The sequence below is a fragment of the Peromyscus leucopus genome, chromosome 8b, assembly GCF_004664715.2.
Source record: "Peromyscus leucopus breed LL Stock chromosome 8b, UCI_PerLeu_2.1, whole genome shotgun sequence".
NCBI classification, from domain to species: Eukaryota; Metazoa; Chordata; class Mammalia; order Rodentia; family Cricetidae; genus Peromyscus; species Peromyscus leucopus.
The window spans coordinates 3,358,742-3,427,420 of record NC_051086.1 but is presented as its reverse complement, the minus strand read 5'-3'; the positions used below and the strand labels follow the sequence as shown (position 1 = coordinate 3,427,420).

General features: G+C 46.7%; 2 protein-coding genes and 1 long non-coding RNA gene across 6 annotated transcripts in view; 1 reads left to right on the top strand and 2 right to left on the bottom strand.

The window, feature by feature from the left end:
• The window catches only part of LOC114680775 (meiosis-specific with OB domain-containing protein), a 51,030-nt gene extending 29,631 nt beyond the window's left edge, over positions 1–21,399 (bottom strand). The window contains exons 1-5 of one of the 2 annotated variants that reach the window (XM_037200796.1): positions 21,287–21,399; positions 8,495–8,572; positions 4,672–4,729; positions 2,928–3,059; positions 1,432–1,504 (exon numbers count right to left, since the gene is read on the bottom strand). In XM_037200796.1, coding sequence (XP_037056691.1) covers positions 1,432–1,504; positions 2,928–3,059; positions 4,672–4,729; positions 8,495–8,563 — 332 coding nt within the window. In that variant the 5' untranslated portion in view covers positions 8,564–8,572; positions 21,287–21,399. The remainder of the gene's footprint in view (positions 1–1,431; positions 1,505–2,927; positions 3,060–4,671; positions 4,730–8,494; positions 8,573–21,286) is intronic. The other variant, XM_037200797.1, reaches the window with a different exon arrangement.
• A 38,826-nt stretch (positions 21,400–60,225) lies between these two features.
• On the bottom strand, positions 60,226–66,178 carry Hs3st6 (heparan sulfate-glucosamine 3-sulfotransferase 6). 3 transcript variants are annotated; one of them, XM_037201210.1, is made up of 3 exons: positions 66,065–66,137; positions 65,659–65,953; positions 60,226–60,975 (listed from the first exon to the last, which is right to left on the bottom strand). In XM_037201210.1, the coding sequence occupies exons 1-3, from the start codon at positions 66,069–66,071 to the stop codon at positions 60,360–60,362; spliced, it is 918 nt and encodes a 305-aa protein (XP_037057105.1). In that variant the 5' UTR covers positions 66,072–66,137; the 3' UTR covers positions 60,226–60,359. The 3 variants fall into 3 exon arrangements, with proteins under 3 accessions (XP_037057105.1, XP_037057106.1, XP_028709817.1); XM_037201211.1 differs by lacking the exon at positions 65,659–65,953 and having other exon boundaries at positions 66,065–66,178; XM_028853984.2 differs by having other exon boundaries at positions 65,659–66,071.
• A 79-nt stretch (positions 66,179–66,257) lies between these two features.
• Positions 66,258–68,281, top strand: LOC119086947. The gene is made up of 3 exons (XR_005090360.1): positions 66,258–66,649; positions 66,941–67,029; positions 67,617–68,281. It is a non-coding gene; the product is annotated as an uncharacterized LOC119086947 (long non-coding RNA).
• The last annotated feature ends 398 nt before the right edge of the window (positions 68,282–68,679 follow it).

Genomic DNA, 68,679 nt, shown 5'->3' with positions numbered 1-68,679 from the left:
AATTATAATATAAAATAAGATGGATAAATTGATGAAAGAAAATGTTAAATCTAAAAAAAAAAAAAATTATTTATATAAGCCGGGTGGTGGTGGCACACGCCTTTAATCCCAGCACTCGAGAGGCAGGCGGATCTCTGTGAGTTCAAGGCCAGCCTGGGCTACCAAGTGAGTTCCAGGAAAGGCACAAAGCTACACAAGAGAAACCCTGTCTCGAAAAACCAAAAAAAAATAAAATAAAATTTATATATATATAAATTTTATATATATTACATATATATAATATATTGCATATATGTATATATTACATATATACATACTGCAAATGTAATCTATGAATACCACAAATGTGATTAATATCATGAGTGTAATTAATGAATATCATCAGTGTAATTTAAAAAAGAAAAAGAAAAAAAAAGTTGGGAGTTGGGGGCAAAGGCTGGAGTTGTGTGAGTCCTACTCACAGAAGCTGGACTTGAACTAAATTGCTACTCCCCTTTACCCCATCCCCACCCTCAGAACAGTCATTTGCACGTGATTCAATAGGCCACTTGTAAAGAATCTTCCTCTCAAGTTCTCTTTCCAGGAAACCTGGCCTAAGATAAAGGACAGCGTGTGAGTAGAATGAGAGCCTGATACAATGTTATATATATTCCAGCATTTATCATCTCCTGTTTAGTGATTTTTTTTAAAGATTTATCTTTATTTGTATGTATGTGCTTTTGTCTGTGGGAGTATATTTATGTGTTTGTAGTGTCCACAGAGGCCAGAAGCAGGCACCAGCCTCCCCAGAGCTAGAAGTACAGGCTGCTGTGAGCTGCCTAATGTGAACTCAGGTCCTCTGCAAGAGCAGCAAGTGCTCTCAAGTGCTGAGCCATCTTTCCAGCCCCTCCAATTGTTTAGTTTAAATTGTAACTGGAGTCTTGTTTTTACAAATCTAAGCACAATACTCCATATCTGAAAATTCTGCATTCACAGACCCACACAATCATGTATCAAATATTTCAGAAAAAAATAAAATACTATAACTAATATAAATAAAAATACAGTGTAACTACTCACATAGCCCTTAAAGGACATTAGGTGTTACAGGTAGAGATGATTTCAGCTATAGAGGAGGATGTGTTTAAGCTGTGTGCAAGGGATTTGAGCACCCATGGATTTTGGTAGCCTCAGGAGACTTTTGATTTGGTCAAGATAAAATTAACTTTTGTGATTATAAAAATTATAAATTATATCATTTATCTTAAGGATAAATATTCTAAGTGAGAATTCAACTCAATTTTCAAATTGAAATAGAGCAACTCCTAAAGTTTTCTGCTTTTCTACAAAATTATTAATATTAAATAACTGAAAAAATAACTTTTCCATAAAATTATTAATATTATCATTCTAACACAAAGATTGTCACTCTCTGGACTGGAAAGATATTACCTAGGAGTTGCAGGGCTGAACTTTTCTTCTCTTTCTGTCTCCTTTCTTTGGATCAGGGGATTTTCAATTATCACTAAAACAGAGGGCAAAGTATGGTACCATCACAAAATCATCAGAAGATTAATGAGAACTAAGTGTGCACAACAATGACCCTCACACCGTGGTTCCATCCTCCACGGGCATCTCCTCATGTCACTAGGAGAAAAGGGCTCCTGGAATGTAGTCATCAATTCGGCCCCACATAACATGTCCAGGGCTTTATGTTTTAAGTCCCAACAGATGACCCTTACTAATACTACTTTATTTTCTTGCATCCAACATTTGATTTGGTTACAACATGCCCTTCAAGAAAACAAATGTTTACTTGACCTTTACTCCACATCTAACGTCACAAACAATCCTTTATTTTATTTATCCTCACAACTGTCAACCTGTAACATTTAATAGGGAAATTCCTCTCTCTGAACATGGGTGTTCATTCATTCAAGGAATTATAACTGTACTAGGCCCATGAAGTTTTCAAAGTTTTCTGTCTTCATAGTTCACACATTCGACAACATTATTCAACTCAGGAGAGACTGTCAATTCCCTGGAACACACATGGTTAAGTGCATAGAGTCCAGCACCTCTTAACTGACGTGTGTAATGTGTGTTTGGTCCTGTAGCACTGGAAAAGATGGTGTGATTACTGTGTCACTCTTCCCTCCTCTTTTCCTGACAAACAGGAGAACTGGAACACACGCTTTCTTATTTCTCGTCTGGGCTGGACTTGTCATCTATCAAGTGGTAAAGTTTATACTCGCCCCCTTCCTTAACATTCCCAACAAACTAATGGGTGTTATCCATGGGTGAGACCCAACGAAATCTTGTTCCCAAAGCTACAGTATAGCTAACTATTGGCCCAGGATATGTCTATAGAAAGATATGTGATTATAATAATAATTATGGGGTTGAGGCAAGTTGGAACGTGAAATAATCAAAAGATGGCAAAATATCATCTAGTGTAAGTATCACTTACCATGTACCAGGAAACATTCAGAAAGCATGCCTTCTAACACTGGCTTTTTCTGATAAGGATAAGAATTACTGAATTTTACTTTTCTGTGACTCCACTCAGCCACAAACTTACCGCAAGAATAATACTGTAAGAGGAACATTTTTAAAGTGCTGCTGGACATGGTAGCAGAGGCCTGTGATCTCAGCACTGGGAGGCTGAGGCAAGAGAACTGCCTCTTGTTCAAAGTAAGTGACCAAGGGAGCTTCATTCTGTCTCTCTCTCCCCCCTCCCCTCCCCCACCCCTGCTGGTTTTTTGAGAGAGGGTCTCATTGTATAACAGCGGCTGGCTTGAACCTTGCTATGTAGACCAGGCTGGCCTCAAACTCATAGAGATCCACCTGCCTCTGTCTCCCAAGAGCTGAGATTTAAGATGTGTACCACCATGCACAGAAAAACTTTCTCTTAAAACCCAACCAAACAAAAACTAATGCCTACTTACCACACTCACCAACTTTAAAGCTCTCAGACAGTGGCCTGATATAATCTTCACTGCCCCAGGAGGATACATTCACAAAATGGTCTGGTGAATCACGGATGGTGAAACTGAAAGTATATCTTTCTGATCCAATATCTGAGGAAAAACCAATGCTTTTATATTTCAGGTAAATGTGACTTTGCACAAATGATTACCCAACAAAATAATAATGATGATGGTGATAAAATATTTAAAATGGTAGAAATGTTATTTCCTATACATAGTTCCTGCTTTATTTAGTTTAGTTTTTGTTTATGAGACAGGGTAGAGCAGACTGGTCTTGGACTTTCGGAGATCTTCTTGATTACTTAGTCATCCCCTAATGTACATTCTATACTACACTATGCTTTCATGCATTTCCAAGTACAGTGTAATAAACAGCCATGGTAGCTAGATCTCACTATGGCCCTTTTTCTTCCCATACCTGTGTATTCAAAAGAAAGTGACATGCAGCCCTGAACAGTCAAGATGTTAGCTTAGATTTCCTGTTTTCCAACTATTATAGTCACAAAACCCTAATTGGTTAATATTTCATAGGGGAGGCCCAACAAGATTAGGAAAAGCTTTAACCAAAGTCATAATTCATACCTAAATAGTTGTTTCAAAACAATCTGTGTGCAACTAAAGCACCACTAGAGGGCAGCAAGGACCTTTTTTTTTTTTTTTTTTTTTTACAGAGTGGGATTTTTTTTCTGTTGCTTTGGTAACTTAAAAAGTAATATAAGAGGGATTAGAGAGATGGCTCAGCAGTTAAGAACTCAGTTCTCAACACCCACATCTAGCAGCTCACAACCACCTGTAATTCAGTCTCCAGGGGATCCGACACCTGGGTTCAGTTCCCAGGACCCACAAGGGGACTCATAACCATCTGTAACTATAGTCCCAGGGCATTGGACACTCTCTTCCAGGCTCTGCAGGCACATGCAGACAAAACACTCAAACACATAAAACAAATAAATTTAAAAAAACCTAAATCTGCCGCTGCCTTCCAAGTGCTGGGATTACAGACATTCGCCACCAAGACCAAGTCTTCTGTCTCCTGTTGTTGTTCCATGTGACCACTGTCCTCTCAGCCTCATCCCTCTGCCACCTCTACCCAATGTGGAGGTGACCCACAGGTCCACTGGACAGTGTCATTAGAAGCATCTGAATTGGCCGTGTGTAGAGGCACACTTCTTTAATCCCAGCACTTGGGAGGCAGAGGCAGGAGGATCTTTGTGAGTTCGAGACCAGCCTGGTCTCCAAAGTGAGTTCCAGGAAAGGTGCAAAGCTACACAGAGAAACCCTGTCTTGTCGGGGGTGGGGGGGGTGGGGAAATCATTTAACTTTTGTGTCTGCTGGATTCCTTCTTCATGGGTGAATGTAGAAAAGATCTTAGATCACTTAGTGACTAAGACCAGTAAATCTAGTTCCAAATTCATACTCTTAGACACCATTGTATCTGGTAATATGAAACTACAAATTAATGAATTGATCAATTTAATTAACTATATTGCTAAAGCCTTTAAAATATAGTTGCAGAATATCACATTAAATCATTGAAAATATTTTCTGTCTTTATACATACACAGCCTTGAATTGAGTATGACCATACATGTAGAAGGCCTGGCCTTAAACACACTAGAAAATATAGCCAGTTAAACATACTTTGTAGCAGTCGTAAGCTGTACTTAATGAAAAATTAAGAAAGAGTTAAACAGAACTCAGCTTTTTCTGTCTGGAAAGCCTTTGACATCTGTTTTCCCAATAACTATACCGATTATTTTCTGAAAAACAAAAGAGTAGAGAAGACCAATATTAAACACAGATGGAGATGGTCAATTTAATTTCATGGACTTGTTATATTTTACCAGCTCTGACAAACATTTTTGACTAGGAAATATTTAAATGCATTTATCCCAGACAAACATCTAACAATCTTCATAAATATTCAATTCTCCAAGGAATAGTACAAAGTAATGAGACAGTTAGCCGCTATTACAAATATAATCATTTACTTAATGTTTCTACTTTATTTTCAATCACTAGAGGGAGCTATCAATCTTTACTGAATTATCCAAACACATGTATAATGCGATTTAATTTGCCATAGACTTCAAAGCCTTCCTTTGCATAGGGCTTTCTAACATAAAGCTGCTAAGCTGCTTCTTCTCCTTCTCCTTCTCCTTCTCCTTCTCCTTCTCCTTCTCCTCCTTCTTCTTTTTTATTTTCTTTTCAAGACAGAGTTTCTCTGTGTAGTCCTGGCTGTCCTGGAACTCACTATGTAGACCAGGCTGGCCTTGAACTCACAGAGATCTGCCTGACTCTGCCTCCTGAGTGCTGGGATTAAAGGCATTGGCCACCACTGTCTGTCTGCCTAGCTTCTTATTCCTAATATGTTGGGCAATAATATAGACTATAATAAACTTAGATATTACCACTAACAAACTTAAATCTTAAAGTTCTAGACCTTAAATCTTGGAGATACTAATATCTCCTCAAAAGTTTTAATGTTCTCTTCAGTGAATGCCAAAAAAAAAAAAATTAAACATTGCCAGGCGGTGGTGGTACATGCCTTTCATCCCAGCACTCAGGAGGCAGAGGCAGGTAAATCTGAGTTCGAGGCCAGCTTGGTCTAAAAAGTAAATGTAGGAAAGGCTTTAAAAATAAAGGCTGCACAAAGAAACCCTGTCTCCCGGGACTGACCTACTCTGGTGATGGGATGGCCAAACACCCTAATAGTTGTGCCAGAAACCCCATCCAAGGACTGAGGAATCTGGATGGAGACATCCATGGCTAGGCCCCAGGTGGAGCGCCGGGAGTCTAATTAGTGAGAAAGAGGAGGGTTTATATGAGTGAGAATTGTTGAAACCAAGGTTGGATAAAGCACAGGGACAAATAGCCAAACGAATGGAAACACATGAATTATGAACCAAAGGCTGAGGGGCCCCCAACTGGATCAGGCCCTCTGACAGTTGATTGGCTTGATCTGTTTGGGAGGCATCTAGGCAGTGGTACCAGGTCCTGGGCTCGCTGCATGAGATAGCTGTTTGAAACCTGGGACTTATACAGGGACACTTGGCTCAATCTGGGAGGAGGGGACCGGACCTGCTGGACTGAGTCTATCAAGTCGATCTCAGTCCTCGGGGGGTGGCCTTGATCTGGAGATGGTGGGAATGGGGAGTGGGCTGGGGGGGAAGGGAAGGGGGGCAGGAAGGGGGAGAACATGGGAATCTGTGGCTGTTATGTAGAACTGAATAGTACTGTAAAATAAAATAAATAAAAGGAAAAAAAATAAAATAAGAAAAAAAAAGAAACCCTGTCTCAGGGGGAAAAAAGAAAGGAAGGAAGGAAGGAAAGAAGGAAAGAAGGAAAGAAAAATTAAATATTAAAAAACATGCTTTAAGAAATAAAAATAGTATAGAAAAACAAACAAGAAATAAAAGTATCTTTCTGAAAGGAAAAAAATTAAACTTTAATGAAGAATCCTAGCAACTGTTTTCAACCTTGCAATAATTTGTGGTATTTAAAATACAGTCAGGGGAAAGGGGGCTGGAGAGAGAATCAGCCATGAAGTGCACATACTGCTCTCAAAGAAGATATGGGTTCAGTTCCCAGCACCCATATGGTGGCTAACAAATGTCTGTGACTCTACTTCCAGAGGATCTGATCCTCTCTTCTGACCTCCACAGGCACTGCATACATGTGGTACACAGGCATACATTCTGGCAAAAACATCCATAGACTTAAAATAAAAATAAGTTAAATACACTCAAACTTTAAGATTATCACATTCCAGCTGAACAGTTGGCCATCTTATCATATTTACACACATTGATATTATTTCTTAAATTCCATATACATGCACATCTTACTGAATTTTGTTGGAGAAACATACTAATAGAAAACTTGAATAAAAGTTTCTAATTGGGGCTGGAGAGTTGGCTCAGTGGGTAAGAGCATTGGCTGTATTTCCAGAGGACCTGGGTTCAATTCCCAACACCCACATGGTATCTTATAACCATCTGTATGTAATTCCAGTTACAAAATATCCAATGTTCTCTTTTGGCATTTGTAGACACCAGAAACTCATGTGGTGCACAGACATACATGTAGGCAAAATATCCACACACATAAAAATAAATGAAAATTTAAAAACTTTCGAACTGAAAAGATAATTAGCAAATTGTTTCAAGGAAAACTATAAGGATTTTTTACATCTATAAATTTTGCATTGCAAAGTGTTAATGTTACATATAAGTTTATTAATTTTAAGAAATCTGATTTGCAAAAGCCAGATTAACAGCATACTGCTTGGAAGTCAGACCTGATGGTTCACATCTGTAATCCCAGCATTCACAGAGGCTGAGGCAGGAAGAACAATGGAAAAAAAAATTTTAAGGTCAGTCTGGTGGTCTACAGAGAGAGAGACAGACAGACAGAGACATAGAGAGAGAAAGAGAGAGGGGGGGAGAGAGAGAGAGCTGCTCAGGGACAAAGAATATTGTAATTTTGTAATTATTTTATAATAAATGCTTCATTTTATCAATCCAGATTTCATTTAAATAAGCCTCAGTATGCTAGGAATCTTTACTTCCACATCAAAAGTCATAAAAACAGCTGGGTGTGGTGGTGCATACCTTTAGTCCTAGCACTCTGGAAGCAGAGGCAGACAGATCTCTGTAAGTCTAGTCTGGTGTACATAGTGAGTTCCAGGCTAGCTAGGGGTACCTGAGGAGATCCTATCTCAAAATAAAGGTCAGAGCAGCATGTTTGCAAGTGCTTAAAATATAAATTTTGATAATTTTCTTACAGAATTTCTACTGTTAAATGAAAACAGTTTAGGGGCTGGAGAGATGGCTCAGAGGTTAAGAGCACTGGCTGTTCTTCCAAAGGTCCTGAGTTCAATTCCCAGCAACCACATGGTGGCTTACAACCATCTGTAAGGAGATCTGGTGCCCTCTTCTGGCCTGCAGGCATACATGCAGGCAGAACACTCTACATAAAAAATAAATCTTAAAAAAGAAAAAGGAAAAAAAAAGTTTAATTTTATAACGGTAAATTTGAGCACTTAATAATTTTGTTATTTTATTATTAAGATAATACAAAAGACTTTATTACATTTATTGTGTGTATGTGTGTATATGTGCACACATGCATGGTGAACATATGATGGGCAGAGAACAACCCGTAGGAGTCGGTTCTCTCCTTCCACCTTATGTGTTCTAGCGATCAAACTCAAGTGCCCAAGCTTAACATAAGCACATTTGTCCTCTGAGCCACCGTTTTGAGTAATTGCCAGTCATACCTATAATCCTATGTCTACTACTCTATAGATAAAAGGAAATTTAATTTACATTTAGCTGACATAAATACAGAGCTTAGGAGTATTTAATTTCTCACAATTATACTAATTCAGTGAGTATCTGTGTACTTGTCAATTATACAAACATCTGTCCAGTGAATCAGTAATGGTGATATAATGTAAAGTTGCTACATAAAGTCTCATGAGCACAAACTTGACTATCAGAATAATAGTAATGGAAACCTACCAGATTAGCCATATTTGGATGCAGATCTGAAAGTGCAGTGAAATTCTTCAATGCAAAGGAGCTTGCCATGCTTTAAATCTGTGTTTTAGAAAATATAATTTGTATGTATACATTAAATATTGAAAACAAATTCTTAAAACGGTGTTAAAGTGGTGGCATACCCCTTTATCCCAGCACTCAGGAGGCAGAGATAGGCAGATCTCTGAGAGTTGAGGCCAGCCTGGTCTACAGAGTGAGTTCCAGGACAGTCAGAGCTACACAAAGAAGCCCTGTCTTGTAAAACAAAAAAACAATAAACAAAACAAAACTAAAAATCCAAAAGTTAAAATTAGCTAAGGAAGCACTAGATATCCCCTGGCAAATTTTTATAATGGTGAAATGTAACTAATTCAGATTTAACCTGTAGAAAATACGTCCAAGGGCTGGTGAGACGGCTCATTGGATAAAGCACTGCACGAGCTGACAACTGAGTTACATCCCTGGAACCCATGTAAAAAAGCCAGAAGTGGGGTTCACATCTGCAGTCCCAACAGTCCTGTGGCAAGATGGGAGCCCAAGATAGGAAAACCACCTAAAAGCTTCCAGACTGCCCTTGAGTATTAGCTAGGCAGAAACAAGAGAGATCCTACCTCAACGAGGTAGACGGAGAGAACTCACTCCCAAAAGTTGTCCTCTGACCTTTACATATGCACCCCATTCACACATGCACACACACACACGATGACAACGACAACAGGGCCTTTGAATGGCTTGTCTGGTAGAGGGGCTTGCTCCCCAGCCTAAGAACCTGAGTTCTAGCCTCAGGACCCCATATGGTAGAAGGAGAAAGCCAATTACAGTGCAGTGGGTTGTCCTCTGACCTCAGCACCTCTACTATGGAGACCACACCCCTACCTCACTACACACACACACAAAATTAAATGTCACTTTGAATTTATAAAAAGAAAAGGAAATACGTTCAAGCTCTGTATGGTGGCTCTTATCTTTAACCCCACCACTTGAAAGCCTGGAATAGGAGGATGACCATGAATTTCAGACCCACTGGGCTACACAGTGAAGTCCAGGCCAGCCTGTGAAAGGCAGAGTGAGAACCTGTCTCAAAAACAAACAAAGCAACAACAAAAAGCCAGGCATGGACACTGGAGAGATGATGAATCAGCAGTTAAGAGCACTTGCTGCTCAAGCAGAGGTCCTGGCTTATAAACACCTATTACTCCAGGTCTAGAGGATATGACACCCTCTTCTGGCCTTGACAGACACCACAAATGCACTATGCATACACACACACACACACACACACACACACACACACACACACAGCAAAACACTCATCCATATAAAATAAAAAGAGATTTAAAAATGTAAGGCAGGGTGGGACTAGAGAGATGGCTCAGCAGTTGAGAACACTGGCTGCTCTTCCAGAGGACCCAAGTTTGGTTCTATCACCCACATGTGTGGTGGTATTGTGTTCTCCAAAATATTGTGTACTCTAGTAAATTTACCTGGTGTCAGAGAACAGACAGCCACTAGATACAAAGGCTAGAAAATGGTGGCACTCACACCTTTAATCCTAGCATTCCAGAGACAGAAATCCCTCTGGATCTCTGTGAGTTCAAGGCCACATTGGAAATAGCCAAGCATGGTGACACGCCTTTAATCCCAGAAAGCCAGCCTTTAATCCCAAGGAGTGGTGGTAGAAAGCAGGAAGATATATAAGGCGTGAGGGCGAGAAACTAGAAGCATTTTGGCATTTGGCCTGGTTAGGCATTTGGCTGGTTAAGATTTTGGCTGGTTAAGCATTCAGGCTTTTGAGCAGTAATTCAGCTGAGACCCATTCCGGATGAGGACTCAGAGGCCTCCAGTCTGAGGAGACAAGACCAGCTGAGAAGTTGACCAGGTGAGGATAGCTGTGGCTTGTTCTGTCTCTCTGATCTACCAGCATGGACCCCAATAACTCGCCTCAGGTTTGATTTTATTAATAAGAACTTTTAAGATTCATGCGACATCTGGCGCCCAACGTGGGGCTAAAGAAAAAAGGGAAGAAAAAAAAAAGGGACTAAAGAAAAAGGACAAATGAACAGGGATAAAGGCCGGTGTTAAAAAAAAAATACTAAAGACAAAGTCCCTTAACCAAGAGGCGCTCCAATAAAGTGTGATCTGAGAAGAATCCTCATGTGGTGGTAAAGAGGATTCAGAACTCAACACACGGAGCGGTGACGTCGGTAAGTTCTCTAGGAATGGTGACGTCGGTAAACGCCCCACAGTTCCTAATTCTCTCTCTCAAATGAGCGGCAGCCGCCGGTTTGAGTTACTGGCGGGTTCCTGGCATGTGTGCTTGACTTGCAGTATGGCGGGAATGAGGCCTCTGCAAGTGGCACATTAAGTTGCATGGTGGATTTGGCCTTTGCTAGTACAAGGCAAAAAGGGTTTCTGGGCTACACGGTGCTTGGATAAAAGCACAGACCCACGATGGCTCCCAGAGCTGGTGGTAAACGGACCACCGCCATGTTGGGAAGCTGAAGGGGGCGGAGCCAGCAGCCACAGAGCTGTTTCAGGCTTAGAAGGCTACAGTTTAAAGCAATAAGTTTGCAATAAGACAGATTCAGATGGAACAAGACTTTAAATGCTTTACAATGTGTGTAAAAATGTACATAGGCTTGGAAGAGAGAGGAAAAGGAACATAGACAGTTATATAAAGAAATAGAAAGTTTAAAAAAATAAAGTCTTTAAAGAGAAAGTAAAAGTAATATAAAAAATAAGCCATGTAAAGATGGATATCACACAGAGAGTTTGGATTATATTGTCTTTGGGATTTTTAACTGCAGAAAAACATTTGATCGTAAAAGATGTTGAGTTAAACCAATATGTATATATTAAAGATATCTTGACTTTAAAATTTGGATATAAGGATGTGTTACTTTGGAAAGGAGACTCTGCTTTTGTCTCTACAGAAAGCCAGAGGCTATGGATTTGTTCCAGATTAAGATACATCAGGTTTGACCAGCCAAGCCCCCCTGAAGGTCTCTGATGACACCATGGCCCAGATGATCCAACATCCAGAATCGTTTCAAGGCAACTGGCTCAGACGATACGGTCTCACGGACTACTCCATGATCCTAAAATTTTCTTTGCGTCCCCATAAGATACAGCGCCCCCCTCCAGCAGGAAGTAGTTAAGAGAAGCTACGCCCAAATTCCCAAATATACCAAGCTGGCTTTGGAGATGTGTAAAAGTTAAAACCTTCCTTTTAAAAAAAAAAAAGAAAAGGGGAAGTGCTGTGGGATGTTCTGTATGTCCTGTGGGAGCCCTTCTTGGGTTCTTTGTGGCGTTACCCAGCAGGTCCGTATAGAGGATGATTAGGACCATGGGCCTGAGTGCAGGTGTTTGAGATGGTCTGCACTTGGCTGTGCTGGGGGATGGTCTGTATGTCAAGTTGTTCTGATTGGTTAATAAATAAAACCTGATCGGCTGTGGCTAGGCAGGAAAGATAGGCGGGACTAGCAGAGAGGAGAAATAAAAGGACACAAAGGCAGAAAGAGAGCTGCTGCAGCCATCGCCATGACCAGAGACGCTGCAGCTGCCGCCATGACAAGAAGCATGTGAAGTCGCCGGTAAGCCACCAGCCACGTGGCAAGGCATAGATAAAAGGAAATGGTTAATTTAAGATAAAGGAACAGTTAGCAAGAAGCCTGCCACGGCCATACAGTTTGAAAGCAATATAAAGTCTCTGTGTTTACTTGGTTGGGTCTGAGCGGCTGTGGGACTGGCGGGTGGCAGAGATTTGTCCTGACTGTAGGCAAAAAAGGCAGAAAAACTCCAGCTACACACATGACCACTAACAACCATCAAAAACTTCAGTTCCAGAGGTCAGATGCCTTCTTCTGGCCTCTACAGGCACTGCACACAGGTGAAGCACAGACCCACAAGTAGGCAAAACACCCATACACATAAAATAAAAATATATCTTAAAAACAAAACAAAACAAAAAAGCTGGGCATGGTGGCACACACTTGCAAAGTAGAAGCAAGATGATCAGGAGCTCAGGCACATCCTCTATCTGATACATAGCAACTTCAAGGCCAGCCTGGGTGACATGAGATTCTGTCTCAAAAATAATAAGGCTGGTTGTAGAGGTGCATGCATTTAATCCCAGCACCTGGGAGGAAGAAGCAAGTGGATCTCAATGATTTTGAGGCTATCCTGATCTGCATACTGAGCTCCAGGACAGCCAAGACTACATAGTGAGAGTCTGTCTCAAAAATAGTAAGAGTATCCTGTTCAAGTTCAAAATGTCCTTTTAGAATTTTGAATGACATAGCTAAAGTTGGGCAAGTTGGCACATTCCCATAGTTCTAGCTACTCTGGAGTCTGAGATAGGAGGCTCCCTTAAGCTCAAGAAACCAGGAGTTCAAGAACAGCCTGACAGAATCATAGAGGCTATATATACAGAAGGGGGGACCCTAGGATGACTGTGGCTCATAATAAGTTTTGGTTTTACTCAATTACTGAGCAAACCTCAATGAAACATTTCACTATTAAGATAAGAATTTGCCAGGTGGTGGTGGCGCACGCCTTTAATCCCAGCACTCGGGAGGCAGAGCCAGGCGGATCTCTGTGAGTTCGAGGCCAGCCTGGGCTACCAAGTGAGTTCCAGGAAAGGTGCAAAGCTACACAGAGAAACCCTGTCTTGAAAAACCAAAAAAAAAAAAAGATAAGAATTTATACTGTATCAAGGTGATAATAGAAAAATTAATTAATTAATTAATTTAAAATTTTAAAAAAAGAACAGCCTGACAGACATACCAAAGACCTTGTCCAAGGTTTTTTAAGCTTAAGGGAGCCTCCTGACTCCAAAGTAGCTGAATGGCAGCTAAGAACACTTGTTGTTCAAAGAGCAACATGACAAACCCACATGGCAACTTACAACCATCTAGAACTTCAGTTGCAGGGGTTCCAATGCCCTCTTCTGGATTCTACAAACACCAGGCACATAATTAATGCACAGACAGCAAGCAGATAAAACACCCATACACATAAAAATGTTTTTAAGTATATTTTTTGTAAGTGTCCTAGTGTGGTGGTTTGAATGAGAATGGCTCCCATAGGCTCATATATTTGAATATTTGGTTCCCAGTTGGTGGACTGTTTAGGAAGGATTAGGGGGTGTGGCCTTGTTGGAGGAGGTGTGTCACTGGCAGAGGGCTTTGAGGTTTCAAAAGCTCACACTACACCCAATTTCAGTCTCTCTTTGGCTCAACCCTCCCCTTCTCTCTCTCCTCCAACTTGTGGATCAGATGTAAGCTCTCAGCTATTGTTCCAGGACCATGCCTGCCTGCTGCCATGATTCCTATCATGATGGAAATAGACTAACTCTGTGAGCAAATCCCCCATTTAAATACTTTCTGTGAGCAAACCCACCATTTAAATACTTTCTTTTAGAAGTTTTCTTGGTCATGATGTCTCTCCACAGCAGGACTGAGGTGGCATCACATATATTTTTATGTGTGTCTCTTTATCCATTTATTTTTTTTTTTTTTTAGCCAGGGACTTACTTCATTTCCCTGGCTAGCCTCAAACTCCTGAGTACAAATGATCCTCCCACCTCAGCTTCCTATGTCCTGTGACTACAAGTGTGCACCATCTCTCCTGACTGTACCCAGTGCTACCCTACACAGAAAGCACCAATAACAAATAAATAAATGGCTGTTTGTGCCTCCTAGCATCATTACAAAAGGGTTTATGGGTGTTTTTTTTTCTTTTTTGCTGTGTGTGTGTGTGTGTGTGTCTGTGCCTGTGTGTGTTTGTAGTGCATGCATGTGTGTGATGTGCTTGCAGAGGCCAGGAGCTGACTAGAGTGTCTTCCTCTATTACTCTCCACCTTTTTTGAGATGGGGTCTCTCACTCAATCTGGAGCTCACTGGTGGCCAGACTGCCTGGCTAGCAGCCCCTAAGATCCTCTTGTCTCCATCTCCCAGTGCTGGAATGCTAGGCATGCGACCTAGCCTCCCTTTTCACCTGTGTGCTAGGATCTGAACTCGGGCTGGTGCAGCAAGCACTGTACCCACTGAGCATCTCCCCAGCAAAAGGTTTTTATTTTAGTAAAAATTGAAAAATTCAACCAAACTGATCAACTTGATTTCACTTTTTTGTTTTGCTTTGAGATTAATCACGTTAAAAAACAGAGCCTCTGTGGTAGTTTAAATGAGAAATGTCTCCCATAGGTTTATGTGTTCAACACTTGACCCCTAGTGTGGAGTCTTGCTGGAGGAAGTACATCACTATGGTGGAATTTTACAGTCTCGCCCTTCTTCCTATTCTCTCATTATCTACATACGTACCTACCTACTTACCAATCCACCTACCTACCCTCCCATTCATTCGTCCGTCCGTCTATATCTCTCCCTCCCCCTCTCCCTTCCCCCTTTTTCCCTTCCCTTCCCCTTCCCCCTCTGGTTCCTGTGTGTGGATGTTGGAAATGTTCCTGCTCCTACTGCCTACCATGCCTTCCTCGGCTTGTTTATCTCTCTGTAACCATAGCCAAAATAAACTCTTTCTTCAAGTCTCAGTTTGGCATGATATTATACCACAGCAACAGAACAGTAACAATACAGAATCTTTAACTCTATGAATGTCCTCATGCCAGGCTTTGTTCAGTACCAGGAAGTATCCCTGACACCTGTAAGGATTTTGTATTTCAGGTGCTTGTAGACTTAGTAAAAACTGATTTTGCATCCCAGCACCACTATTTTGTGGTCATGTATTATGACACTACTTATGTCCTCACAGTAAAATGTGACTACTATCTACCTTGCAGTAAGAATTAGAAACTGTGCACAATGTGCCTGGATGTTCACAGGCTCTCAAGAAACGACATCAGTTCTTTTCAATAATATCCAATGTAGCAGGTTTTTGTACCCCAGGCCTTCCAGTCCCAGAAGAAACAATTGGAGATTAAGAAGTGTTAAATTTCTTACATTTCTGACTGGTCTTATCTAATTTATAATGCAATTTCACTTTCTGAAATTCTTGCCAAACACATTCATTTATCCATTCACCCATTCAGCAGCTACTACATTTTTTCTGGTTGAGTTGTACACGCACTGTGATGCACATGTGAAGCTCAGAGAACAACTTGTAGGAGCTGGTTTTCTCCTATCATGTAGGTCCCTAGAATTGAACTTGGATCATGAGGCTTGTCTACAAGTATTTTTACCAGCTGGGACATCTCACTGGCCTCCTTAAAAAGTTATTAGAGAATCCATCAAAAGCATGGTGGCACACACGTAATTCCAGCATTCAGGCTCAGGCAGAAGAATCAAGAGTTAGAGACCAACTAAGCTACATAAGGAAACCCTGCACATACACACCCCACCAAAAAAAATAAAAAAAAGAGCTCTGGGACTAAAGAAATGGCGCAGTAGTCAGGAACACTTGCTGCTCTTTGTACAGGACCTGAGTTCAGTTGCCAACTACTACAAGGCAGTTCATCTGTAACTCTAGCTTTAGAAGATCTAATACTTTCCCTGACACTACAGGCACTGGGCACACACATGATGTGTAGGCAAACATACGTACATATAAAAATAAATAAATCTGTTTTATAAAGGAATCCATAAAATGCCAGACACTTATGTCAGAGAAGATAAATTACTTAGTGGGTGACTGTGTGTTAAAGCACCCACTTACAAGCTGCACCAAGGTGGCACATGCCTTTAAGGCCAGCACTCAGGAGACAGAGGTAGGTGGATCTCTCAGGTCAAGTCCAGCCTGGTCTATAGAGCTAGTTCTACAACAGTCAAGGGTACACAAAGAAACCCTGTCTTGGAAAAAAAAACACATGCATATACTAAATGGGTTCTCCCCCTTAGCAGCTTCAGGGTTTAATGGTTTAAATGATATTATTATATCTTTGAAGCTCTTTCAGTTCCCACTATTATTATCTGAAGTATATTGATGACATACTTTAGTGTTTATCCACAAAAAAGTATCACTTACTTCACTACCTGAGTGCTTTGAAAAATATAAATTTCACACAAAATAGTTAAATATGTAAGTTCAGATATTATATAATTCATTATCAACTTCTATTTATAACTATATTTCCTTTAGGTTTTTGAGACAGGGACTTGGGTAACTCAGGTTGGCCTTGAAATCACTATTTGAGGTCCCAGTCCTGAACTCCTGATCCTCCTGCCTCTGAGATTAAAGGTATGTGTCACCACACTTGGCTATAATGCCTCCTCTTCTCCAACTCCAGTGCCATCTCCCCAGGACAAAGCACAATTAGTCCTTACATAAGATACCATCATAACCTGTTTTCTTTTCCTTCTTTCTTTCTTTCTTTTCTATCTATCTTTCTTTTTTCCTTTCTTTGTGTTTTCTTTTTTGGTTTTTTGTTTTGTTTTGTTTTGTTTTGTTTTGTTTTGTTTTGTTTTGTTTTGTTTTGTTTTTTTGGTTTTTTGAGACAGGGTTTCTCTGTGTAGCTTTGCGCCTTTCCTGGAGCTCACTTGGTAGCCCAGGCTGGCCTCGAATTCACAGAGATCCGCCTGGCTCTGCCTCCCGAGTGCTGGGATTAAAGGCGTGCGCCACCAACACCCGGCTTCTTTTTTGGTTTTTGAGACAGGGTTTCTCTGTGAAACAGTCCTGGCTGTCCTGGAACTCACTATGTAGACCAGGCTGGCCTCGAACTCATATAAATCCACCTACCTCTGCCTCCCCAGGGCTGCGATATAAGGCACGTGCCACCACAGCCCAGCATATAACCTGTTTCCTTATTTGTTCACATGTGCATTTTGTGATAGGAATTCAGGTCAAGAATCAGATTAAGAGCTAGAGCTATAGGGTGGTCACCAGAACTACGCCCTGAACCTACTCAGGTGTCTCAGGGAGAAACAATAAAAATACAGGGCCAGAAGTGCCATCTTAAGAGCAAAGCCTCAGGACCTCTAGGTCTCAGTGAGGATGGAAAGAAGGAAGCTATGGTGCTGGGACTCTGCCAGCTTAAGGTTCCAGTGGGGCAGTGCCGCCACTGGTGACTGTTAGGGGGCTATGGCTCCACCAGAGACAGAACACTACGACTGTCTCTGACAGAGCTTCCACCCAAGTCTCCCAAATGGCCCTCCTTGAGCTCTTGAGCCCACCTCCAGCTTTAAAGGGGTGACCGCTCGTCTGATATGGGCCAGTTTCTCCAGGACCTTCCTGGTCTTTTGTTTATGGTATGACCTGGCCCAAACCCTTCGTGCCCCTTTCTTCCCTCCAGAGAATGTTGTATTTATTACTTGGTCCTTTTACTCTGGTGTGAAAAGAGAGGATTCTGTTAACCCTGCTGAAAATGGAACGCAGCAAGCTGCTTGTTCTGAGGTGGTGTCTAGCTAACAAGTCATCTGAGGACGTCAGTCAGCTCTTAAGGTCAATGATTTTCTAATTTTTAGGCTATAGTCAAATTTTGAGAAATTTAGTCAGTTGAATTCAGATCTGGGCCTTAAATAAATGAACTGTGAGCAGAGGGGTTGAGTAAAAATGGGGGAGAACTTTGCTGAATTTATGAAGCTGGTGAGCCCAAATATGTTTGTGTATGCATGCAAGTACATGTCTGTGTTTATGCCCACATGGGCTGATTGTTCTTTTCAGGGTCATGACTGTTCACCAGGCTGAAAACTAGGTGTCACACTGATGCCCTGGAGCTACCATAGAATTTCCCACCAGAAAAGCCATTCATCTGCATTTTTTCTTTGCTAATATTTCTTTTCCTTTATCATAGTGATGTGCACCTTTGATCTCAATATTTGGGAAGTAGAAGCTGGAAAACAAGGAGTTCAAGGCCAGTCTTGGATATATCAACTCCCCCAAAACACACACACACACACACACACACACACACACACACACACACACACACACACCAAGTTCTGGCCATATATCCTAAACTGGCTTTGAATTTTTTTCATTAGTTAATTAATTTATTTACTGAGAGATGGGCATGCATGTGGAGGTCAGAGGACAACTGGTGGGAGTCAGTTTTCTCCATCTACCACATGGGTCCAAGAGATTGAACTCAGTTTATCAGGCTTCACAGCAAGCATCTTTATCCACTGAGCCATCTCACTGCCCATCTACCCATCCCCAACAACCTCAAATTTCTTATCCACTCGCTCAGCCTCTAGAATGCTGTTCCCTGACTTCCACACATCCACAGTGGCACCTCCATGTCTGCACACCTACATAATAAATAAATTCTATATTATTATTATTATTATTATTATTATTATTATGTGTGATATGTGTGCACATATGTGTACAGGTTATGTAACAAGAAGGCCAGAGGAAGAAGCTCACCTCTATTTTTCTTTGTCTTGTTTCTTTTTGTTTGTTTGTTTGTTTGTTTTGTTTGAAACAGGGTTTCCCTGTGTAGTCCTGGCTGTCCTGGAACTCACTTTGTAGACTAGACTGGTCTAGAACTCACAGAGATCCTCCTGCCTCTGCCTCTCTAGTGCTGGGATTAAAGCCATGCACCACCACCACTTGCCAGCCTTATTTCTTTAAAATAGAGTCTCTCATTGAAACTGAAGCCAGGGTAGCCGATGACTATTAAGCCCTGGTGATCTCTTATTTCCAACCCCCAGAAGTGCAGCCATGTCCCACTTTTATGTAGGTGTTGGTATCCGAATTTATCTGCATCCTTTTGCAGTAAAGCCTCATCCATTGAGCCTCTTTCCAGCCCCATTCAGTATTTTAACTTGTATTTTGATTATTCCAACTGTATGTCATTCTGGAAAAGGCAAAATCCTGGATATAATAAAAAAATAAAATTAAAAAATTAAAAAAAAGGCCAGTGATAACCAGGGGGTGATACAGGTAGGAATAAGGGAAAATAAGTGGAACATGGGATTTCTAGGTCAGGAAAAGTAGTGTTTTACTCATAATACATACTCTATCCTGATATCCTGATGTATTCTCCAGGATCCTATGTGACATGCATACATATGACTGTTCCATAGGTTTTTGCATGTATCCTGTCCCTATCCCCTGAGAACCTGACAGGCTCTCTTCCCCCCTTAAAAGCTCTCTCCTAGCAGTTATGGTGGCATATACCTACAATCTCAGCATTTGAGAAGTGGAGGTAGGAGAACCAAAAGTTCAAGGCTAACCTGAGCTACACAGTGAATTTTGAAGCCAGCCTGGGTTCCTTGAGACCCTGTCTCAAGAAGGAAGGAGGGAAAGATTTGGAAGGAAGGAAGGAAGGGAGGGAGGGAGGGAGGGAGGGAGGGAGGGAGGAGGGAGGAAGGAAGGAAGGCAGGCAGCCAGGCAGCCAGGCAGACAATTCAGGGAGGATGAAAAGGCAGGAGAAAGGGAGAAAGATAAAGGGAAGGAGGGAAGAGAAGAAGAGAAGGAGAGAGAGAGAACATCTTCCTTCATTTTCCTCCATGGCTTAGAGTGATGTTGGTTTGTAATCCAAAACACAGGAGGTGGAGACAGGAGAATCACAAGTTCAAGGCCAGCCTGGGCTACATGTTGTCTCAAAACCAGACAACAACAATAATTACAAAAGCTGTTTCCTCTCTTGCCTCTTGCTCCTCTCTTCTTCCTCTTGTTTCTTCCTCTTGTCGGTCTGTCTGTCTACCTCTCTCATGTCCCCACTCTGACACGGCCTTTCACCCTTCCCCAGTAAACAAACCTCTTGCACTACCTCTGTTGCTCATGGCATATTTCCTTAATGGCATACTTGGCAGGACCCACCAAAAGGTACCCACTTCGCCTTTCTTTTTTTATCCTTTCAAGTCCATTATCATCACTCCAGGAAAGATGGCAGGAGGCAAGCATGGAGCTGAGAGTTGACATCCTGACCTGCAGGCAGCAGGCAGCAAGGGAGAACCCATTCCCAAAAACACACACCTCCTCCAACTATGCCATGTCCCCTAATGTTTCTCAGTCAGTTCCACTAACTGGGGAGCAAGCATTCAAATATATACCATATATATTTGGAGGGAAGGAAATGAGAGGAGAGGAAGGGAGGGAGAGAGGGAGGGAGGGAGGGAGGGAGGGAGGAAAGAAAGAAAGAAAGAGAGAAAGAGAGAGAGAAAGAGAGAGAGAGAAAGAAAGAAAGAAAGAAAGAAAGAAAGAAAGAGAAAGAAAGAAAGACAGAAAGAAAGAAAGAAAAAGAGAGAGAGAAAGAAAGAAGAGAGAGAGAGAAAGAAAAAGAGAGAGAAAGAAAGAAAGAGAGAGAAAGAAAGAAAGAAAGAAAGACAGAAAGAAAGAAAGAAAAAGAGAGAGAGAGAGAGAGAGAGAGAGAGAGAGAGAGAGAGAGAGAGAGAGAGAGAGAGAGAGAGAGAGAGAACGAACTACAAAAGCCTGTCTCTGAGATTAACTGTTGACCTGGGACCTGGCAGGGTGAGGACCTGGGGAGGACGCACCTCCACATGTGAGGCGCCTGACTGGATAGAACCTCACAGTATGGACCTGACCTCAAGGGACCAGGTGACCTGGGACACCGACATCCTCAGACCCTGACAGGGAGACACCTGACAGGAAATGGACTGGCGGGGAGGGACCAGGCGGGGAAGGAGCTGACTGGAGGAGAACGGACGGGGAGGGAGCGACCCGGCGGGAAGAAGAGGCCCCAAGGAGTGAGTCCTGACCCTCAGGCACCTGACAGGCCAGGGCCTGCGCGCTCCGCTGTGAACCTTCGGGACCCAGGCGCTCGAGACACGCGCGGGTGGCCTCTCAGAACTGCCGCGAGCCCCCGCGCGGCCGGCCGGCCGGGCACCACAGCAGGCCGTCGGGGCCGCGGCTCACCGGATGCTCCCGGAGGGCTGGCTGCTCGGCAACTTCCGCCCGGCGCCGCTCACGCGTGGCGACTTCCACACAGCCGGCTGGGCGACCCACCTGGCGTCCGTTAGAGCGAGGCCCCGCCCCCGCCGCGATGGCCCCGCCCCCGCTGTGAGCTGGCTCCGCCCCTGACACACTACCCCCGCCCCCGCCGCGCGCTGGCCCCGCCCCTGACACGCTAGCTCCGCCCCCGCCGCGCGCTGGCTCCTCCCCTGTGTGTACAGGTCTACGCCCACCACCTCGAAGCTAGGCGCGTGTCGCTGTCACTTCCTGGGGCTGGAGAGCTTCCTTCGGACTTGGGTGGCCGCCGAGGGCAAGTCGGCCTTAGGCGCTGAGCGAGAAAAGCCAAGTTTGCGGTCACTCGGAGACAGGAGCAGTTCCCACGCACGGATGCAAGCGAATAGGGAAGCCGCTAAGGAAGCGAGCGAGGCATTTGCCGCAGTTCTCTGGTTGGGATCTGGCCTGGAGTCCCATGGCGCATGCCTTTAGTCCCGTACTTGGGAGGCAGAGGCAGGTGGATCTCTGTGAACCTGAGGCCAGCCTGGTTTACAGAGTGAGTTCCAGGACAGTCGGGGCTACACAGAGAAACTCTGTCTTAAACAAACAAACAAACAAATAATAAATAAATGAATGAATGAATGAATAAATAAATAAATGAATAAAAAAATAAAATGAGTAACCATCCAGACTTGGAATATTTTAGTGACGGTAGCTCTGGGACTGCAGTGGACTGTAGTGATCCGTTTTTGCCCCTAAATGCCTGATGCCTCTGTTTCTCAGAGTGTGTTCAGGTAGGGACAGAAAGAGAAGAAAAGGTCCTTATGTCAAGTGTGCTGGTGCAGGTGAGGGTGTAGCTCTGTGGTAGACAGGTTGTCTAGCATTGGTGAGACCTGGGTTTGATCTGCAGCACTGCAAAGTAAATGAAAGACCAAGCTAAATATGCTTACTTTCCTAAGGAGTGTGTGTGTGTGTGTGTGTGTGTGTGTGTGTGTGTGTGTGTGCAAAAGCAAATTTGAGTGGTAGGCGTGTGTATAAAAGTGAATTTGGGGGCTGAAGAGATGGCTCAGCAGTTAAGAGCACTTAACTGGTACACATATGGCCACTCATTAGAATGCTAGTCCCAGGGTAACCAATGCCTTCTTCTGCCCTCTATAGGTATGTGCATGATGGACAGGGAAACATGCAGGCAAAACACCTATACGCATAAAAATAATACAAGTTTCGAAAAAGTGAACTCACTTAAAACATTTTTTACATGTGTGTGTGCATGTCTGTATGTGTATAATGTATTATGGTATGTGTGTGGATATCATGGGACAACTTGTAGGAGTTGGATCTCTTCTTTTGCCATGTGGGTCCTGGGGATAGAACTCAGGTCACGAGGCTTGGCAGCAAGCTCCTTTACTCTCTGAACGTTTTCTCCAGCCCAAGAGGTTTTGAAGGAGACCTGCCATAGCTGCTTGAGTTGGAGAAATGGGAGGGCCTCCTCGAACCCTGAGTCCACTTTCAACAAGCTTCTAAACAGTGCGTGACAGTGTATCACTATAATGTATGTCACACGTGCTTGTGACTTACAAGAGCTCTCTTGAAGTCCTTGTATCAGGATGAACGACAGCTGCCACTCAGTTTGGTGGTCGGGGAGTCCAAAGTGACTTCACGTAAGAAACGAGCAGATTTGGAGTCTGGAGTAGAGCTCAGTGGTAGAGCACTTGTGTGCCATGCACAAAGCCACTTCAGGAGCTTACTAACGAAAACATGCCGGGGACTTCATGGGGTCCTGAGAAACCATCTGTCCTTCACATTCTTGGCAGATGCTGAAGGAAGTGCGGGAAGACTTCAACCACAGAAGACTTCATCTTTACTGCTGAGAAAAGGACAATAGACCATTTCTCAACATGCTTAATTCAGTGTGCATTAATCAGGACTCTCGAGGCTTGACTGCTCTACCCGACAGTTTCTGAAAGGAGAGAATAACTGGGGTTTCTCGGGAGTGAAAGTCAGTTGTGTCTGTTCAAAGCTCAGGTTTGCCACTGTTAGCAGTGTTACTCAGGACTCCGACCTTCATCTTCCTCACCTGCGGAACCAAAGATTTGGGCAAACCCAGTGGGATGAAAATTAGTCCAAAAGTGCACACCCTGTGGGAATAATAGCAGTGTGCTTGCTTCTGTCTTCATCCCTTTCCTAGCCTGGAGCTTTCTGAATCCATGCTCACCTCAGACCTCCCCCCCCCCATTATTAATGTGGTACCTCGTGCCTAGCTGGAGTATGCTGGACACATCCGTTAACATTGTATTGTGGGATGCTGACCTCTAGGCATGCTAATCTGAACAGCAGTGATACCCTGCACTTTGGAGCCCCTCACTCTAGAGTTCAGCCACCCTCTCACACCTTCTCCCAGATGGCTGTGATTCCACCAAAACTGCGCATGATATTGGGAAGTGCTGGAGTGTACACCAGATGGAAGATTAAAGGAAGTGGAGACTCGGGGCTGGAGAGATGGCTCAGAGGTCAAGAACACTGACTGCTCCTCCAGAGGACCTGGGTTCAATTCCCAGCATCCACATGGCAGCTCACAACTGTCTATAACTTCAGTTCCAAGGAATCTGACACCCTTACACAGACATACATGCAGGCAAAATAAAATGCACATAAAATAAAAATAAATAACCAAATTTTAAAAATAATGAATCAAAAATAAAAACCAGTACACGTAAGATAAAAATGAATAAATCATAGAAAATGAAAAGGGGGGGGGAAAGAAGTGGAGATTCCTTCAACACAGCTTTCAGAAAGTGATTACCCATCCTGGGGTGGGGCTTTTCCATGACACAGCTGTTGTGAGGTCACCCACACTTCTGTAAGGAGCCCCTCACTCATGCTCCTGTAAGTATCCCAACAAAGTCTTTGCCTCACAAAGATGGAATTAGATGGAGTTGTGACTTAGTTGCTGCTGCCCTATCCAGGGTGAATGCTTGCTCGTGTCTCTCCAGGAAATATTAACACAACAAATTGCAGATAATTTTGGGCCATCTAGCACCTGGCCAAGCTGTACAAAGAGGACCAGGACACTCGCTGCTGGAGTGTGTACGGGATGCTGTGAGCTCTGCTGGCAGCTGGGCAGAACTGTGTTGTGCAGCGTGGCTCTCTAGCCTTTAATTTGTTGTGTGATCTTAGCAGGTCCATTTAACTTCTCTAGAGCCTTCTAGTGACATGTAAAATACAAATAAGCAGAGTCATTTGTGTTCTGAGAAATAATGGATGGAAAAATAGGAAAAGCTACCTTCTGTTGACAAAAGTACCTGAAATGGCATGTGGCCCCAGACCAGTTGACATGGCTTCACCGTTCTCGTCTTTCAGAGAACGTTTTCCCTGAGTAGAGATCCCGTTACATAAACGAATCAGAGAACTGTCCCTGAGAACAGACAGGCTTCCCCCTGGAAGAAGTTGTCAATCTATGCTTCTGCCTCAGCTTCCTATGGAGATGATGCAGAGCCCCACAGCCTGAGCAATATTCTGTGAGTGTCCCTAACTTCCACTCCAACCAGTTTTGGGGGCGTTTTTTGCATTAATTTTCTGACTTTTTTTTTTTTTTGAGAAGTCTTGCTATGCAACCCAAGCTGGCCTTAACCTCCTGACCCCTCCTTCAGTCTCCTGAAGGCTGAGACGACAGATATGTCACCAGCCTTTTCCTGACACCCTAAATGTCACATTTTTCTCTTCACCTTCCTCCGTTATTTTGTTCATAGTTATCTACTAAAAACCAGAAGGTAGCCAGGCATGGTGGCACAGGTCTTTAATCTCAGCACTCAGGAGGCAGAGGCAGGTGGATCTCTGTGAGTTTGAGGCCAGCCTGGTCTACAGCACAGCCAGGGCTACACAGAGAAACCTTGTCTCAAAAAAACACACAAAAAACAACAACAACAAAACCCCAGAAAGTTGAACCGGGGATGTAGCTCAATGGGTAGAGCACTTGCTTAGCATGCTCAACATCCCGGGTTCAGTCCCCAGTACTGTGTAAAACTGGACATGGCAGCACATCCCTGTAATCTCAGCACTCAGAAGCTAGAAGCAAGATCAAACGTTCAAGGTCATCCAAGGCCAGCCTAGGACATCAAGACCTTACCTAAAATAAATTAATTAAAAATGTAAAATCCCATCTAATCGTAGTGGCACACACCTTTAATCCTAGCACTTGGGATAGCCAGGTGGATCTCTGTGAGTTCAAGTTCAGCCTGGTCTACAGAGTGAATTCCAGGACAGCCAGGGCTACACAGAGAAACTCTGTCTCAGAAAAAAAGAAAGAAAGGAGGGAGGGAGGGAGGGAGGGAGGGAGGGAGGGAGGGAGGGAGGGAGGAAGGGAGGAAAGAAGGTAGGAAATCCCTCTATGGAGCACCTAGTAATCTGTGTTTTAGTCGATTCCATATGTATCCAGTTGACAAGTAAAGTTAGCCATCACAGTGATTTTTCTTTCTTCTAGTACTCATGGCCCCCACACAAAACCCCTGGTGGCTCTCAATGCTCAGTAGGCCAGGGCTGATGGACAGTATTTTAAGATGACACTCCACCACTCACTACTATTTAAATTTGCATTCGCCTACTTCCAGCATGACATGAGGTAGTATACATGATAAACAGAATCATTAAAAATATTTTTAAGTACTGCTAAACCTCCCCAAACCCATAACAGGCCTCATCATTAGAAAAACACATATAAGTTGGGTACAGTGGTACATGCTTATAATACCAGCACTCGGGAAGAGAAGGCTGAAAAACCAGAAGTTCAAGGACATCCTTGGTCCCTTAATCCAATTTGAGGCCAATACAGGCTCCTTGAGACCCTATATCAGAAAGAAAAGGACACACACAAATCCCACCAGAGAGGCATCTTACAAACTTCCTGGCCAGCCTTCCCCAAAAGTGTTTAGGCCGTCAAAAACAAAGGAAATCTTAATTGGTCACAACAAAGAGAAGCAAGATGATTTAAGAAAAATGGGGTCCTGGGTGGGGTCCTAGCACAGGAACAGGACATTAAGGAAGTCTAAGTTAGCAATGGACTTTGTTTTGTGATAGCCAATATAAAGTTCTTCTTCTTTAAAGGTTTATTTTTATTTATGTGTATGTGTGTGTATACATGTGTGCAGATGTCACTAATGGGAGGTGCCAGAGAGGGCAGTGGATCCCCTGGAGCAGGAGTTACAGGCAGTTGTGAGCTGCCTGATTTGGGTGCTGGGAACAGAACTTAAGTCCTCTGTAAGAGTAGCAAGTGCTCTTAACCCCGGAGACACCTCTCCACCTCCTAAAGCTATTAATTATAATACATGTCAGGGTACTAGTGCAAGACGTCAGCAGCCAGGAGACGGGGAGTCAAGTACATGGAAACTCTGAGACAGCCTCTCAATTTTCTGTGACTCAAACCATTCTCTTTTTTTATGTTTTTAGGGTCTATGTTCATTACAGAAAGCTCTTCTGAACCTTTTAGTATGCACTTGCTATAGTATAAAACTATTCCTTAAAATAGCTTCTAGTTTTAAAAATTCTATTAGGCAATTCTCATATGAACTGTATGCATACATGTTTGCTTAAGAATGTGTAACATACAATATACTAGTGGTGATTTGTGTCTGCAATTCCAGCACATTCAAGACTGAGGCAGGAGGATTGTGGAAAATACCAAATACAGCACAATAAATTTTCACAAAGAGGACCACTTTCCATCACTCAGCAAGGAACAGTCACCAGCACCCCAGAGTCCCCCTGTGCCCCTTCCTCACCATGGTTAACCACAGTCCCAACGACTAATGCCAGGTCTTAATATCCCCTGTTTTTGAACTTCATATACATGAACCGCAGCCTACCTCGTATGACATCTTAGCAGACACTGCTATTCTTATCGCTAAGGTTTTCAGCCCTTCCCAAATGCTTGCAGATGTGAGAAAATGTCATTCTTTTACACTTCACTGTGTTAGACATCCTCAGCAGAGTTTCAAAATCACTGAGAGCCAGGAATCATCTACAGTGTGCTCTAACTTGGTGGGCATGCACAAGGTTGGTCATGTCTATTTAGTCTAATGAGAACTGAAAAGACAGAAGAGGGCCAGTGAGATGACCCAGCAGTGAAGGTGTTTACCCTATAAGCCAGTCCAGTTTCCTGAGTAATCCCCCTAACCAATGGTGGAAAAGAGAAATGACTTCTGTAGCATGTGCGCCCACACTCGCTCACACACGATAATAATAGAAGAAAATAAAATTTGTTGTTGTCTCCAGGTTTCTTGAAAATGCTAGAAAACAGCAGGAAAGATTCAACTCTTTCTATGTGCTGTTTTGAAATTCATTCCAGCTGTAGGTCGGAGTGATGTGCAGGCTGAGGAGACCACCGACGTCCAGAAGCTTCAAGCGTTTCCTTGGTGTTAAGATCTACCTCAAGGATCATCCAGTCCAGAGCTAAGACCTCAGAAACATAATTATCTCTCCTGCAACTTGATGAGAATACCTCTCCCCGGTCCTCTCTGAACCCACTTCATCAGATGTGTGGCATAGCCTGACATCTTGACTTTCTTGCTTGTTCTCCTTGCACAAGCACTTACTGGTGTGGAGATTGATGCAGGAGTGAATAGGACTTTTTTTTTTTTAAGATTTATTTATTTATTTATTTATTTATTATGTACACAGAAGAGGGCGCCAGATCTCATTACAGATGGTCGTGAGCTACGATGTGGGTGCTGGAAACTGAACTCAGAACCTCTGGAAGAGTAGTCAGTGCTCTTAACCTCTGAGCCATTTCTCCAGCCCCATGAATAGGACTTCTTAATGATGACTCAGGCTACTTTCTTCACAGCTTTGGTGGGAAAATGGTCTATTTTTGGCAGGTCCTGCTAAAAGAGCTAAATTACAATTTAAGAGACAGAAAACCAATCATGTATTTGCAAATAATTTTTCTTACATCCTTTGAGTAAGCTATAGGAATATATTCATTTTGTAGAAATAAAATTCACTATGATAAGTACCTCACCAGGATTCTAAGTTTTGTATATATAGTATGGAAATGTGCTTCTCAATTCGTGCTTCAAATCCAAGATTTAGGAGACTGAAGAGACGGCTCAGGGTTCGAGAGCACTTGCTGCTCCTGTGAACCCAAGTTCGGTTCCTAGAACCCTTGGCAGGTGACTTGTGAAACTGGAACTGCAGGCCCAGCAGAGCTGACACCCTCTTCTGGACTTCACAGGCATCTCATCCATGTACACATGTGGCACATACTCATACACACACACACACACACACACACACACACACACACACACACAATTTTGAAAATAAAATGTTACTTTGATACTTGAATCTTGAGTCACGGGGTCAAAAATGGTCTGTAGTATGACTTTGCTTATTGTTTTATAGAAAATCTCTGTTTACATTGGTTGACGCTGACTTCAAAAGGCTGTAGAGTAGCATTTCATGACTCTTCACCTTTTCAGTATCCTAGCTTATGATTTTACACGGTGTTCAGGTTGATTTGCTCGCAGTCACCCAACTCTGGAGCAGGCAGTGCTGAAGAACATGATGGAGAAGCCGTCACCCTCTCTGTTGGCATCAGAGCGAAGAAGAGAATTAGTCGGTTCAGTCACTCACATCATAAAATTCTCTTCCTCTTCAATGGTCGTCTTGGGCGTCAAGGTCACAGCTATGACAACATTTATTGTGGCTTGACAGATGGCTGAGTTTGCTCCGCATTACACAATCTTTCATTTCTTCAATTAAATAAGTGGAAATGGACACCACCTGGCACCCCATTTTTATGATGTCAATAAAGTTCATTATAATTACACTGTGCTGTTGACAAATGGCCTGCTGGGGAGCCACAGATATTTTTAGGTTACCCTCTCACAGAATGCCAATGACAGATGAAATGGTTTTAAAGGCTTTCGGCCACTGGTTAATAAAGACCTTGAATGTCATATTTTCATTCATGTTTTGCCAGCTCTCAAGTGAGATATATTTATATTTGCCTCATTCTCCTTGCATCTGTAAGGCAGTGGAGAAACTTGAAAATTAAAAACAAAACAAAACAATGTTCTAGAGGAAAATTTGTGAACATAACAGAAATTCACTCACAAATTCACGTTCTTCTTTTCTTTCTTTCATTTTTTTTTGGGGGGGGGGGCAGGGTCTCACAGAACCAATCAAACTCCCTAGGTAGCCAGAATGACCTTGAACCCCTGACCCTCCTACCTCCACTTCTGGAGTTCTGGGATTACAAATGTGAATCACTGAAACTGATTTATTTGTCCCTGGGGATTGAACTTGCAAAGTAGCAGAGGATGCCATTGAACTTCTGATCATTCTGCCTCCACCTGCCGAGTGCTGAGATTACAGACATGGACAGCCACACCCAGTATGGGTGATGCTGGCAATCAAACCAAGGCCTGTGTGTGCCAGGCAAACCTTCAACCAACTGGACTGTGTCACCAGCCAAACTTTGCCCAGTTTTTGAAGTAGCCATGTCCTGAATTTGCTTCAAACCCATGCTTGCTCACTAATTCATACAACTAAGAAAATCTCCACAAGGTAAAGAAGGAACAGATAAAAATGACATAAAGAAACTGGCAAAGGGGCTGGAGAGATGGCTCAGAGGTTAAGAGCACTGGCTGCTCTTCTAGAGGTCCTGAGTTCAATTCCCAGCAACCATGTGGTGGCTCACAACCATCTGTAACGAGATCTGGTGCCCTCTTCTGGCCTGCAGGTAAACATGCAGGCAGAACACTGTATACATAATAAATAAATCTTTAAAAAAAAAAAATACAAATGAGCAAACAAAAGCCCAGGAAAAAAGAAAACTAAAAAACTTTAAAGATGGGGTTGGGGATTTAGCTCAGTGGTAGAGCACTTGCTAGTAAGCGCAAGGCCCTGGGTTCAGTCCTCAGCTCTGAAAAAAAAAAAAAAAAGAAAGAAAGAAAGAAAGAAACTGGCAAAGACTATAATTCCCAAGCCGGGTAGTGGTGGCACACGCCTTTAGTCCCAGCACTCAAGAGGCAGAGGCAGGAAGACCTCTGTGAGTTCAAGGCCAGCCTGATCTACAGAGTGAGTTCCAGGATGGCCAGGACTACACAGAGAAACCCTATCTCAACCATGTCCTGCAAAGAGATTATATTAAATGAAATAATATTAAATGTAATTTAATATTACTGGGTGGCAGGAATAATAAATAATAAAAGCAGGAAATTGTAGAGTGTGAATTACAAAATGAAAAACCACCTAGAGAGATGGCTAAGTGTTTAAGAGCACTGGCTGCTCTTCCAGGTTACCTGGGTTGGAGTCCAAGCAACCACATGGTGTCTCAAAACTGCCTGTATCCGGTACCAGGGGACCCGATGCCCTCCTCTGGCACTGCACACATGAAGTTCACAGACATGCATGCAGGCAATAGACTCCTTCTCCTCATAAATAAGTAAGTAAATGTGGGGCCAGGCAAGGTGCCACAGGCCTTTGATTTCAGCGCTTGAAGGCAGAGGCAAGTGGATCTATGTGACTTTGAGGCCAGCCCGGTTTACATGGTGAAGTCTAGGAGAGCCAGGCCTATGTAGAGAGACCCTGTCTAAAAGAGGAGGCGTGGGGGGGTAAATTCTCAAAAATAAATAAAAGGACAATTGAACATTTTGTTTAAAAAACAAAAAGAAAATAAGCAAATTAATAAATTAAGGTATGAATTGTTTATTCCCTCATCCAACAGCTACATTTTCTAGAAATTAACCCTGAATAATAATGACACTTTTTGTTTTTCAAAAGAATCTCACTATGGAGCTCTGGCTAGCTGGGAACTCACTCTGTAGACCAGGCTGGCCCAGAACTCACAGAGACCCACCTGCTTCCACTTCCCTAGTACTGGGACTAAAGGTGTGTGCCACTATGCCTGGCAACAGGGACGTGAAAGGTAGATGAAATACGATAGCTATGCTCAGCCATGTTTAATTTTCACTCTGATACTTTACAGTTGCTGTTGGCTTTTTCACTGACTTTCTACTTTGGATTCATAGGTCTTGTGTGCTATTGAAGTGTACGAGGGCTATGAGACCTTGCAGGGGATCAAAGTTCAGTTCCTGTACCCATATGGAGGCACATAACCAACCGGCTGTAGCTCCCGTTCCTGAGTGTCTGGTGCCCTCTTCTGGCCTCTGCAGGCATTGCATGCATGTGTGTATCTATACACAAGCAGCAAACACAGACACACAAATAAAAACATTTTTTTTAAAAAAGCTATTGCCTAGGAGTACATGGCCTAGTCTCTAATAGTCATTAGCTCTGACTGACTGCTCATTAAAATTTTACAAAATTACAAGGAAGGAATGAAAGCAAGGACCAACCAAAGGAAAGGAACGGGACGATGCTGATGGAGGAGGGCAGGGGACCCCTGGTGGCCAGTGGGTCTGGGAAGTGAAGTTAATCCTGTGGGCAGGGCAGATGTGCTTATAAGCTATCCTTTCTGATGCTAACTGCCAAGGCGCACGCAGTTCACATTAAAGTGGTTAATGCTTAGCCTGGTGGTGGGGCACTCACCTTTAATCCCAGCACTCGGGAGGCAGAGACACGTGGATCTCTGTGAGTTCGAGGCCAGTCTGGCCTACAGAGGGAGTTCCAGGACAGCCAGGACTACACAGAAAAATCTTGTCGCCACCCCCACCTCCCAAAAAAGAGTTAATTCTAATGTTATGCGATGTGAATTTCACCTCAATTTTATTTATTTTATTATTGTTTGTTTGTTTGTTTGTTTTAAGACAGGGTCTCTCTACATAGTCCTAGCTGTCCTGGAATTCAATACATAGACCAGGGTGGCTTTGAACTCACAGAGATCCACTTGCCTCTTTTCTTGAGTACTGGAATTAAAGGTATGGGCCACCATGCCCAGCTCAATTTTATTTTTAAAATGGGTCAGCAAGATGTGTTGGAAGCTGGCTGAGTGGTTATGGCACATGCCTTTAATCCCAGCACTCAAGAAGCAGAGGCAGGTGGATCTCTGCATTTGAAGCCAGCCTGGTCTAAAAGAGAGTTCCAGGACAGCCAGGGCCATACAGTAAAACCCTGTCTCAAAAAAAAAAAAAAATGATGTCTCAGAGGGTAAAGGCACTTGCCACCAAGAGAACCAACTCTTGTAAACTGTCCTCTAATGTCTCCTGAATGCTATGGCTTATGCATGAGCAGACTTGAGACACACTAGATGGATGGATGATAGATAGATAGATAGATAGATAGATAGATAGATAGATAGATAGATGTTTAAATTGTGTCAAAATAGAGGCTGGGCATAGTGGAACTTGCCTGTTATCCCAGCATTTGGGAAGTAGAGACAGGAGGATCAAAAGTTCAAGGTTATCTTCAGCTACATAATGAGTTTAAGGCCAGCCTGGACCATGTGAGACTGTCTCAAAAACACAGAGGGATGGGGAGATAAAGTCAGTAAACTGCAGTGGCCTGGGGCACTCATGGGGCAGCCACCACTCTCTGCCACACGGGCTTTGAATAAAGTTTCCTTGCTACTTTTGCAAATCTGTGCGAGTCTATTTAAGTCCTTTGAACAGGAGACCAAGAACCTGGAAACTCCCTGCCCAGACCTTTACTGGTAACAGGATGTCCAGTTGAATTTGAATTTCAGAAAAATAATAGTCATTTTTAGCATATTTCTAGAAATTCAGGGAACATGCTTCCACTAAGCCCCCCCCCCTTTTCTCTTGAGACATGGTGTCATACAGCCCAGACCGGCCTCCAAGTCCCTGCGTGCAAAGAATGACACTGGACTCCCAATCCTCCTGCCTCCACCTCCTCAGTGTTGGGATTACAGGTGTGCACTACCACATCTGGGCGACTTTTATGTGATGTTAGAGACTGAACCCAGGGCTTCACACATGCGGGACTAGCATTCCACTGAGTTACATCCCTAGTCATGAGATTTTATTTCTTGGTCATCCGGAGTTTAACTGGGAGTCTTACATTTTATCCATCGTGCAAGCTCAGGTGTCCCCTACACAACGGGAGGCAGTCTGATCCGTCTCTCCTCCCAGCCTCTCTTTTCACTTTCCTCTAAGGTCACCAAGCCCAGTATTCCAGGTTTCCTCTAGGAAATTAGGAACAATTCTAGTTCCTTCCTACCCCAGGGCCTTTGCACATCATATACCTCTATCTCTACATGTCTGACTCCCTTTTATCCACAAAGTCTCTGTCTATGAGTTTCCTTAGAAAAATCCTTCTGGGGGGGGGCCTGGAGAGATGGCTCAGCAGTTATGAGCACTTGCTGTTCTCACAGAGGACCCAGGTTTGGTTCCTTAGGCCCCCAGAGGGAGGCTCATAACCATCTGTAACTCCCATCCTCTTCAGGGGCACCAGGTATGCACATACATACACACAGGACACTCATTCACATAAAAAGAAAAATAAATCTTTTTCAGGCTTTTTGAGACAAGGTTTCCCTGTGTGTAGCCCTGACTGTCCTGGAACTTGCTCTGTAGACTAGGATGGCCTTGAGCTCACAGAGATCCACCTGCCTCTGCCTTCCAAGTGCTGGGATTAAAGGCATGTGCCACCACTGCCTGGCAACAAATCTTTTTATAAAAAGCTCTCCCCTAGCCAATCTGTGACTCTGAAGCAGCTTTTCACCTCCCATGATTTTGAATGCTAATCACTTTATCTCATGACATTGATCATACTCATAATCACTTGGGTTATTAATTTTTGAATTTATATATTAATCTGCTACCCTGTTTGAATAGCGACAATGACTATTTATTTTGCTTTTCATATTCAATCTTTTTTTTTTCATATTCAGTCATACAGGGCCTTGGTCTCATGTAGCCCAGGCTGGCCTTGAACTCACTATTCTGCCAAGAAGGACCTTCAATTTTTTAAGAATTATTTATTTTATTATTTTATGTGCATGAATGCTTTGTCTGCATGTATGCCTGTGGTCCACATCCATGTCTGGAAAAGGTTGTCAGATTCCGTGGGACTGGAGTTATGGGTGGTTGTGAGCCATCATGTGGGTGCTAGGGATTGTCTTCAAGAGCAACAAGCGCTCTTAACCACTGACCCATCTCTCCAGGCCAATCTTTCACTAATTCAAAAACCGGGCAAGTTGAGTTTGGTGGGGGGCAGTGCGTTTCTGTGATCCCAGCACTTAGGAGGCTGAAGTTAGCATCATTTGTTAACTAATGGCACAATATTGCTGTATTACAATGACCCTGTGGAAGATGTCACCCAAGGTCCAGGTCACAGCCTCTTCCACAGCCCTCTGTACAATGAGCTTCTGGAACCTACTCATTCATTTTCTGTCCTCGGTAGAGGGAAGCCTGGCTTTGCTCACAGGGTCCTGGACTGTGCTAGACATGTCTGAGACTTAGTTGTATGTGTGGTGTTTGTAAAATTAAATCCTGCGCTTTGCTGTAAGCCTTCCTGTGTGACATGTTGGAGGTGTAATTAAACACCATGAATTACTTAAAAAAAGAAATTAAATCGTGTTCTAATTATATTTTTCTAGGCATCCAGAACCTTCCACAATGAATGCGTGGTAAGGGAAACACCTCAGTACCATTTCTGGCAATCCGCTCCTTTGTAAAGACCGCGCTGCCAGTCACACTATTAGCTAAAAATAAACACACCTTCCAAACCCCTCCTGGAACTTCTCTACACAGATTCTGAGTGAGAGGCTTCCCAGGCAAAGGGTTTCTCTTCACTGGGTTCAAATCAAGGCATTGTGTACACAGAGAGAAGAGAGAGGGGTTATGTGGTGAAGTCAGAGCTGACAGAACAGGGACCTGACCTTCTCCGTGGTCCCTCTGTAGGGGACAAAGCTGTAGGCACACGTATGCAACGTGGTCCCACCTGTTTGCATGAGACGCATATATTTTCATTTGTTTGGGGATTTAAGAAATAGTTATTGCCTGGCACGGTGGCACCTGCCTTTTAATCCCCGGGGAGGGGAGGGCAGATGGATCTCTGTGAGTTTGAGGACAGCCTGATCTACAAAGTGAGTTCCAGGACAGCCAGTGCTACACAGAGATACCCTGCTGTGAAAAAACTGTTTATTATTCCTTTAAATAGCTTAATCTTTGCTAGGTACGGTGGCACAGGCCTTTAATCCCAGACTTCAGGAAGCAAAGGAAGGTGGATCTCCATGAGTTCAAGGCAAGCCTGCTCTACATGGCCAGTTCCAGGATATCCCAAGCTATGCAGTGATATCTTGTCCCAAATAAATAAATAATTTAGCCAGTTGGTGGTGGTGCATGCCTTTAATCCCAGCACTCAAGAGGCAGAGACAGACCGATCTGAATTCGAGGCCAGCCTGGTCTACAGAGCAATTTCCAGGACAGCCAGGGCTACACAGAGAAACCCTGTAACAAAAAAATAAATAAATAAATAAATAAATAAATAATTAATTAATTAATTAGCTCAACCTTGGGGCTGAGGATACAGCTCAGCAACAGTGCTCCGCTAGCTTGTACAAAGCCTTGAGTTTGGTCTCCAGCACGACAGAAACAAAGCAAAACAAAGTGCACGGACAGCTCAGGATTTGAGGTTTTGTTTGTTGATTTTTTTTTTTTAATTATAATCCCTCTTTTCTGGTTTCTAGCACTTTCTCTTCCCAGAGATGTAGAGGTCTGGTGAGACACACAGAGGGAGGCTGGGAGTACACCCAGAGGAGATCACAGGTTTGCCAAATGCCCTGAGAATCACCGGTCAGAAGACGTCTTTGACCTCCTCTGCAATGCATGGGATAGGCACCGCAAGAAATCTGTGGTCTGCCCTTCAAGGTTATACCCCCTTCATGATTCAGATACGCTAGAATATGTTGTACTGTTTGATTTTTGTCTTGAGTCTTTTCCCAGAGATCATTTCATGTGTATTAGAGTTTGGCAAGTTCCAGGACAGCCAGGGCAACACAGAGAAACACTGTCTTGGAAAAATCTTAAAAAAAAAAAAAAAAAAAAAAAAAAAAAAAAAAAACAAGTTGTCTTTAAACACCTTTTACACACTGCCAGGTGTAGTATCATAGTATCACCCACCTTTGAACCCAGCATTTGGAAGGCATGGGCAAGCGAGTCTTTGTGAGTTTGAGGCCAGCCTGGTCTACATAGTGAGTTCCAAGACAGCCAGAGCTACCTAGTGAGTGCCGCTTACTGTTCCTTCCCTTGACCTGCTCAGCCCACCTTCTTATAGAACCCAGGACCAGCAGCCCAGGCATGGCACCACCCACCATGGACTGGGCCCTCCCCCCTCATCACTAAATGAGAAGATGCCTTATAGCTGGATCGCATGGAGGCGTTTCCTTAACTGAGGATCCTTCCTCTGATGACTCTAGCTTGTGTCAAGTTGACACAAAACCAGCCAGTACATGAGCTTTTATTAAAAAAAAAAAAAAAATCAACAGTCCACCTCCTGATGTAAAAGCCCCAACCAAAAATTACAGGAAACATGAGTCCTTAAGAAACTACTGATCCCAGGGGCTGAAGAGATGGGTTAAGCTCTGTGGTTAAGAACACAGACTGTGAGCTGGAGAGATGGCTTAATGGTTAAGAGAACTAGGTGCTCTTCCAGAGGACCTATGTGCAATTCCCAGCACCCACATGGCAGCTCAAAACTGTCTGTAACTCCAGTTCCAGGGGTTCCCACACCCCCAGACATATTCAGGCAAAATATCAATGCACATAAAATAAAAATTAATAAATTATTTTTTAAAAAAAGAACAGACTGCTCTTGCACAGGACCTAGGTTTGATTCCCAGCACTCTAACAAGACAGTTCACAACCTTCTGTAACTCCAGTTTCAAAGGATCTGATGTTCTCTTCTGGTCTCCCCAGGAACTAGGCACAGGCATGGTCCAGACATACAGGCAGGTAAAACACTCATACACATAAAATAAAGAATTTTTCAAAACAAAAAGAAACTACTGGTCCCAGAGTAATGACTCTCAATGAAAAGAAACTAGATGAAATTCTGAACCAAAAATTGAAAAGAATGCATATAAATATGTTTTTAAAAAAGGACTAAAAACTCGAATGAATTCCATAAAAACACAAACATCTGGATGAAATAAAGGAGTCAGGCAGGTGGTGGTGATGCATGCCTTTAATCCCAGCACTCAGGAGGCAGAGGCAGGTGGATCTCTGTGAGTTCAAGGCCAGCCTGGTCTACAGAGTGAGTTCCAGGACAGCCAGGGCTACACAGAGAGAAATCTTGTCGTGAAACCCACCCCCTACAAAAAAGCGGGGAGGGGGAGCCAACACAGGAGATGAAAATAAATTCTTCAAAGAGATAGAAATGCTGAAGGAAAAGCAGTGAAATGATGCAGGACATGAAAGTGTCACTAAAGTCAAATCAAAAGCTCAGTGGGCAGCCTCATCAATAGAACGGATGTTCAGAAGGACAGAACACGGGCTTGAAGGGGAAGGACAGGAAGAGGAACACTGGTTGAGGGCAATGGTAAAGTTTTTTAAAAGTACAAAGGGAATATGCAAGATCCTTGAGAAACCACTCAAAGACCAAATCTTAGGAGTCAAAGACATAGAAAATATTTTCAATACAATCCAAGCAGAAATCCACCAAGTCTAGGGAAAGAGACACTTATCCAAATACAAGAAGCACATAAAACACTAAATGGGACCAGGAAAGAAACTTCCCACTTCATCTTATAGTTAAAACATTACATACACAGAACAAAGACAATGTGCTAACAGCTGCAAGAGAGAAACGACAAGTCCCATCCCAGGGCAGGCCACCAGAGCCACCAGAGCCACCAGAGGAACCAGAGCCACCAGAGCCACCAGAGGAACCAGAGCCACCAGAGGAACCAGAGCCACCAGAGGAACCAGAGCCACCAGAGGAACCAGAGCCACCACAGCCACCAGAGGAACCAGAGGAACCAGAGGAACCACAGCCACCAGAGCCACCAGAGCCACCAGAGGAACCAGAGCCACCAGAGCCACCAGAGGAACCAGAGGAACCACAGCCACCAGAGCCACCAGAGGAACCAGAGCCACCAGAGCCACCAGAGGAACCAGAGCCACCAGAGCCACCAGAGGAACCAGAGCCACCAGAGGAACCAGAGGAACCAGAGCCACCAGAGCCACCAGAGCCACCAGAGGAACCACAGCCACCAGAGCCACCAGAGGAACCGGAGCCACCAGAGCCACCAGAGCCACCAGAGGAACCACAGCCACCAGAGCCACCAGAGCCACCAGAGCCACCAGAGGAACCACAGCCACCAGAGCCACCAGAGGAACCAGAGCCACCAGAGCCACCAGAGGAACCAGAGCCACCACAGCCACCAGAGGAACCAGAGCCACCAGAGCCACCAGAGGAACCAGAGGAACCACAGCCACCACAGCCACCAGAGGAACCACAGCCACCAGAGCCACCAGAGGAACCAGAGCCACCAGAGCCACCAGAGGAACCAGAGGAACCAGAGGAACCAGAGCCACCAGAGGAACCAGAGCCACCAGAGCCACCAGAGCCACCAGAGGAACCAGAGCCACCAGAGGAACCAGAGCCACCAGAGGAACCAGAGCCACCAGAGGAACCAGAGGAACCAGAGCCACCAGAGCCACCAGAGGAACCAGAGGAACCAGAGCCACCAGAGGAACCAGAGCCACCAGAGCCACCAGAGGAACCAGAGCCACCAGAGGAACCAGAGCCACCAGAGGAACCAGAGCCACCAGAGGAACCAGAGCCACCAGAGCCACCAGAGGAACCAGAGCCACCAGAGCCACCACAGCCACCAGAGGAACCACAGCCACCAGAGGAACAGGAGGTTTCATAGCAGATATGTGAAAAGCCAGAAGAGCATTCATGAAGTATTTCAGGTTCCAGAAGCCTCTAACTACCAACCCGGACTGTAATACTCAATTAACTGTCATAACTGATGAGAAAGAAAAAAGTGTTTCATGATAAAATCAGACTACAGCATTTGGGACTACTAACACATTCCATAGAAGATACTGGAAGGAATTCTTTGGACTCAATAAAATAATAAACACACCTAAGAGGGCATAGGGGTAAAAAAAAAAAAAAAAAAAGATTATTGAACAGTAGTCAAGCAAATACTACAAAACCAATCACATGATAACAGCTAATAGACGCCTTTCAACATTCACTCTGAATATTAACAGTCTCAGGTCTGACATGGAAAGGCTCAGAACACCAGACTCGATTCCGACACAGGATCCATATTTGCAGCTTCCAGAAAGCAGACTTCAACATCGCCCCATCTTAGGGTGAAGGGGTGAGAACAAGGTTAAAAGAAAATAGAACCAGTGAACAAGACACCAAAGTGAACTTCAAACCAAACCAGGTCAAAACAGACACAGAATGCCGCTTTATGGTTCTTAGGGGAGCAGCATCAAGAGGACATTACAATTCTCTACACACACGCACCAAACATGTCCCCAATTCCATGAAACAAATATACATTTATAGACACATATTAATGCCAATGCAGCAATAGTAGGTGAGTTAAATATTCTGCTTGGACATAGAGGTCATCCCAACCAAAAAAATAAATAAATAAATAAATAAACAGAAAAGCCTTAATGTTAAATAACATCAAGGGCCAAACAGACTGGACAGACCTCTACAGAACAATCCATCCAAACACAGTAGACTAACACATGTTCTTCTCACAGCCCATAGGACTTTCTCTAAAACATGTCATACATTAAGACACAAAGGAAGTCTCAACAAACATAAGAAAGTTGAAATGCCTTATTGTATTCTGTCAAACCACAAAGAAATAAAACCATAAATCAATAGCAAGAAAACTCACAAAACCGTGGAATATCACTAAAGAAATCAAACCATTCCTAAAGGTGAACTGTAGAACAGAAGTGAGTGATCGCCACCATGCTGCTACATGGCGGACGGGAGCCGATTCACACCAACAGGCCCTTACCCTAATGTCACCGGCCCTCCGGGATGATGAGAACATGAACATCTTCTCAAATGTTTACCCCTCAGAGGGACTGCCCTGGAGATCTAATGATAACACATGTCTAACTGTGGGGACATGGAGGCCAGGGATTACACGCCGAAACACACACATGGATCTCTAACATACTTCAAAAACATGAAGGTTTACACTGGCCTCCTGCCTCCTACCTTTACAGGATCAGTTGTTCCTGACAGGGACAGAAGCACACTGACATTCACTCCCCAGCCACTTGCTGTGGGGGCTCAGACCCTGGTGATTTCTGCTAGGGTGGTGCTTCCCATCAGTACTCTTCCCCTGGAGTTCACCAGGTGTCTCCAGGATCCTCATCCCCGGGAACTATCTGATCACATGTGGGCTGCTAAAATAAGATGACCCAAGCCAGTGCCTTCGAGTGAACAGAAATTGCTTTCTCTCAGATCTGAAGGCTATTAGCCCAAGTTCAAGATCCTCTCTGTTTCCTGTCTGCTGGGGGCTACTTCCTGGCTCATGAAGAGAAGAGGTGTTATTTTCTCACATCATTTATCCTGCTCATGAGGTTGACCCCCTCAGAATGTAAATACTCCTAAAGAACCCAGTTCATCTGGAGTTATGAGATGACAGCATGTGAATTTGGGTCATTCAAGCAGCACAGGCCCATTCTGCATTCAGCAAACCTCCACTTGACAGTAACAGAATATTTTGTACCTTTCAAGATGGAGGACAAAGACTGGCCTTCTCAAGCCACAGATCTGAAGGGAGCTACAGCCGCCGCCACCTCCCACACTGTAGGGTCAAAAAGAGGAGCTACATACAACACACCCCAAGTCTCCTCTAACCTGCCTGGCTTCTGTCTCATATCAATCCAGGAAAACGTGAAGAAGCCAGGGCTGGTTTTAGATCCTCCCACAGAAATGCTCTCTGGGAAACACTTGTATGTATAGACACCAAGGTTGACCATCAGCACACAGAGGTTTCAATTGACTAGACAGATCCCCAGTATATATCTTTTAGAGTTCAGTTAGATCTTTCTATAACTGCTTGCTCTGTATGATTGTGGTTGTGGTATACCTGTAATACACTTTTATGTTGTAATATGAAAAAAAAAAACTTTCATTTTTTCCTTGTTCATCTGCATTCATTAGTCCAATGTCAGCCTTTGCCACACCTTCTACACTACACACTTCAGAAGGCTGGGACCTTCTTTTTTAATTATCTCTAGAAAAAAAAAAAACAAAACAAAACATTGTTTTTAGGAACACCTTGGCTACAATCCCTATTGAAATGACCTTGCTTACCACAGCCAAGACATTTGACAGTTTGTCTTTTCTTAAAACCTTTCAATAAGAGGTTACTTCTCCTATTGAAGTTCATCAGAAGTATGAGATCCAACATCAGCCATCTTTCTAATCCTCTCTTGGTGCCAATCTTGCCTTTAGAGGACTGATCACCTTTTTGCATTCAGAAATAGAATTTTCAAAAGCCAAAGATTCGATTAGTATGTGTATGACTTCTGGATCTGATCTAGTCCATTTACAGCTGGGGTTAATCTTTGTAAAAATCAGTGAAGGCTTCTTTTGGGCCTTGTATAATTTTAGTAAAGGACTCAGAACTCTTTTCTGGTTCTTTAACCTTGTCCCAGGCATTCAAGGCTGCTAACTGACACAGCACCAAGGTGTGGCCATCAAATTCATATTGCCTTTGCAGTTCAGCATGCTGGCCTTCACCTAGCAATTGATCTTGGGAAATATTAATACCTCTAGCCCTTATTTATTCTTCTATGGTGGCTGTTGAGACAACTATCTAGTGTGGCAGCAGCCCGAGGAGGGGTCCAGGAAAAGACTGGACGAACAGGCTCTAGGCCAGGGCTGCGGTGGGAATCACCCAAGAGCTTGAGAGGGCCAAGCCACACTCTATACCAATCAAACCAGAATTTCTGGGGTGGGAGAGGGAACCTGAAAAAAAAACCGCGCCCAGGGGATCTTGCGGAAGAAGCAGGTGTAGCAGAAGCTGCCTGAAGGCAGAGCTGGCCAGTGGTAAGGGGCTAACTCTGGTGGCATTTGGAGTCCAAGGGCCTGTGGAGATTACTGTAGAGAGGCTGGAAGAGAACAATTCCAGACTCGATCAGAGGGCTTGGGGAAGGAAAGGAAAACCTAGCCCGTGGGGTGGTGATTCCAGCGGTTGCAGCTCTGGTGTGTATCGGTGGCTGCAAAGCCACTGACAAGCGGCTATTTCATGAATTCGTGCCCCAAAAGTTGGACACAAAATGAAGCGTTAATCTAATTAATCTTTATTAATAAAAAATCAGGAGTCAAATATTGGAGTTAAGAACCTGAAAGATCAGAGAGCTGGGAACAGCTGCCAGTAGCTTCCTACCTCTCTATTTCTCTGTCCAAAAGAGGCCAGATCCTCTCTCCACCCCACCTTGTCACCTCCTGTCTCCTCTCTGTACAAACCTCCAGACCTCTATGGTTAACTAGTGGCTAACTCTGCCCTCTGACTCCAAACAAACTTGATTTGGTTTTTGTTTGTTTGGTTGGTTGGTTTTGGTTTTCGGAGACAGGGTTTCTCTGTGTAACAGTCCTGACTGTCCTGGAGCTCATTTTGTAGACAGGCTGGCCTCAGACTCACTGAGATCCACCTGCCTCTGCCTCCCGAGTGCTGGGACTAAAGGCGTGTACAACCACCGCCTGGCCAAGCTTTATTTGTAAGAACACAAACAAAGTATCACACAACAAGTGAGACACTAGCTCGGGGTAAAAACAACAAAGATAGATAGATAGATAGATAGATAGATAGATAGATAGATAGATAGATAGACAGACAGATAGATGATAGATAGATAGATAGACAGATAGATGATAGATAGACATATAGATGATAGATAGATAGATAGATAGATAGATAGATAGATAGATAGACAGATATAGATAGATAGATAGATAGATAGATAGATAGATAGATAGATGATAGATAATAGATAGATAGATAGATAGATAGATAGATAGATAGATGATAGGTAGATAGATAGATAGATAGATAGATAGATAGATAGATAGATGATAGACAGATAGATAGATAGATAGACAGAAAAACAGATAGATAGATAGATAGATAGATAGATAGATAGATAGATAGATAGATAGATAGGCAAATAGATGATAGATAGATAGATAGATAGATAGATAGATAGACAGATAGATAGACAGATAGGAATACTCTTTTACACAAGAACCAGGTTATGCATTGATCAGTTGATGAAAATGTTATGAGAAGCCTCAAACCTGAAAATTAGCTAAAAATGACCCTGAACTCCTGATCTTCCTGCCTCTGCCCCAATGTGCCAGGATTGCAGGTGTGCACCACCACGGCCAGCGGTGCTGTACCAATGTGTAGAGGACACCCAGTAGCCTTGTTAGAAGGCCGATTCTGACCCTGCAACCTCGGAGAAGCCTGAGGGCCTGAGTGCAACACACTTCCAGTCAGGGAGACGCCAACAGCAGAGAGCTCTCGTTGCACGTAGGCAGGCCTCCCCGGACTGGTTTCCCAAAGTTACACCTAAAGGATTCCAGTTGTGCACTGCAGGAGCACGGAGCTTGCCCCTCCCTGCCGCTTCTCCTCCTGGGCTCAGCCTCCTCCTCTTTCCCCCAGTGAGCCCTCCTTGACCCCAGCCCTCTCCCCTCCTAGGACTCTCAGGAAAAGGCTTGAGGAACAACAGGCTCCCAGCCAGGGCTGCGGTGGGAATCACTCAAGAGCTTGAGAGGGCCAAGCCACACCCCATACCAATCAAACCAGAATTTCTGGGGTGGGATCCAATACAGGCTTCTTAAAAAATAGGTCACAGGTGTGCATTATACAAAATGTAGCGTTTTGCCAGCCTCAAATGGCTCTTCAAACTTGTTGGTAAATGCTACACCATGCTGAATGCGTCCCAATGTTACTTAGAAAGCACCCAGAAAACCATAACTTGTTCCCAACACTCAGAGGGCTAAGGCAGGAGGATGGAGAGTTCAAGGCCAGCCTGGCTTATATATTATGATCCTATCTCAGCCCCTCCCCCTAAAAAAGAGCAAAGTCAATCCAGGTATGATGGCTCACTACACTCCTACAATTCTAGCACTTGGTAGACCAAGGCAAGAGAATTGTCATGACTTGAAGCCAGTCTGGGCTAAATAGCAAGACCTTGTCTAAAAACCATTTTTTTAACATTTATGTAGTGTGTGTGTGTGTGTGTGTGTGTGTGTGTAGAGGTCAGAGGAGTTTTTGTGGGAGTTGGTTCTCTTATTTACCACATAGGTCCTGGAGAATCAAACCTCAGGTCAGACTTGGCAGCAAATGCCCTTGCCTTCTACACCAGCTCAATGGCCCCAACAACAACAAAGTATTTCTTAAACAAGGAGCCAGAGAGATGGCTTAGCAGTTAAGAGTATCTCCGAGTTCGAGGCCAGCCTGGTCTATAGAGTGAGATCCAGAACAGCCAGGGCTATACAGAGAAACCTTGTCTTGAAAACAAACAAACAAATGAACAAAAAAACCTTCTTTTTTTTAAAAAAAGGGGGAAAGGACTAAAAATATGGGCTCTTTTGACCAAGTGGTATTTCCAAGAGTCTGTTTGGTTTATATTGCCTTAGATAAATAGGGCCGGGTAGAACTTGTGTTTATATTTCTCTCCTCTCTCTCCTTTTTTTTTTTTTTTGTTTGTTTTCGTTTTTGTTTTTGTTTTTCAAGACAAGGTTTCTCTGTATAACCCTGGCTGTCCTAGAACTGCTTTTGTAGACCAGGCTGGCCTTGAACTCAGAGATTCACCTGCATCTGCCTCCCAAGTGCTGGAATTAAAGGAGTGTGCCACCACACCCAGCTTATATTTAATTTCTTACCCTATTTGGTGTTTCTTTTGAGTTAAAAAAAAAATAGATGTCTCATGTTTGTTTTCTTTAAAATAAAAAAGGGAGAAGGTAAAAACAGGGGCTGATGAGATGGCTCTCCACATAAAGGTCTCTAAAACCAAGCCTTACTAGACATGAGCTCAGTGCCTCGGGCCCACGTGATAGAAAGGGACACCTAACTCCTATAAGTTATCCTCTGTCTTCCACAAGCTGAGGCACACTCTCGCCGCCCCCCTTACCCAATGAACTCACATACACACATGAACACAGGCACAAACACACAGACACTTACACGTAAACATGCAAATACATATATACATGCACACACATGCATGTGTACACATACACACACAATTCAGCTCTCAGTCAGGCCCTGCCATAGGCTCTGGAGATAAATGGCACAGACTAATGATCTCTGTCCCATTGCCTCATGTTGCTCCCCTCCGGCAGTGAGGCAGAGGAACAAACGTCACCCTGCAAGATCCAACACCCCCTGAACCTGACTGTTAGAACAACTTGGGAATTGGGCTCAGTCGCCCACTTAGTCACAGACTGAGATGGAAAGCTGCCATAGATGGGCAAAACAAGCCTCACAGCAGTAGGTCCTGCCTCCCCCCACTCCCTGCCACATGGAGCCCAGCCGTGGGAGAACAGTATTGCTTCATCGCTGGGCTGTGCCTCTGGGGTTGTATTTCTGTTCGCACTGTTTTCTTAAGTCATTTTATGCGCCAGGGGAGAATCAGAACAAAGCAGTACTAGCAGCAAAAGATCTGCCCTGGGTTCTCTTCGCATAAGACCCAGGTGTGTACGGCAGAGCAAAGGCTACAAGGGGGGCGTTCTGCAGAGGCCCGGAGACTGACATTTCATCAAGGTCCCCAAAGGTGTAGAACACAGGACCTGAGGGGCACAGATCGCAGAAATGATTGTCACCAATCAATGGGACATACGTTTCTGCTGGGCGACGGCTATCTGCAGTGTTCGTTATAATTGGCTCCCAGGCAGCCCTGCCTCCTCTCTTAATTGCATACATTCCTTTTGACAAAAGTGACACTGGTGGCAGCGATGTGGGCTTGGAGACCCTTCCCATCTAAAAATCACACTTGTGACCAGAGTCTCAGACGGAGAGCAGAGCCCAAAGGTCATTTCTCTCTCTTATCCAGGACCATGTGGATGGGGGAGGGGCTTGTCGGACGTGCCTATACCACCGGGTCACCTGAACATGGCCATTTAGACTTCTTGGGTCTCCTATGTCATGGTCTCTGTAGAAAGACTTGGCCTGAGGCAGGTGTGTGAGACAGGTCTATAATCCCAGCACAGGACCGGCTAAAGCAGAAGGAATACAAATGTAAGGGCAGCCAGGGCTGCAGAGTACGTTCAGGATGGCCTGGGACAACTAAGCAAGACCCTGTCCCAAGACAAAAACTAACCGGATGACTGGGGAATGTGGCTCAGGGGTAGAGTGCTCGCCTCGGTTAAGTCTCTGGCAATGAAAGTTCCTATGTTAAATCTCTGGTACTGCAAAGAGAGGGAAGAAGGGAAGAAGGGAGGGAGGGAGGGAGGGAGGACTTTGAAGGTTCTCTGTGATGCAAGTTTGATCATGCAGCTGAGGCCGCTCCAGGAACTTACAGAATTCACACCAAACCCTCAGCCCACTGGTCAACACTGAGCTCCTGAGTGAAGGTTTAAAAGAAACAGAGCACGTGCACTGAGTGAAGCACAGCCCCACCCCGGCCGCTGTCAGTTACAAAGCTTTAGAAATGGTGCCCTTAGCAGTGACGGTGCTCCAGCAGACACACCGGGAAACCAGCTGTGGGAGCAGCAGCTAGTGAGGGATCAAGAGAAAGAGAATCCTGTGCAGAGACTCGAGCCTGTGCTCTGAGCACTGGGGAGGCTGAGGCAGAAGAATCCCTGCCAGCCTAGGCTTCAGAGTGCGAGCCTGTCTCAAGAAAGAGAAAGAAGACAGGAGACGTCTGGAGAAGAAAACAGGGAGTGCAGGACCAATCTACAATCTGTCCAACACTTCCCCAAATCTACCATTCCTCTGCAGTCACTGCTGGCCTCTTGACTAAGACTGACTACAAGATTCCTTCTTAAGAAAAAGTTGCGTTGTGTTTTGTTTTGTTCTTGAGAGAATCTTACCATGTAACTCTGGTTGGCCTGGAATTGGCTGTGAAGACTAGACTGGCCACATTCACAGAGATTCCACCTGCCTCTGCAGGCTGGAATTAAAGGTGTGGTGTATCACCGCACCTGGCCATATATGTATAGATGTATATACATGTGTATTTACATATACATGTAAAGAGGGGAGCTGGAGAGATGCTTAGCTGTTAAGAGTACATAGTGCCTTTGTAAAGGACCCAAGAACAGTTCCCAGTATTCACATTCAGCAGCTCACAAATACTTGTGACTCCAGCTCCACGGTCTCCAACACCCTCTGCTGGTCTCTATAGACACCTGCATGCATGTGGCATATACTCACACAGACACATACTTACAAATAAAGCAATGTTGTAAATCATAAAGTGTAACAAAAAAGAGAAGAGCTCAGCCTTCCCCCTCCTCACAGCTGGCTGCTAGGCTCCAGGCAGCTGCTCTGGAGACCCCGGCTGTCACTTGTCTTTCCCACACTTCATCCCTATAACTGTTCAATCAATAGCTACGTCTTCATAGTGAATAACTGTGCCTGTGGCATTTTAATGGTCTCCTGTTTTGGAGTTGTCAGGAGCATTTTTGTCAGCAGAACAAACCCATTGATTTCCTGCCCATCCACTCAGGGCACAAAAGGACGAGCTCCCCTGCAGCCTGGACTCGGGGATCAGAATTGGAAAAACCACTCCTGGGCCCCAGGCTCTCCCCTTGGCATTGCTGTCCCCGGCAAGGCTGTTTAAATGTCCCCTCTTTATCACACATTTCCACTGGAGCTTAGCTGCTAAGAGAAAAGGGGAAACCCTTCAGTCCAAAAGATCTTCTTGGGGGCGGGAGAATGGCTCCATGGCTGACGTGCTTGTTTGCCGCACAGACCTGTGTCGGACCACAGCACCCACATAAAAGCAGGGTGCAGTAGTGCACAGCCGGAATCCCACCACTGGAGAGGGGAGACAAGAGGATCCCTCGAGCCAGTCTTGCTGAATTGGTCAGTTCAGTACATACAGTGAGTTCATGTCTCAAAATATAAGGTGGATGGGGCAGGGAGCTGCCTCCCCTGCTGTTACCAAGGCCGATGACCTGAGTTCCATCCCCAGAACCCACATGGATGAAGGACAGAACCAACTCCCGAAGCTTGCCCTCTGACCTCCACAAGCATGCTGTGGCATTTGAGAACACACACACACACACACACACACACACACACACACACACACACACATCGTTAACCTGTGGCCTCAGTGTGCACATATGTGCATGCTCACCTGCTCACTCTCAAAGGATCCTCCTCCTAGGAACTAGAAATCAAACCCAGGGCCTCTCACAAGTTTCTGAACAGTAACTTAGAGAGTCACAACAGCTCTTTGATGCAGCTATTGCAACCTGAGTAGGATCAGCAGAGGGGCATGTCACAGACAGAACAAGACTATGCGGCAGGTTACAGGCGGGCAAGGAAACTCGGCCAATGCTTTCTCCTGTGCCCCAGAGCCCTGGGACGATTAACGCAGGGCTTCCCCTGACCATCCATGAACTGTCCTCACCTTCCAACTGTGTATTTCCATCTTTGCACAGAACATTGCATGTCCTTAATTACTCTTGAAATAGAGCCGTGTGTGTGTGTGTGTGTGTGTGTGTGTGTGTGTGTGTGTGTGTGTGCTGTGTAGGGGAGCATAAACAGTGCCTGCGCCCAGGGGAGGGGGGAACAAACAGAACAAGCAAAGTGGGCAAAACACACTCTTCCAAAAGTCAGCTTTCCATCAACAGCAGCCCTAAGCCCCAAGGGACCTGGCAGCGGCTGGGCCAACCACAAATATTTGCACAGGTGAACTCCATCTAGAAAAGGCAGCCAGCTGCAGCCCTGGAGAAAGAAAGGAACAGCCCCGCTTAGCTCCAGGCTCTGGTAGCTGAAGTAGACAGACACAGCCCCATGCTCATCCATGGATGCCGCACCCATCCTGGGGTGCCCAGCAAACCAGCTAAGGAAAATGTGGTCCTACTGTACAGCTCTTAGGAAATTATCATGGCTCTGCAGGACTCACCATCATGTGCTCCAGGGATATCCAAAACCAGAGAGGCCCAGAATGGCCTCCTTACCAGCACCCCTCCCTAATCTGCATCTGAGATAGAGTCAGCAGCCAGGCAACCGTGTAAATCCAACGGGGCATGGTTCCTTCTTGTTTCTTAGCGAGGCTTCCAAAGCATTTGTATCCTAAAGGATACAGGAGCACCTCCAGGAGCACCTACAGGATCATCTACAGGAGCACTTACAGGAGCACCTACAGGAGCACCTACAGGATCATCTACAGGAGCACCTACAAGAACATCTACAGGAGCACCTACAGGAGCATCTATAGGAGCATCTACAGGATCATCTACAGGAGCACCTACAGGAGCACCTACAGGAGCACCTACAGGAGCAACTACAGGCCTGTTGGTGCCCTCTGTTCCCCGGAACCATGCCCCTAGACTCTGCTGCCCTGAAGTGCCCTCTCTGGACCATGAATCATGTAACTACTACCCGCTGTATATCTCACCTGTCCAGAACAGGGAGTCCACCCTCACCCGTAAGTAAATGAGAGGTGACTAGGACAGGACCCCATGCCTCTAAATCCATCTGACAGCCAGTGGGGATCTTGCTGTTGCCACTCCCACCATGGGACATCTGGAGACACCATTAGTTGTCGTTTTGGGGAGTGCTGCTGGTCTCCATCAGGTAGCAGCTGAGGAAACCGTTAAACATCCTTCACTGTGCAGGTCAGCCCCAAACATTCACCGTGCCTAGGGTGAGATGCCCGCACTGGACCCATGGGCTAACCCCGGTGTTGCCGTCTCCCACCTTCTCCGAGGACCTTTCCCTTGGAGCCCAGGGCAGCATTCTCCCAACCACCCTCCTGTGTCAGTTCCAGCTGGCTACCCCACCAAAATATCTGACTCTCAGCGGGGCAGGAGCGTCCAGGGGTGCTGTATCTTCCTTTCTAGAAACTTCTGCTGTGTGCCTTCTCTCCTCGGATTAGTGACAATAGTTTCATGGACCAACCCTTGCACTTGGTGGTGCTCCCAAGATAAAACCTCCGGAAAGACTGCCTTTCCTCAGTGTCCAAGTGATGTGGCCTCACTTCTGACTGGACACTTTATCTGGACGTCTGAATGGCCTCAGCTGAACACAGCAGAAGCAGAGCCGGTCCCTTCTGCCACTGTGCCCACCCCCTCCCCGTCCCCAGTCTACGCCTTCCACAGCTTCCCTGGGGTGGGAAACAGTCCTCACCTCCTAACAAGAGCCCTGGAGACTTAAACCAGTAAAAGTAAGGTCTTTTATTTTATTTACTTTGCAAAATTTATCTAGCTAGTTTTATGTCAACTTGACACAAACTAGAGTCATTTGAAAGACTAAAACTGAAAAAAAAATGTCCCCATAAGATCTGCCTGTAGATAAGTCTGTAGTGCATTTTACTGATTAATGATGGATGGGGGGGGGGGTTCAACCTACTACAGGCAGTGCCATCTCTAGGCAGGTGATCCTGGGTTGCTGCCCAGCCTTAGTACAGGGGAGGTGCTTGGTCTTACTGCAATTTGACATGGCTGATATCCATGCGAGGCCTGCCCCTTCCTGAATAAAAATGAAGGAGTGGATTGTGGGACGCAGATGGGAGGTAGAGGGGAGAGACTGGGAGGAGGAAACTGAAGTTGGGATGTAAAACGAATAAATAAAAAGGAAAAGAAAGGAGGCTGAGTAAGCTACAGAGAGCAAGCCACAGGCAGCACCCCTCCATGGCTCTCCTTCGGTTCCTGACTCCAGATTCCCACTGAGTTCCCGCCCTGACTTCCCTCAATAAAGGACTGTGACCTGTAAGGGGAAATAAACCCTTTCCTCTCCAAGTTGCTTTTGGTCAGAATGTTTTATCACAGGAATAGAAAGCAAACTAAGAGCCAGGCAGTGGTGGTGCACCCCTTTAATCCCAGCACTCAGGAGGCAGAGGCAGGAGGATCTCTGAATTCAAGGACAGCCTGGTCTATAAAGTTCCAGAACAGCCAGGACTATTACACAGCAAAGAAACTCTGTCTCGAAAAACCAAAAAGAAAGAAAGAAGGAAGGAAGGAAGGAAGGAAGGAAGGAAGGAAGGAAGGAAGGAAGGAAGGAAAGAGAGAAAGCAAGCAAGTGGAGCAGACTAGGACACCTGCCTAGCATGTACAAGGCCCTCGGTTCCATCCCAGCAACACAGAAGGGAAAAGGTATGAGTCACACCAGGTATGTCACAGGAGGAGAACGATCCCCAGAAGTACTGCTGTGGCAGTGTATACTTTCTGCCACCCTCCAAGGATGCAGCCACCCTCTGCCAGGCCATGGGGACATCACACCAGAGTAAGGGCACTGTCTGTGGGTTGGTTTGTTCTGCTATTTGTTCAGGTAACTCAGACTGGCCTTGAACTTCCTTTTCTGTGCTAGGATTGAACTCAGGGCCTTGCACATGCTGGTCAAGCAGCTCTACTAGGGAGCTAAATCCCTCACCCTGACTTTGAGCTCTTCATCTTCTGCCTCAGTTTCTAAGAGCTGACATTACAGGCATGCACCTCCATACCCAGCTGAGGCATGGTTTTTCTTATCTCTAGCATTGTTTCACTTTGCCCCCCTACCTTCCAGCCAGGAAGGGTGTTTCAGAAGGGTGTACATGCCCACACAGGCACCCTTCAGGTCTCCTCCTGGTCCATCAACCCTCATCTTAAATAATTTATGTTTACAACAGGACAGAGAAGACATTGGCTTCCAACAGGAAGTCATACTGAACCTTTGATGTTTAATAAAAACAGTGTTGCACCTCCGTCTGGGGTCTTGCCCAGTGGAGCACCAGCCTTCCCAGTCAGTGTTGGAGGAGGTACATGGGGCAGGTGACCTGGAAACATTGTCCACTACATAAGACCATGGGCAAAAGCTACTGGTTTAAAAGGATTCACCACCCAAGACTTTCCAGATTCCTCTCCACATCTCATCACTGAAGAACTGCTCCTTTTTCCAGAACATTCTTCCTGGCTTATCCTATTGTTTTGGTTTTCTATGCTGCTTAACAAATGGCCAAACAGCACCCATTTATTCTGGTTTGCTGAGAGTCATGAGTTCTAGACGTTTTCTGCCTCAGGTTTCACAAGCCCGGGAGTTGATCAAGGTTATGGTGACTATGAGGCTGTGGGTCTCTTCAAATTCACTCATTTGAGGGAAGAATCTAATTCCTAGGCCCAGAGCCCCTTTGTACTTGAGAGCTGATAGTCCTGAGCCTCTTCCAGCTCTTAGAAGCTGCTGCTGACCCCCACAGTCCTCACTCGGCTGATTGCTTCCTGCTGGGCCAGCAGATCTCTCTCTACCACCATCTGCCCCTTTTTATTTATTTTTATACAGGCAATAGTCACATTACATAAAATGAACCACTCAAGATCGAACAACTCAGTGGCATTTAGTACAATCACACTAGTATTCACTCATTACTCCTGTACATCCCAGAACATTTTCATCACCCCAAAATGGAGACTCCCTTGGAAGAACACAGCTTGTCAGTAAGGCCTGCCTGGGAGCCGCTCCCTATGAGGAATTCAAAATCTGCAGATCAACAACCAAATCACATGAGTGACAGCCATCAAGTGGACAGTCACCCACTTTCAGGGGCAGAGTATTTTACAGAGGCCATCTTACCTCCTTGACCCAAGGGATGCTCCCTCCCTCTGCTCCACGAGGGCCCATATGTGTGCATGCTGCAGGCAGATAAACCTAAGTATAACAGTTTCTGGTAATTTGATCCTTTCTTACCCTCGGTTTACTCATCCATAATTAAAGGTACTAGCAAAGCTACTCGACATAAATAACACCGATTGAGCATTTGTGTAGCACCAAAATTTTAAAAGCAATCAAGTGTAAACCATCACCACTACCATTATCACCATCACCGTTACGACCACATCACCAGGATCACTGTCTTCATCAATCAACATCGTCACCTCCTCCCTGGATTTGTGCCTTCCCCTCCTTTCCGACCCCTGGGGTTTATTTCTGCAGACACCCTGAGGATCTGATAAACTCCTTAAGTTTGTGTGATCCCGCGTCTTGCCCACCACACCCCTATCTCCCTGTCTCTCCTCTCTGCCACCCCCATGCAAGACTGGCTATCATAGAAAGATGAGGGCCTCCTGTCACTCCTGCTCAAGTCCCCTCCCCCTTTCCAGTTCAAGTCCAGACAGTGAGACCAAGGGGCCAGACAGTCTCCCGGATGCTTCTCCCCCCGCCCCCAGAACCGTTGTGGTTGGCAGACTCGCCCCCCGCTGTGCAGGCGCGGAGCTCCTCTGTGAGGGACAGGCTTTCCCCGGGGCGGTCAGAGCCTTTGTCTCAGGATCAGCTTCCCATCAGATATCCTGTCCTCCCTCGTAGAAGACGGAAGAGGGATGATAGGATCTGACCGTGGGAGGCTGTCAAGTCAGGCCAGCTCTCTCTTCCAGTGAGGGGCCGGCTGCAGAGCGCTGGGAGCAGAGAGACAGTGAGAACAAGATCTCTGATTGTTCTCAATTGCCTGACTGGGGATCTCGTTTTCCCCCTAATCAGAAGGCTCGTGTATGAAATGCTTCTGGCAACAGTTTTGCATTAACTGTTTTGGTTGACTGACTGTTTCTGTGCGGCTCTTCCAGCCAAAAGCACGCACAATGTGGCTCAGATTAGGCAGTATGAAAGGAATTCTCGGCCTCAAAGCCAGGAGTTTGGCTTTAAACTGGAGATGGGTCCTTGCCTTATGTCCCAGAAGCCTCAGCAAGAGACTGTTGCTGGGCATCACATTCAGATAGGTCCATCAGTTCTGAAAAGCCAGTGCCAAATGTCCCCTGGCAGCAGGCTCTGGAGTAGGGCTTGATGGCCTACAGGTGATACATGTACCTGAGGGTCTTCACAGCCTCATTGGGCTGTGGCTCATCAAATCTCCCTGCTGGCAGAAGCAGCCCAAATCCCCAAAGCCAGGCCTTCAGCTGCGTTCCTGGGTAGGCCTGCCCACAGCCCATCTGGAGATTCAGCATGTGGCCAAACTCTGCCTAGGGTGTGGTCCTGCCTCTGAACCCCAGCAGACTGGCCAGCCTCCAGAGCCATCAAGAGCCCTGTCTAGCCTTACCATCCTCAGTCCACTAGGACTCTGAGCAAATCTTTCACCCAAACCGGCTTGTTCTGGTTCTCTCAGGGGTCTGCTGCTGCTGAAGAAGGAGGTAAGACGGCTTCAGAGGTAAGGTGTGTCCAGAACAAGCCACTGTTCTTGGAGGTGCTATATAGCACCCACCAATGGGTCTAGCACTGTGCCGACACAGAGCAACAGCAGGCTAGGACCCAAGATGAACCAGAACACGATTTGCATCTGAGGCAAGTCCCAAGACACGGCTGTGGTTACAGAGTTTGTAAAGGGGCTGATCTTCAGTGGGAAGGGCCCTTGCCTGAAGCCTGAAAAGAAAAGCCCATGTTCTGGTTCTCTTAGGTTCTTGTTTAGGGTTTGTTTGTTCACCTCTTGAGACTGTGTCTCAAGTAGCCCAGGCTAGCCTCAAACAATTTATGTAGCTGAGAATTAACCTTGACCTCCTTGTTTTTGTTTGTTTGGGGGTTTTTTGTTTTTGTTTTTGTTTTTTTGAGACAGGTTTCTCTGTGTATCCCTGGCTATCCTGGAACTTGCTCTGTAGACCAGGCTGGCCTCAAACTCAGAGATCTGCCTGCCTCTGCCTCTCGAGCCCTGGAATTAAAGGCATGCGCCACCACCACCTGGCAACCTTGAACTCTTGATCCTGCTGCATCCATCTCCCAAATGCTGGAATTGTAGGTGAGTGCCACCATGACACACTGGAAAGAAGGTAGGGGTGGAGAGAAGGGAGGTGCAGTCCAGCGGGGATTCTCTGGAGAACCCTGACTTGGTCTGCCATCCAGCATTCAGGATCACGAGGGGCCGGCATGTCCAGATCTCCGGTCTGCAGGGCTCCCATCTCAGCCCCGCCCCAGGGGCAGGTCATAGGTAAGCGTAGCGGTTACCAGAAGTCCTACTCACTAGGGGTAGTACTTCCAGCTCAAAGCTGGAACAGCTACCCACTACACCATGTCTCTGCCTTCTTCACACAGAGGCACACGCCATGTGTAGTCATTTACCTCTCACACACCTGAAGCGCTCTGTCTTTCACTTTTGGACAAGATGAAACGACAAGGACTGGATTGACCTTTCTGCTTAAAGCAAGCAAAAAACAACGTGAGTGAAAAGGTGAAATAACCTTCCTCCCGCCGCGCCCTTCTGAAAATGTGAGCTGTGCCCTGGTGGCGCAGGCCTTTAATCCCAGCACTCAGGAGGCAGAGGCAGGTGGGTCTCATTCAGTTTGAGGCCAGCCTGGTCTACAGAGTGAGTTCCAGGACATCAAGGGTTACATAGAGACCCTGTCTCATAAAATAAAACAAACAAACAAACAAAAAATTCTGAGCTGTTATCAGAAAATGCTGCCCACATTCAGGGTGGGTCTTCTCAAATCAGCTAACACTGCGACCCTTTAATATTATGATGACCCCCCACCATAAAATTATTTTCATTGCTACTTCATAACTGTAATTTTGCTACTGTGATGAATCATAATGTAAATATCTGTGTTTTTCTTTCTTTTCTTTTTTTTTTTTTTTCCGAGACAGGGTTTCTCTGTGTAGCTTTGCACCTTTCTTTGGACTCACTTGGTAGCCCAGGCTGGCCTCGAACTCACAGAGATCTGCCTGGCTCTGCCTCCCGAGTGCTGGGATTAAAGGCATGTGCCACCACCGCCCAGCAAATATCTGTGTTTTTCAATGGTCTTAGGGGACCCCTGTGAAAGGATCATCAGAGTCGAGACCCACAGGCTGAGAGCCAGTGAAATAAGGCGATCAGAACCATCTCCAGGTGGGGCTCCCGACTCTGGTGGTTCTAATCTATGGCAAGCTGACATTAAAATCGTCACACTGCTCAAAGCTGCAGCAGGACTGTGCTTTTATCTCACCTCCTAGAGCCCACTTGGTGTCATCCAATTTGTGAAGAACCTTCCAGAAGTGGGGAGTCCTGCAGGTTCATTGAGACGACTAAGGAGAACTCCACTTTGTACTGGGCACCCATTCTAAATTCCTAAAAGATAAGCTCCGGGCAACCCAGACTCCTTACCCCTTCCCCAGAATTGTAAAACTGCTTGCTCCGGCTTTTATAAACCTGCTTATCGCTATGGGAGGGCGAGGGACAGCGCCCCATTAGCCGAGGGGAGTGAAGCGGTTTCTCACTCCGCTGCATACTCCAGAAAAACGAGATAATTGTGCCTCCACCTTTAAAAAAATCCTTCCTCAAGCTCCTCCCGAGTGGCACATCTCCGATTTGGTTTTAAGGCTGTGGTCCTGCTAGCAGCGATAATAAACTCAGGTAATTGTAATTTGATGAGTCTGTGGTCTTCTTCCCGTGGATTCAAGAGGGCAGCATATTTCCAGTCCCTCCCCACACAGCTTCAGGACTGGCACTGAAAACTGCAAGGGTAGCTGCGTAAACTAAAGCATCAAAGGCCTTCACACTGACCCTGGCCTAGCTTCAGCTACATTGAAGTGCTGTAGAGACTCCTTGGAAACCACAGTCCGGCAGCTGCCTAGCAGAAGCGAACACCCAGGGCAGGCTGACTCAGGCATAGGGATCCTGGACAGCCTGGGAGGTGGAACTTACTCAGGTCCTCTGAGGGTGGCCTCTAGACCCAGACTTGTCCATCATAGGCCACTAGAAGATCAGCCGTGAGGACCAGTAGACTAAGACCTGTCCCCAAGGCAGCCCTCCACCTGGGATGCAGGGACTCCTATGTGTCCCCTGAGTGAAGGAACGGTGTGGAATCCAGTCTTCTTCCTTCTCCTAGCCCTGCCTGCCCAGCACACCCTTGGGAGGAAGGAAGCCGGGGGCTGCCTCCCTCTGATCCTCTAACCATGCCCTGACCACGGAGGTTGACCCAGCCCTTCGAAGGGAGACCACCCACAACTAGAGACCTCAGCCTCATCTCACTGGCAGGAGGGAGGGGTCAGCAAGTACAGCCTTGCAGTGCTCGGAGAACTAGCAGATCCTGTCTTGACCTTACTGCCAAAGCCTGGCAGACCTCTGGAATGGAGGAGATGGTAGTGGCCTTTTCAGGAGACTGAGAAATGAGAAGGGTGGGCGAGGTGCCAGCACTTTGTAGGTATCCTAGGATGAGTCTTCGTGTAGGGAAAGTATATCCAGGCAACAAAGAGGTAGGCCCAGGTGCTTCCTCCCCCCACCCCATACACACACACACACCTTGGCCTTGGGCACTCAGGCTAGAGTCTGTGCAGGATCTCAGTGCCTGCTGTATACAAAGCCAGGAGCAAGAACACTGGCCTCGCCTAGCAACCCCTGCCCAGGCCAGGCATGACCAGGAGGCTGGGGCAGGATGATCCTACAGAAAAAAGTCTCCTCCCAAGGTGTCTCCAAGCCCGTTCTTGGACCCAGGACAGTAAGGAGCCTTGCCGCTCCTACAACATAGAGAAAGGATCCCAGGCCACTTCTCCACTGGTCAAGACAGGAAGAGGGTAATTGAATCAGAACTTCTCACTCCATCTGGAACATTCCAACATGGAAAACCCACAGAGCAGCTGGGGAAGCAATTTAGGGACTTTAATTAAAGGCTGATGACTCCCCCCAAGGGGCTCCACCTCCACACAGCCTGTAAGACCCACCACATCTGCCCACAATGTGTTCTGAGGCCCAGCTGGGCACCTCGCACTGGGCGTTGGCCCTCAGGCTAAGTTTCCATTGGGCGGGTACGAGCAGAACATACCAGCCCAGCTTTCTCCTTGCTGCATCTAGAAACTGCCCTTCGAGCCAGGGCCCAGGCCAGTCGGTGCCCTCACGGCACTGCCCCCAATAAAGCTCCGTGGAGGGAAAAGCCCCGACCTCAGTGGCCTCAGACAAAGAGCTCTAAACACCGGGAGAGGAGCAGGAAAACCAGAGTGGAGGTACAGCTCAGGGTTGTCCCTGCCTCTCGTGTCCTTCTGCTCTATCTGATTCATCTGCAGAGAAGGGCATCTGGGCTGAGAAGACACTATAGTCGAAGCTTGTGAAGGTAGAAAACAAGTGTGACAGAAAGATGGAGCTGGCAGGGGCCAGGGGAGCAGGAACTTAGAGCTGTGAGGAGCAGGCAAAACAGGAGGGCTGAGCTTTAAAGGGTTAACAGTGGTGGCGCACACCTTTGATCCCAGCACTGCTGAGGCAGGCTGATCTCTGGGAGTTCAAGGGCAGCCTGGTCTACAGAGTGAGTTCCAGAACAGCCAGGGCCACACTGAGAGACCGTGTCTTGAAAACAAACACAAAAAGGTGGGGGGGGGGGCGGGTTAGCAACTGCAGGTGAGCATCCAGTCTTCATCCTAGAAACCTAAAGCAATGGGGGTGGGGCTGGGAACGAGAACAGTTTAAAATAGTGGGACCTGGCAAAGATGCCATTCCAACAGAGGACAGCAGTGTGTCAGGGTGATAGTGAGGCCTGGGACTGTCCAGGGAGAAAACAGATGTGTATGCAATGGGCTGACCCAACCCAGGAGCTATGGGATTTCCTGCCCTCCTTCCTACCTCCAGCCCAGGGAATAAAGACAGTCACCAATCTCATTAGGTACCATCCACCAGGGCCAGCTGTGGAGTATGTATGTCTCCCTTCACCCACATCAGCCTGAGTCTGAAGGAGACTAGGCACTCCTCTCATCTGCCTCTGGACCAACATCTGCCCAGCACATTGCCATGGTAGTTGCTCTGTGGGTGCTGGAAGGAAAGTCCAGTACCAGCTTCCAACCCCACTAGCCTGGCCCAGGGCAACACGGCCTGGAGAAAGCATCAGCCCCACTCAGGGCAGCCCCAGACAGGAGTGTGAGCTCAGAAGCACCCAAGCGAAGGCCAGGCCCTGCAGCCTGCCCTAGGTCCCTCTGCCCCCTCTCTGTGAGCCTCTTCCTGGCAGAGACTCCATGTCCACACTGCTGATGGGGGTCATGTGACCAAAAACAGAGGCTATGTTGACCTATAGGACCTTGGACTCGCAATGAACCGTGACACCTAGATGAGGTGGGTGCTGACAAACTGCCCTCATCCCCAGTAAATCTTCTCTTATTCTCTGGACAAGGAGTAGCCCTAAGCATCTCAGAGGGAGAAAAGCCAAATCACAGCCAAGGACAAGCCATGAGTCCCAACGAGTCTCAGATGCAAAGGCCACACACAGCCAGGCCCTTAGACAGGCCTGGGACAGTGCAGGTATGGCATGGCTTAAGTGGACTCAGGGGTCATTATCAGGACAGCTAGGGGCATTTGGAACAGGGGAGTGTACCTAGCCTGCACAAATCTGGCCTCTTTGGGCTAGGAATGGGCAGTGGCTGCTGATGGGCACTGGTTCCTGCTCTGCCCTGCTGGGGGTATACAGGATAGAGACAGGAGATCTGGAGAGTAGGCACAGCGCTGTGGGAGTGAGGCCTGGTGGGCAGGGCCAGAGCGTGGGTAGGGCTCCACTGGAACCACATGGTGGCTGTTAGAAGTGCCAGTTCACTGACTTCTCACTACCCAGCCGTTCCATCAGGCTTCCAGGTCGGACGAAGGATGGAGTGAGGTGGTGGATACAGCACACACAGCTGGCCAAACTAGCTTTGCCTTGCTCCACCACTCAGGAGCCTGGTGCCTGTTTCCAACCTAGACACAGGATGCTCAGCTTCCTAGGGCTGGAAGGAGTAGTTGTGGACAGCCTCCAGAGCCACCTGTGTGTGTCACTGGGCCGGCGCTCAACCTCTCTAAGCCTCACATGTTCATCTGTGCCGCGTGACCAAGGACCCTGACTACCTCCCCGGGCACGCCACCATACAATCAGTGCCTAACAGAGTCGGGTCTCAGCATACCACTCCCACCCCCAACGTCAAGCCCAAGTGGAAGAAAACAGATCCGGGATTTATTTCTTAAATACTCTCTCTACACAGCATGTGGAGCGCCTGCTATGGCCAGGCAGAGAGACATAAATTAAAGTTACTGGGCATCCAGGGAAAGGCTGAGCTGGGCCTTGATCAGTCCCAGCCGAAGTCCTGGCCGGTCATCTGGTAGAACTTGCGGTTGAAAGGCCGGTAGAAAGCCTGCAGGCGCTGAACCACAGCCTCCGGCACTCGGGGGTGAGGCCGGCCCTTGGATTTACCCAGGCAGCGCGGGCGGCCACTGCCCTGGGCCTTTTTGAGGCAGGGGAAGCCCTTGGTAGCATTGAAGTAGAAGTGTTTGTCGGTGACGACCCGTTTGAGGCCCAGGAAGTCCTGTACCCGGCCTACTTCACCAGCCGGATCGGTGACCAGGCGCTCTCCGCTGACAAACAGGAAGTGGGACAGAGGAAAGTACCGCAGCCAGTTGTCCAAGTGTTGGGCATAGAGGCCAATGCGCACAGCACTCCAGGCTGTGTCCACAGGACCCAGGCCGTGGCGGAAAGCCAGGGCACGGAAGCTAGGCAGGCCTGGGGTCTTGGAGAGTGTCTGGGCATAATCAGAGATGGCCCGGGTCACAGGGTTCCGCACCACCACAATCAGCTTGGTGTCTGGGGACATGCCATGGATTCGGCTGGGAGCCTCCTGAGTCACAAAGTAACTGGGTGTCTTCTCCATGGTGATCTGCCCATCCAGGGTACGTGGCATCAGACCCCTGTGGAATGGCAGGAAGAGTAACTGAGTGATCACAACATACATTTCTTCCAAAGCCATTTCTCTTCCCAGCTAGCTCAGCCCTCAGTGACCAGGAACCAACCTCTCCTCCTCTGAGGAAGGCCCAGGCCAAGGTAGACAGACTATCCTTCTCTCCTCTTAGGCTCACCCTCCTAAAGTGCTGGGGTGCCCTGCCCAATGTGGGCCTGCAGTGGAGCCCAAAGCCAGGGCTGCCCTAGTCAGGACAGCTCTAGGATAAACAGAGTGACAGCCTCAGAGGGCAATGGCCACTAAGACATTCTTCAAGTTTTATGACCTTTCTCCCTGGAGTGCCACCTCCAGAGTCCTAGCAAGCCCCACACCAGAGACCCACCCCTTCCAAAGCTGCTACACCCAACCTTGACCAGGCACCCCTGAGGCTGGCCAGCACAGACCCTGCAGGCCTCTTGACTGTAATCACTGACCATGAATTAGGTCATCAATTATTACTGACAAATGTAGCCACCAAAGACTGGCCTCTCCCTCCCTCCCTCCCCTAAATTTAATTACATCCCCTCTTGACCTTCAGCTGTCTCTCTGAGCCCAGCTAAGAACACAGACAGTCACCAGCAGAGCTTAGCACCCTTAAGAAGTTAGTAATATAGCTCTGATCTACCTGGGGCCTGTCCCCAAGTCCTATAGTGAGTGGCCCCTAGGGTACCAAGAGCCAGCATTTCTGAAATTTCCTTCATCCTGGAGAAGGAGACTGTTGGCCTAATCCAAATGTTCGGAGAAAGCCAGCTGACTACAGCCAAGCCCGAAACTATGGGGAGCCCACACAGAGCCCAGGCAGGCCCAGGCACCCTGAGAGGTGTCCTCAGGCTGCACCTGCCAGCCAGTTAGTACACAGTGAGGTAGGGCAGGGCGAGGCTGATAAGCTGAGCAAACAGCTCCAAAGAAAAGCCAGGAACTAGGTCAACAGAGGCAGAGGCATTGAGGCCTAGAGAAACGCCCGTCCGGCCATGACTCCCATCCTCTTAGAGATACCGTTCACCCCTTACTGACAACCCCCTCGACCCACTCTGGCCAAGCTGACACACTGAACTATGCCTAGCTTTACTGACCCACAGATCTTCATTCTCTTCTCTCTGTTCAGGCTCCCAAGAAAATACAGGCAAAAATGCACAGGTGCCATGCTGGGGTGCTTGGTTTGGAGGAGCTGATAATGGACAGGGACTATGTGCATCTATCCCATTAGACCAGGCAAGAATGAGATCAGGCCCAGATATGGTGGCACCTGTCTATAACCGCAGGACTCTGGGGACTGAGACAGATATGATGGAGAATTTGAAAACAGGCTAAACTACACAAGATATTGTTCGAGAGAGAGAGAGAGAGAGAGAGAGAGAGAGAGAGAGAGAGACCCCCAGCAGTACCAGGCTCCTGACATCACCTGTGATCAAAGCAGAGAGAGGTGAGTAACATGTAGGAAACCCTGCAGAACCAGGATCCAGGCAAAGCTGGTCTGGAGAAGTTATAAGGGGACGTGTCTCCATCCTCCATCTGGATGACACGGTGAACCAGTAAACCCCCTCCCCCATTTGATGGGCAGGCGTCTTAAGGCTGAGAAGGAATAGGAAGGACTGAGGGGAAATGATAGGCCTCAGGCCTCCCCCTGGCCCACCTGAAAGGGGGGGGGGGGTCCATGGGGCTTCTGTTCCCAGAGCCCCTGCCCCCAACACTCTGTCTTGCATAGTCAGGACCCACATACTGCCGGGGAAAGTTCAATGAGACTTTAGGGTACAACTCCAAGGTCTGAGAACCGGCCCCAGCCCTTCTGCACCCGACATCTTTGGCATCAGTTACCCTCCAGGAGCCTCGGAAGCCGGTGAGCGTGGCGAGATCAGTGTGTTTGGAAGAGCACTGTCAAGTTGCTCCACCACCCTCCCCTCCTGCCTCACCACCCCATCTGGTCTGCATTGCTCCCCGGCTCCCAGCCAGCCTGAGACCACGCCCCCTGCTTGTCCAGCCCCTCCGGCACCACCACTGTACCCCACACCTCATCTGGGTCAGATCCAAGGAGCCCAGTGTCAGAGAGTGATAGAGAACCAGGTCCCCAGCCGCGGGAGGGAAGAAGGCTCAGCCCCTCCCCCTGCATACCCAGGCACACACACCCACGGCCTGATCTCCTACCCCAGGAGCTACAGGGGTTCCCCGACCTGTACCCCTCCTTACCCTTTCTTGCTTTTACAGAAAATACAGCCTGACAGACACCCCAAACCTTAAGACTATTCAATAAGTAATGGTGAGTGGGCTTGTAAATGCTGCATGATCTTGAGAGTGATCAGGGGCCATGCCCCCCCCAGATGGAAGACCCTTAAAAGCCTAAGAAGCTAGAGATGTAATTCATTTGACAGAGTATTTGCCTAATGTGCACAAGCCCTAAGATCAACTCCTAGAGCCGCATAAAAACCAGCCATAGGCTAGGTGTGGAGGCCTGTGCCTGGATCTCCTCCTTGAGTTTGAGGCCGGCCTGGTCTATACAGCAAGTTCCAGACCAGTCAGAACTGCATAAAGGGGACCCTACCTCAAAAATAAAAACAAAAGGAAACAAAGTAAGTCCCCTGGGGCTGGTGACATGGCCCAGCAAGTAAAAGCACCTGCTGTGCAAATAAATCTATTGACTAAATTCAATCTCTGGATTCCACAGTGGGAGGAGAGAAGACTCCTGAGAGTTAGCCTCTGACCTACGTGCTCATATCAGCATATTCTCTCTCTCTCTCTCTCTCTCTCTCTCTCTCTCTCTCTCTCTCTCTCTCTCTCTCACACACACACACACACACACACACACACACACACACACACACACACCATAGTGGTGCCTATAATAGACATACTTGTAATCCCCTGCACTCACGAGGTATAGATAGGCAAAGGGCTCAGAAGTTCAACATCATCCTTGGCCACATAGGGAATTTGAGGCCAACCTGAGCTACAAGAGACCACAAAAGCAGCAAAAAGCCAAAGAAATGATCTAACGGAGAACCAGGAAGGAGAACGCTTGGGAGAAAGGCCCCCCCAGGACCCCTCTGTTGAATCCAGTGGATGACCGGGTCACTGCCTGAGTGAGGTCGATCACAGCCCAATCACGAGCAGTATTCCAGAACCTCCCCAGTGACTGCCCCTTTCTCTCAACCCATTCCTGGACAGAGTTCTGCGGTTTTGGGGGCTCAGCCCAGGTCCTGTGACTGGAGATACTGAGTCATAAGTGGTAATTTTCAGAGGCCCGGTGTATACATGAGAACATAACCTGAGGAGTGGTTACTAGAGAGCACAGCAGCCCTGGTGGCTGTAGCCAAGTGAAGACACTAGGCTACACAGTCCAGAATCCCAGCCAGGCTGCTCAGCCCATGCCACCACACTTCAGAGCACAGAGGATAACCCTGATTAGTGAATGGGATGGAGGCCGTGGGTCTCACCCCTCCCAGCATCCTGTGTACTACTTCCGGATTATTCTACAAACACGGTATGCTGTCCCGGAAACATGCTGGGAACATCAGTGCTTCCAAGGGCCTCTCCTCAGGTAGTACAGCCCTTCAGAGCTCCTCGTGATCTCCCAAACCTACCAGTCTTAATGCAGAAGGCAAGTTAGCTAGTGGGAGTGAGGAAGGCTCCAGGAAACAGGCGCTGGTGTGCCCGGGGTCCTACCACTCCCACGGGTCCTTCGGGTGATCTTGCCTCGGCACAGACGAGGCAAGCCAGTCTATAAACCCCCATTTTCCCACAGGAAGGGGCAGGGTACCCTCAATGCCCGCACAGCTACGGGAGGCAGTGGGCAGGGCCTGCCTCCAGCCTCTAATACCAGACTAGGGGAGGGCTGACCATCCACCAGGACATACTGTTACAGCTGGCGTGGTGCTCCCCACATTCCACTGCTGCACCCCAAGTCTGTCCTGGGTGGAGAGGACAGCTGCAGGAGGCTGTATGCCAATCCCCACCCTTGGGCTGTACTAAGGGGCAGTGTCTCCCTCTCCAGAGCCCAGACTTAACTTTCTCCAGACTCCAGCAGCCAAGAAGGGCTCGCCTGATGGAGGATGGGAAGGCACTTTCTCGAAAGCTTCTGGAAACCTGGAGACCCGTCCTAATATACTTGACTAATGGTCAGATAATTACCCATACTTACCCAGACTTATAATTGGGAACACGAAGGGATGATAAGGTGACTGAGCTCCAAGTATCTAAGGCTCCCAAATAATCCCACTGGAATTATATTAATATACTCCCCCGTAATAATATATGGGTATATATTAATAGCTTAGTGATGGAGTACTTGTTTAGTACATATGAGGTCCAGGTTCAATCCCCATTACCCGACTCTCTAAAAAGTAAAGTCTACCTACCCAGTTATCTCACTGGCTTGAAAATACTTTCCGGATCACACCTTGCTGAGTCCCTCAGTCCACCCAACAGGAGAACGGGGTTTCCCCTGAGGTTTTCTAATCCCTGGGACCCTTGGCTACAAATGCCCTTTCCTTTGGGGGGCCGCGTCCATGAGGTCACGTCTGTTTTTCTAACAGGCTTATTTCAGACCTGATGCCCAGGATTCTACCCTATTCGACCTAGGTTCAGAGACAGCATGACGCCCTTGAGCTGAAAGCACGGTCCCAGGCGCACACTGACTCCGAAGACCAGCAGGGACGCTCACCGGTACCAGGCGAGGCCACGGTCGTAGCACCTGTCGAAGAAGTGGGGTTCAGAGCCGAGCGCACGAACGTCGGGGTGCAGCCTCAGGAACTCCAGCAAGGCGCGCGTGCCGCCTTTCTTCACACCCACGATGAGCGCCTGCGGGAAGCGCCGGCGCCCCGGGCCACTGGCCACCGGCAGACCTGGCGCTCCCAGACGGCGAGAGGCGTGGAGCGGCTCGGCGGGCGCGGGAACCGGTGCAGGGGTGCGGGCGACAGGTGGACAGCGGCCCGGGAGGGCAAAGAGGCAGTAGGCGCCTAGCAACAGAGCTATGAGCGCCAGCGGAGCACGGGGAGCGCGCAGTGCAGTCCCCTGGCCCGGCCCCGCGCCCTGGAGGTCCCCGGCTCCCCCACCCTGGCCGCCGCTACCTGCCATGGGGTCGCGCAGCGCCCAGGCCTGGGAGCGAGGATCGCAGACAGGAGCGCATCCCGGCTGTTGCACGCTGAGCCCGAGGGCGCCGGGCTTCTGGGCTGAGCTCAGCAGCCTCGCCGCCCGGGAGCGGGAGAAGGACGGGGGCGGGGCGGGGCCGAGGTGTCCCTCCCCGTCCCGAGCCTAGGCCACGCCTGGGACTGGCAGGCGCGACTGGGAGCCTTTCAGGCTACCCCGACACCCCTGAGCTGGACTCCAGCTCACTTGGCTCCAAACTCTTTGCTCTTACACTACGGGAATGCGGTGGCGGGGAGGGACATAAAATCAGCGACGAGGCTTCGCGAGTGAGAAACCCTGACCTGTCCTTTGGGTTCAGGGAGACAGGTGTGTGGGCTCATCCCTGGTTTCCTAAAGAGGGAGCCTCCTCGCTGCTGGGCCAGTCGGCAGACACGGGGGTCCAGGAGTCCGCCTGCGCAGGGAAGGATGAAGCTGGGCAGGCATCCAGCGCAGAGGGGGTCCCCAATCCTGAGCCTGTGGCAGGAATGCTCACTCCTTGCCAACAGTCCACCTAGCCATCCATTAAGGTGAGAGCCCTGCTCCGTGGAGAGAGCTTGTCAAATGGTCCGGTGAGCATTTTAATTTTAGAGTCCAGATAACAGCTACAGCTGGCCTCCCCAAGAGGTCAGTGACCCCTTCGGGAAGTTGCAAAATGGCTCCTCCAGAAGACTGGAGAGACCTATACTAGGAGGCAGAGGAGGCACCTGGGTTCTGTCGGTGACGCTTCCTCTGAGTATGGAGAGATTCCTGGGCCCTCACATGTGTGGAACCTGCCAGTCCAGGACACTGCAGGAAGTTCTCCCCATCTCCTGTTTCAGGCTCACCAAGTCCACAGAGCTGCTTGCTAGGAAGGCAGAGGAGGAAAGACTCCAGGAGAGTGAATAAGCTGTCCGGACCCAAGGAAAAGGTAACTATGTCAATGTCTTCTTTCTGTCTCGGGCCAACTTCCCTTGGGTCCAGTCCCTGACCCCACCACAGACACTCAGCCTCAGTCTGCAGCCTAGGTTCTGTTTATTAATCACCTGTCCCTGGGCCTCACCGCATCTGAAAGTTTCTCATCACTGTGGGCTGCCACTGGGGGACAGAGAACTTCAAAGACACACAGACATTTAGTTCCCACCTCAAGGGCAGCTGGGTCCTAGGAGGCCACCCAGCAGCGCCCAAAAGCAGTCCCAGACACCAGGCTACATTGGCTTGTCAGGGCAAGCTGGTGCCAGCAGCCCTGTGGGCGGGTTTTTAGCACAGCACTGTCTGGGAAGCATGTCAGGACACGAAAGATCCCAGGAAGTTCTTCTTCAGGTCTAGCTGTAAATGGGATTTGTTGCAGACTGCTGGTTCTCCTCAGAGCACTCCCGGGGAGGTCCCACACTGCGGCATTGCTGTGGCCACTTGGGACTCTAAATCACTGCACTGGTTCCCAAGTTGTTCCCTAGGAACTCTCCATCTCCCCAGCACTGGCTAAGTTCCCACTCCCGCTCTTGGTTTCCTCTGCAGGGTGCCTTTGCCACAGAGCTGAAGGCTTTCCAGGAGACGCTGGCCCAGAACAGTGAAATGAGTTGAGAGTTTGGAAACTGACCCCCTTTCTGTACCTTCTCTCTGGCTCTCTTGGTGGAAATGGGTACAAATCTGGGAACATCCAGGGTGATGTGAATCCCCAAGCACCTAACGTGGATCCTTACATGTAATGAGTACCTTAATAAACGCTGATTAGTGGGGAGTTAGGGAAGGCTTTCTGGGGGGGGTGGCCAGGCAAGGAGGTAATGCATGCCAGGCTGAAGAGAGTGAGGTAAGGGTCTAAAGTCTCCACAGCAGAACCCAGCTGAAGGGGGCCAGGGATGTCGGGAGTGGGGATACAAAGCTCATCCTTCAGGGAAGTAGGAGAGGGCCCTAAAGTCTCCTCCTCTAGCCTTGCGGCCACAGGCTCTGGCTACCTCTAAGTTTCCTTCCTTCTGTGTAGAGAGGAAACCTAGATCCTGACTGCAGGGTCTTTGGGGTAACAGCTTTATTAAGGTACAATCACATACTATCCAAAGCCAGAGGTCACTGGCTTCCAGAATATTCATCATGCTGTGCAATTATGACTAGCCTCAATTTTAAATTTTATGTTAGATTTTATGTGCATGAGTGTTTGCCTGCATATATGTATGTGTATCACATGTGCCTGGTGTGTGAAGAGGTCAGAAGAGGGTGTCTGGTCCCCTGGGACTGTAGTTACTAACAGTAGTGAGATGCCATGTGGGTGCTGAAAATTGAACCCAAGTCCTCTGGAAAAGCAGCCGTTACTTTGTTTGTTTGTTTGTTTGTTTGTTTCTCAAGACAGGGTTTCTTTGTGTAGCCTTATAGACCAGGCTGGCCTCTAAGCCAGAGGTCCGCCTGCCTTTGCTTCCAGAGTGCTGGGATTAAAGGTGTGCACCACCACCACCTGGCGGCAGTCAGTATTCTTAATCACTGATTCAATTCACCTATCAATTTTTGAACATTTTTATCATCCTCAAAAGAAATCCTAGAGGGATGGAGAGATGGCTTAGCGGCTGGCTAAGAGCACTGACTGCTCTTC

Excerpts from the sequence above, each read along its gene's own strand:
- Hs3st6 (XM_028853984.2), bottom strand. The coding sequence starts at position 66,071 with ATGGCAGGTAGCGGCGGCCAGGGTGGGGGAGCCGGGGACCTCCAGGGC. Across the intron at positions 60,976-65,658 it reads CGTGGCCTCGCCTGGTACCG|GGGTCTGATGCCACGTACCC; the intron begins GTGAGCGTCCCT and ends GCCATTCCACAG.